At 45.0% G+C, this 72,089-nt stretch overlaps 1 protein-coding gene across 1 annotated transcript; it reads right to left on the bottom strand.

Annotated features, from left to right (window-relative positions):
• Positions 1–14,337: 14,337 nt before the first annotated feature.
• On the bottom strand, positions 14,338–71,861 carry fez1 (fasciculation and elongation protein zeta 1). Its single transcript, XM_033049510.1, has 9 exons — positions 71,430–71,861; positions 55,051–55,150; positions 40,444–40,545; positions 39,225–39,375; positions 35,528–35,799; positions 24,432–24,512; positions 22,614–22,689; positions 21,914–21,979; positions 14,338–17,325 (listed from the first exon to the last, which is right to left on the bottom strand). Exons 1-9 carry the CDS (start codon positions 71,771–71,773, stop codon positions 17,309–17,311), a joined length of 1,209 nt encoding a protein of 402 aa, XP_032905401.1. The 5' UTR covers positions 71,774–71,861; the 3' UTR covers positions 14,338–17,308.
• Between the last annotated feature and the right edge of the window lie 228 nt (positions 71,862–72,089).

The raw sequence follows: 72,089 nt of genomic DNA, 5'->3' as shown, positions 1-72,089 counted from the left end.
TTCACGAGAAGTGTAACAATGGCGTGGCATCATCAGATGTAACCTCTCCCACACATTTTGGGTATTGTATCAATCTCTGCTTTAATGTTCATACCATCCTGGAAATTAGAAATGTCTTGCTTTTTAAAGAAACCATGGAATATAAAATCTACCAGTTCAGTGGATAAGCTCAGATTTTGCTTCTGAAACAATGAGAAATTGAAAGCTGTACATTTGTTTTGTAGAACTCCAATAGTCCGCTATGCTGTGGAGTTTGGTGATGCTGGATTACTGGATGTTATAATACTCCAACACACTTTCAATTCTCCTTTTGCAATTCTCCTTACAATAAATTTCCCAGTGAAACCGGTAAGCTTAAAGGAAGTGCAATGTACAGAGTTTGCATGATCTCCCTGAGACTGCGTGGATTATCTCCGGATGCTCCGGTTTCCCTCAAGTTCCAAAGACATGCAGGTTTGGAGGTTAATTGGCTTCTGTAAATTGTCCCACGTGTGTAGGATGCAAAACTGGGATAACAGAGAATGAGTACACTGGTGATCATTGGTTGGCACGGACTTTGTGGGTTGAAGGGCCTCTTTCCACGCTGCCGCTTTAAACTAAACTAAACTAAACTGAACTAAACTAAACTGAGTGCTGATTAATTTAAAGAGAATGTGGGAATGGGGTCCAGGTGAGTTGGAAGTGTGGAACTGGTGCTTCCGTGTGCCGGAGGGGAACATGGGAACCCTGGTGAACTGAAAGGAGCAGGGCAAACCTCACAAGATGCCGAAACATTGGGATTTCCAAACATTTGGACTATCAGAATTTTACTGTATATTCCAATTTCATTATCATGGCACTCGAATGTGCATCCTCAGCCCATTACAGGAGGCTCCAGGCAATAATCCCGTTGGTGTGAGTAAGTATAATATTTCGTAGTTTTCAGGCCACAAAATGAATTTTCCTTAAATGTATGGAGGTCTGATGTCTTCAGGCTGATGCGTGGAAGGTGAGACCATGAATGGATCTCAGATCTAGACTGAATGATCTCAGGCTCAGGAGAAATGGTCACTTTGCCAGATCACTGCTCCAGATTCATAAATACTGTCATTATTTAGATGCATTCTTTTCTGATCTGATGATGCTACCTGGAATCACTTGGCAGGAGTTCACATTCTTTTCTATACAAATGGAAATCTCTGTAATTTTTGACCTATTATGATATAGTAGGCAAAAGATAGTTTTGAACATATCACATTCTTTACACACAATTATTTTTAGCATCCCTCATAAAGGCCTCTCCAACTTTTAAAGTTTGTCCCCCCTGGACTTAAAATCCTTGTGTATTGTTTCTCTCTATCTACCCTGTCTGTTCTCCTAAATATTTTAATAACCAATAAAATTGTGTAATATTCCAGGTTCTTATGGCTTGGTTTGGCAATTTGAGCGCCCTGGAGAGGAAAAGACTACAAAAAGTAGTAAACACTGCCCAGTCCATCATCGGCTCTGACCTTCCTTCCATCGAGGGGATTTATCGTAGTCGCTGCCTCAAAAAGGCTGGCAGTATCATCAAAGACCCACACCATCCTGGCCACACACTCATCTCCCTGCTACCTTCAGGTAGAAGGTACAGGAGCCTGAAGACTGCAACAACCAGGTTCAGGAATAGCTACTTCCCCACAGCCATCAGGCTATTAAACCTGGCTCGGACAAAACTCTGATTATTAATAACCACTTTCTGCTATTTGCACTTTATCAGTTTATTTATTCATGTGTGTATATATTTATATCATGGTATATGGACACATTTATCTGTTTTGTAGTAAATGCCTACTATTTTCTGTGTGTTTAAGCAAAGCAAGAATTTAATTGTCCTATACAGGGACACATGTCAATAAACTCACTTGAACTTGAACTTGCACTTATAAATATGATGCTCTGCATAATATTTACCTATGTGCTTCAGCTTGAATTGTTATGGTGTGGTCACCTTGTATTCGGCATGATTTACTGTTTTATTATTTATTGTACATTTAAGGGAGGGCCAGGAGAGTCTAATGCACCAAAACAGAAAAATAAAACCCTGATGCAGCAGCACAGAAGGTTTGCAAACATAGCATTCAATGGATACTGAACAAAAAAGTAAAAGAAATTCAATTAAAAAAAAAATATATATAGTGCAAAAACAAAACAAAGTCTCTAGTTGCGACCAAGTCAGTTTGTAGTTAAGAGTTTGGAGTACCTAGTGTCCAGCGTTGTTACGTTGTTTAATTGGTGTGATGATGTATTTATGTGCCAGTGAAGGGCCTGTCCCACTGTATGAGGTAATCCACGGGTTCTCCCGATTTTCCCCTGATTCGAACCCGGAGAGTTACGGTAATAGCCGTTCGTAGGTACTCGGGACCCTCGTGGACATTTTTCACAGTGATGAAAAAACTTCACGAGTTACCGCGTTTCCCGAGTACCTGCCGTTAGCATTACGAGCCGCTACGAGACATCCACGAGCTCCGACGTAGCCGCTACGAACATTCTACGTACTTACCACAAGTTCGATTTTTTTTAAACTCAGGAGAGCTCTTGAATTACTTCGTACAGTGGGACAGGCCCTTAGAGCTGCAGCTAAGAAGAATTTCTTTGCTCTGGTCCTAGTTCTGCCTGGAGTGTGTACTGTCGTTGTGTCCTTGGGCAAGACACTTCACCCACCTTTGCCTGTGTGTGAATGTGTGTGTGTGTGAGTGATTGGTGGTGGTCGGAGGGGCCGTAGGCGCAGAATGGCAGCCACGCTTCCGTCAGTCTGCCCCAGGGCAGCTGTGGCTACAGAAGTAGCTTACCACCACCGAGTGTGACTGAGGAGTGAATGAATAATGCGATGTAAAGCGCCTTGAGTATTAGAAAGGCGCTATTATAAATCCCATCCATTATTATTATTATAGTTCATGAAGCAATTAAACCCTCTTGATTCTTGATTTTTGATGTCAATCTGCAGAAGAGCACTAGAAACATGATTCCATTTCACAACCTGCACCAATAAATTATTCTATGTACAAATCAAAGATCCAGTCAATTGGCAAATCTTTTCATCAACAATTGTGTGTGTGTGTGCATTGGAAGGTTGTTTTCAATTTCCCCTTTAGACTTTACCTCAGAGATACAAAATAGAAACAGGCCCATCAGCCCACTGAGTCCACACCAACCAGAAATCTGAAGCTGGTGAGCTGTAGTGAGGCTCTGCTGGCATGGTACTGAGGACTAGGCTTTGATATGGTGTAGGCCTTTTGACATCTGATTGTCCTTTAAACATTGTAATCGTACCTACCTTTATCACTGCCTGCAGCAGCCCCTACCATATACTCATCACCACCCTCCCTGAGAAAAAAAATGTTCCTCTGGCCTCATTAAAATCTTTCACCTTAAACCTATGTCCTCTCGCTTTAGACTCACTTACCCTTGGAGAACGACTGTGACCTCTGCTCCTCGTGAATTTATTTAACCAAAATAGGTTACACCCAAGCCTGGTAGTGACCTATTTGTAGCTCCTGACTCATCGGTGTGGTTGGCTTCTAATTGCCTACTACTGTTTCAAGCAAATTAGCAATGAAGAACAACTAACAACTTGGAAAGCAATGCAATTAAGGCTAATTGAGGTTTAATATTACTCTCTGCTTTACACTTCAGCTATTATCTCAAGGGTTGAGTTAGGGGTGGAACTTGAGGGACAGTAGTTGTTGCATGGAGGTTATTTTGGGCAAGGATTGAATACTATTGACATGTAGGAAGGAACTGCAGATGCTGGTTTACACTGAAGATAAACACAAAAAGCTGGAGTAACTCAACGGGTCAGACAGCATCTCTGGAGAAAAGAAAATAGGTGATGTTTCAGGTCTAGACCCTTCTTCAGACACTATTAAGACTATTAAGATTTATTTTAGAATTTATAGAAATTTTCTTTTGGTTTGAAGTTAGGTTTAATTTGGATGGATTTGTTTGGGAGTTTGGGATTGATTTATTATAATCCAGGTGTTTCTTTTTTTGGAGAAGATTAACTGTTAGCAACAAGGAGTTATTTTACTTTAGTTCTGAAGAAGTCTTGACTCAAAACGTCACCCGTTCCTTCTCTCTAGAGATGCTGCCTGTCCCGCTGAGTTACTCCAGCATTTTGTGTCTATCTTCGGTGTGAACCAGAATCTGCAGTTCCTTCCTACATGTTAATAATATTCAATCCTTACACAAAATAACCCCATTCAAAAACTACTGCCCCTCAAGCTAACCCTTAACTCAATCCTAGACAGTAATCAAAACCAGCATCTGCATTTCCTTCCTGCACAGTATTTTTGATCAGTGTTTGTTTTCGTGCTGAGGTTAGATTGAGGGTAATTTGAATCTGTGTCATCGGGGCAAGCCTGGACTTGTCATAAGTTCTCACGTCTTGAGTTTCGTCATTTCATTGGCAACTGTTTCTTATGTGTGCTTATTTTTCTTATTTTTACCTACTCTCTCCTCAGCTTATTTCAATGTCGAGGTTCCGAAGGTGGTTCTGCACCAGATGAAAGTACATGGATGCCAACTGAGTGATACTTGAGGGATTTGAATGAGTGTAAAGCGACAAGAACTGTTTTGGAGTTAGGAATTGCTCTATAGGGCTTGGTTAAGGCCAGGGTCTGAGTTATCGAGAGATGCTGGCTGGTTAGAACTTTATTCCTTGGAGTATAGGAGGCTGAAAGATATCATATAAAGGTATATAAAATCATGAGGGATAGAAATAGGGTAAATGCACAGAGGCTTTACCCCGGGAATAGGGAATGAAGAAATAGAGGGCATGGGTTTCAGGTGAGAGGGTAAGGATTTAATAGGGCCCTCTAGGGGAACCATTCTCACACAGGAGGTGGTGGGTCTATGGAATGAGCTGACAGAGGAAGGGGTTGAGGGATGTACAATAACAGGTGCATGGGTGGGAATGTTTCAAAGTGCTATGGGTCAAAAGCAGGCAAATGGGATTCGCATAGATGGTCATGTTGGTCGGCATGGACAAGTTGGGCCGAAGGGACTGTTTCCGTACTGTACTACACCATGCATTTCTAATTAAATCTGGTTTTGAGTCTAGGATGTTACCGAATATGGATTAGGATTGACTTTACGGCTAGAAGTTAGGAGGCTCCAGGATGTTTGTTTATGGGTTTATGGGTAAAGGTGGGATTGTTTTGAAGGTTTTGGTTGGAATTTTCTTAAGAGATAGGATGGGATTTTTTAAGAGTTTGAGTTCAGTGCTATTATTGAGTTGCAATTGACAGTTTAGGATTGCTTAAGAGTTTGTGTGGGGTTAGGAATAGGCTAATAGGTTAATGGAATAAGTTTAGGATCAGGGCTAGGGTGATACAGGGTTGTCATTTGCAATGTGCACTATTGTTTTGCCACCACAGTTGCTGCCTGATGCACTGGGTCTCTCCAACAGTTTGATTTTTGCCCTGTAAACAATAGGATTGTTCTCATTAGTGTAGGTGACTCATGAGAGGTTTTCATTGATGAAGTTTTGATTGAAGGAGATTGCTAATTGATCTGTGCATCCAAAGAGAGGCAGGAACGGTGCGATATTGTCTTTTGATTTGTATTTGTTCTACAGCCTTGTTTAAGAGGCCCTGGCATCAGGGATTATATGTTCCCAATACATTTTATGATGAATGTACATATATATATATATTTATGTATAAATATATACATATATTACATAATATATACATATTTATACATACACTGTACAAATAGTACATAGAAATATACATATAAATAATCTGAGTATGTGTGAAAGAAGATAGTCACAAAATGCTGGAGTAACTCAGCGGGACAGGCAGCATCTCTGGAGAGAAGGAAAAGGTGATATTTTGGGTCGAGACCTTCAGCAGACACAATAATTTAACATCTAACCAAGGGCATGCAACGCCCAAACTAGCGTTATTACTGATGTCAGCATTTACTTCAAAGAATTGAGATAATGGCTGATGGGTAACATTTAATGACATTTTCTAACAAAAAATGTATCAATTGGTTATGTACAATATATGCTGTGAAGATTTCAATGGAAATTAATAATTAGCCAAGTGGGATGTCACTAAATCCATCTTCCTCTGTGTGGCCTTCCTGTAAGCGGTCATCGTCTTCACCCTTAATTGGGTCAGGCGATTGTGTTTTAGGTTTCACCTTCTGCGTCAACTGATGGATTTGGCTTTTGAACTTCTTCTTCACACCGGTGCTCCAGGTCTCCAATCTGTTGATCAGCTTCAACTGAGAGTTCTCCCTATCGTTGGACGAGTGTTGCAAAGATTCCGGGTGGGCGTGGAGTTGTGCGAGGGTCTCCGGGTCAGGTGGAGGGTCCCAAAGGGTGGACCAGAGAGACAGGTCCTGGTCAATGGAGAAGATGGGGCTGTCACTGGCGGCCGACAGGGAATCATTGTCACTCCCCGAGCTGAGCGAGCCACTAAAGTCGTCTGCCTTCTGGCAGATCAGAATGATTGGATCGGAGATTCCCGCTGTGCTTGCTTCGTTTCTGCAGATCTGTGTCGGTATGCTGCCAGCCCTGTTCGCAATTGTGAAATCTTCAGCACCATTTAACTCCATCGCCACCTCCTCCTGATAAGTGCACGTCTCCGAGCCTTTCCTAGTTTCGTTCACCTTTATGCCCTCACCACTTGTGATCCTCTCCTTCTCTTGCCCTGTCTGCAGTCCGTATACCTGCAACCCATTTGTAGTAGGCGGATGCTCCATGCCATTTGCTGATGTTTCGTCAGAACCCTTCATGACGTTTAGCGATCCACTGGAGGTTAAGTTGCTCTGGGGCACCGATATGTCTTCCTCAGGGGCACCACTAAGTCCTTGGTCTGAATTTGGTTGGACTTGTTTCTTCAAAGGTTCAACCATCTTACCTCTGGATGCCTTCAGAAAATTCACTGGACTCCTCATTACAAATGATCTCTTCTTATCAATTCCCAGCTGTTCAAACAATGCCAAATCACATTAAACTGTTTGAATAAATCATAAATTTAATAGACAATCTGCCAGTTGCTTCAAATATTTGCACAGATTAACTGACCTTTGGGCTTTGTGATGTGAGGTATAAATGTTGGGTTGCGAGTTGATGTAACAGAGTAACCTAACATTACTCAGCACATCCAGTCTGATCAGGATTTATCATTTACTTACCGCCAGTTGACACCAGTATCGGGGTCAAGGAAAGAGCATTCACGTCGCGGCCCTGTTTCCACCAACCTTTCCACCACCACGCACAAGAAGCACCAGAAGCACGAGACAGTCACCATTGTGTGCAGATGCCGAGAAGTGTGTTCAACTCTGGCTGAACAACTTCTAATCTTGTGTGTGGACTCGATAAGAAGAAGACACCAGTATCCAAAAGAAATACATTTCACTTTCCTTCTCTTCACAGTTGACATCAATAGATGAAGAAGGATCTTGGCCCAGAACGTCACTATTCCTTTTCTTCAGAGATGCTGCCTGACCCGCTGAGTTACTCCAGCAATTTGTGTCTATCTTCAACAATAGGTGGATCCAGGTGAGGACAGATGGATGGACTTGGGTGAGGGGGGGAGGGGTGGAGATCTCTCACCTGCAACCCCCTGACCCCTTTATAGTTTAGTTAGCTTAGTTCAGTTTTGTTTATTGTCACGTGTACCGAGGTACAGTGAAAAGCTTTTGTTGCATGCTTCCCAGTCAGCAGAAAGACAATACATGATTACAATTGAGCCATTTACAGTGTATAGATACATGATAAGGGAATAACGCTTAGTGCAAGGTAAAGCCAGCAAAGTCCGATCAAGGATAGTCTGAGTGTCACCAAAGAGGTAGATATTAGTTCGGCACTGTTCTAATGTTATCTTAGCTACTGGCTATCTTCACTCTTTCCACCCTGAGGAGACATCAACTGTTCATTCCCTCCGCAGATGCTGCCTGACCCGCTGAGTGCCTCCAGCAATTTGATTTATTTTGCTTCAGATTCCAGCAACTGCATTCTTTTGTATCTCCGTCAAATTGGTGTCAGGTGGTATCAAATTGTTGAAATGAATCCTGAGGGGAGACATAAAGAGGGACGAATTCATTGCTCAAGGATCAAAGGGCATGGATTTGTAAAGTGCATGGTTGTGTCTGATCAACAATTGCATTTCTGGAGGAGATTCATGTTGATGGAACATGTTATATTGTACGTAACTGTTAGCAACAAATCCACACATGGCAAATCGATCATGAAAGGGAAAGCACAAGGGGAAAATTGGATTTACCAAGGGGAAAGATGTGGCTGCAGCAGAAAACACAATAGGTTGTGAATTTTAGTGACAGGAGAGCTGTACGCAATGGGGTTCTTCAGCCTTGGTATTAGGTCCCTTGTGTACGTGTCATACAGCATGGAAGCAGGCCCTTATGCCCAACTTACCCATGCTGAATGGATGAGTGATGTGCATGACTTTGGCAATAATGTAGGGCACTCGATGAAGAGGTTTGCTGATGATACCAAAACTGGCAAAGTGATTGATATTGAGAGATAAAGGTCTAAGCAGCAGGGAGATAGTAATGGATCAGTTGTGGGCTCAAAATTGGCAAGTAGAATTTATAGCGGAGAACAATACGAAGTGCTGGAGTAACTTAGTGGGTCAGGCAGCATCTGTGGAGGGAATGGACAGACAAAATTTTGGGTCAAGATCGTTCCTCAGACATGAGGGCAAACTTGCGATACTACTATGGAGAAATGTGAGGAAGTGCACTTAGGAAGGAAAAAAAAAGACACGGTAGATGTTGGGAATAGCCGACACTGGAAGTTGTAGAGGAACAATGCTGTCTTGGAATTAATATACATAACTTGGCAAGAGAGATGCAAGCTAGTTTACAGTAGGAGAGAAAGCAGGGGAGGAATGTATCTGATAGGAATTGAAATGGCTTAATAAGGAGTTATCAGTTCATTAAGTTGCTAGGACTGTATGATGAATTATTATTGATAAGGTGATGGGACTTTCCTGGCAGGTTAGTATTGTTGGTTGTGGAATAAAAAAGCAGATGATGCCAAGCACTGGAAATAATCAGCAGGTCAGTCATGGAGAAATAGCTGCCATTTCAGATGTGGAACCTTTCATGATGATCTTTCATGAAAGATAGATATGGGGTAGTAGGAAAATATGGGCCATGTTCAATATGCCAGAACCATATCAGCAACTAATTTACACCACCACTTCCCATCTGCCACATGTGTTCACTCAATTGGAGGAATAGGCAACGTTTCAGACTGAAGCTCCATAGATGCTGCCTCACCCGCTGAGTTTCCACAGCATTTTTGTCTACCTTCGATTTTCCAGCATCTGCAGTTCCTTCTTAAACATTAATTATGGATGATCTGTTTGGAGGAGATGGAAATAGAGAACAATGAATAAAAGCATCATTCACATTTTGAATTCACCCGTGGTATCTCTTTCACTGTCCAAGCTAAGATGGTTCTCTTTGGAACAATGGAGACTGAGGGGAGATTGGAAAAATGTGATTGATTTTCCAGTGCAAGGAGGTCAGTCATTCCCAGTCATTGTTTTCAACTAATTGAATAGAAGGGAACTAAAATAAAATATTTTATCTACTGAAGATGTAAACCATTGTCACTTTAATCACACATCTTAATGGTCAATTGAAGAGCCCAAACCAGCAGTTCTATGGTGCATGAGCTGGAAGATCAATCAGAACAAGACATAATAAGTTTATCAATGACTGTGTTGTATTAAGTCGGAGGCCAGATTGTTCGCTGAGGATTCAACTCGGTGATCAATTCCAATCACAACTCTCCAGGAAACGACACATTTCATACCTGCAGATAGCAAGGCCTAGACAACATTCTGATAGTGTGTAATTTTTTTTAATAAAGGGCTGGAGTAACTCAGTGGATCAGGCAGCATCTCTACAGAACATGGATGGGTGACGTTTCAGGTTGGGACGCTTTTTCAGGCTGATGTGTTGGTGTACTTTTATTGTTTAAACCCCAGTGTTTCCATAATATTTATATTATTCAATATTATGAACATTTGCAAGCAATTCCATTGAGTAAACGTGACATACGACAATAGGTGGCTTGAACCCACGTTGCTTGCGTAGAGTTTCCATCCACTGGGTCATACTGATCGATATTAATATAGCTATTGAATGGCAGGTCTGTATGGGGGCCACAGACCCATGTTAGAATGACCTCAGGAAACATGCCAGTGGACTGAACAAGGAGCAAGCTGAGATCTCTGCATCTCTTTCTATTTTGTGAATGTCTTGTTGACTGGTGCAAAGGGATGCTTTTAACACAAAACCTGATCCCTGATGGAGACAAACTTGGTGCCAACCTACAGCATTAGCTGGCATGGACTAGGTGGGCCGAAGGGCCTGTTTCCACGCTGTATCTATAAACTAAACTAAGAAAGCCCTGTTTTGAGGATGAAACTATAATCCTGATATGAGATCAAACGCATATTGCAAGATTTGATCTTGCGTTGAGTTGATTTATGAATAACTAATATTCCATGTATATAAAACATTGCAAACCTTTATTGTCAATTATTTTAGCATTTTCAGTTACAACTTCATACTCTGCAATAAATTGACATACATTAGTTACAGAACAGTATTTTAAAGAGACAATATCGCGTTTTTCCTCATTGAACTGCAAGATTGGGTTAAAATATAGGGGAGGGATTCTTGGTGTTTCAACTGGAAGCAGAAGGTGGGTTAATAACTGCAATAATTAGGCAAATAATTCAACATCCATGGGATTCTGCCACAGTCACCAATGCAGCAGGATTCTCGTGTCAAGCTTACAATAACTCCAGAAAGGTGCTTGGACATTACAGCATTCCACCTTGTGAATTTATGCCCCTGTCCCACTTAGGAAAGCTGAACGGAAACCTCTGGAGACTCTGCGCCCCACCCAAGGTTTCCGTGTGGTTCCCGGAGGTTGCAGGTGGTTGCCAGAGGTTGCAGGTGGTGGAAGCAGGTGGGGAGACTGACGAAAACCTCCGGGAACCGCACGAAAACCTTGGGTGGGGCGCAAAGTCTCCAGAGGTTTCTGTTCAGGTTTCCTAAGTGGGACAGGGGCATAAATTCAACAATATGAATATGAGTGAGAGAGAGTGAGGAAGTGAGAGAAAGGGTAAGAGAGTGTGAGTGTGAGATTGAAAGAGAGAGTGAGTGAGAGAGAGAGAGAGAGAGGGAGCAAGAGTAAGAGTTTGAGAGAGAGAGTGAGTGAGAGAGAGAGTGACAGAGATTGGGAGAGAGAGTGAGAGAGAGAGAGAGAGAGAGAGAGAGAGAGTGAGAGTGAGTGAGAGAGAGAGAGAGGGAGCAAGAGTAAGAGTTTGAGAGAGAGGGTGAGATTGAGAGTGAGAGAGAGAGTAAGTGAGAGAGAGAGTGAGAGTGAGGGAGAGAGAGAGAGAGAGAGAGAGAGAGAGAGTGAGAGAGTGAGAGCGAAAGAGATTGGGAGAGAGAGAGAGAAAATCCTGATTGTTCAACGAACAAGAAAAAATTATAAACAGCTATTGCCTCTTTAAAGGAAGAACACTGGAAGTTGTTGACGTTTCATTACAAGAACTCAGTTAGACATACATTTGTTCCGTTCTCTCGCCTATTTATAAAATTAACATTGATCAATATTAGTGTTTGTTCTTTATTATACAAGCAATTAACGGCCATTTTGACACATTTCCTGTTTTCTGATTCACACAAGATTCAATTGCGGCCTCTCTTCACTGATAACAGCCGCCTAACTTTGAGAAATTAAATTAAAAAATTAAATTACTACTGAAGAGACATAACATGGTGTCTAGCATTTGTAAAGATAAGATAATTTGAAGTGCTCTTTTAACTTGGAGTTCATACCATGGAGAGCTGGTATCCACGGTGAATGCAATGTCTTTTTGCCAGAACTTGCTGCATTCTAGAACATTTCTTGCGTGGTCTGTGTATTTATACAACGAGCAGTTTAAGTTGCAGATTCCAACATTGGGGATCAGATTAGTTTAGTTTAGAGATACAGCGCGGAAATAGGCCCTTTGGCCCACTGGGTCCGTGCTGACCAGCGATCCCCGCACATTAACATTCTCCTACTATCCTTTTCAAACACACTAGGGACACTTTTTACATTTACCAAGCCAATTAACCTACACACCTGTACGTCTTTAGAGTGTGGGAGGAAACCGAAGATCTCGGACAAAACCCACGCAGGTCACGTGGAGAATGTACAAACTCCGTACAGACAGCACCCATCGTCGGGATCGAACCTGGGTCTCCGGCGCTGCAAGCGCTGCAAGGCAGCAACTCTACCGCTGCGCCACCATGCCGCCGATGATTTTTGCTCTCATTCTACAGATAAACATCTTTTTCCAATGATATGCTTTTTGCTACAAATCACAACGAGTCATTTAAAACAGTACAAATCACAAGTTTAGTATAATTTACAGCTACATTGTGGAATGTGGCCCTTCGGCCCAACGTGTCCGTGCCGACCAGTGATCCCCGTACACTAGCACTATCCTACACACTAGGGACTTTTTACATTTTTTACCAAAGCCAATTAACCTACAAACCTGTATTTTTGTTTTGGAGTGTGGGAGGAAACCGGAGCACCCGAAGAAAACCTACGCTCTATACAAACAGCACCCGTGGCCAGGATCAAACCTGGGCCTCTGGCGCTGTAAGTCAGCATCTCTACCTTTGCGCCACTGTGCCACCACTAAGTTACAAATATTTTTAATGGTGGGATTGAGGATTGCCTCAAAGATGGTGTCACTATTAATTTCTGTTCTTGTTTGAATTTTGTCTTGTCACATAGTTGAAAGTTGAAGGAGTGCTTCTAAATAAACTTTAGTACCATGGCCAGGATGGCTAGATTTGGATCTGGAACCACTTAAGTTACAAGCACAGCAAAGCTCCTTTTACACCTCCAGAACAATATTGCATAACATACCTGCTTCTCTCAACAAAAATGTATCACTCTCAGCAAACCCTTGCTCACCCCTCTCACTCCTCATTACATTACAAATTGCTAAAATCAATCCCGCAGTTTCTTCCACAGAGGCTGGATCAGCGCAGTAAGTAGGTCGCCATTGTCTTCTGGTTCGTGTCGACAAAATGGCAGGTTGATACGTACACCTTAAGTGTACCCTCCTACTTGGGTTATCATAATGAGGAGAGACACTGTAATTTGGTCCTGGGTGCATATTCCCCACAGGCAGGCATAAGAAACTATCAAAGCAGGGTGTAGAGAATCACAATTACCCTCAATAAGCCATCCATTTCCTCATTGTTGCAAGATCAGTATTATAACCTGCTTTGCCTTGAGTACACTGTTTAAAATTTTTAATTTACCTTTGCAGAGATGCTCCTTGAGCCTTTTTAAATGTCATCTCTTGAATAAGGACAGGGGCAAGAACTGAAACCGATAGTGCCTCCATAAAAACACAAGACATAGCAGCAGAATTAGGCCATTCGGCCCATCGAGTCTGCTCCTTATCACAGGAGTGGCTTTCTCAAGCACAGTCTGAGTATAGCTACTGTACACTTGCTTCTGTGGGCCAGAGCAATGCTTGCATCATTATATTTAGTACTTGACATTCAGCTGGGGCAGGGGTACAGCAGGCAGTTGAACCATTTTAGATCATGACTAACCTGTACCTTAACCTTATCGTTCTGCCTTCACCTCATAAACCCTTAACATAACAAAACCTAATACAGCATGTAGGAAGGAACTGCAGATGCTGGTTTACACTGAAGATAGACACAAAATGCTGGAGTAACTCAGCGGGTCAGGCAGCATCTCTAGAGAAAACGAATAGGTGACGTTTAGGGTCGAGACAAGAAAGGTCTTGACCCGAAACGCCACCTATTCCTTTTCTCCAGGGATCCTGTAAAACCAAATACAGTATTTATGTTAGTTTTTAAACCTAACGTCAACACTTTGTGAGGCGAATTAACTGCAGATTTCCAAGATGTGTCTCCCGCCAGATTTATTCAGTGGCGTACTGCAACACTGTAAAGGGCCTGTCCCATGATGCGAGTTCCCCCAAGAGCTCTCCCGAGTTAAAAAAAAATCAAACTCGTGGTAAGTATGTAGAATGTACGTAGTGGGTACGTCATGGCTCGTGGATGTCTTGTAGCGGCACGTAATGCTAACGGCAGGTACTCTGGAAACGCGGAAAATCGTGAAGTTTTTTCAACAGTGTGAAAATTTTCCAAGAGTAAATAAATACTTGTGACGGAGGTACCACGAGTTAGATTTGTTTTTTTAAACTCGGGAGAGCTCTTGGGTGAACTCACATCGTGGGACAGGCCCTTTAGTCTATTTTAAGGTTATTTAGTTACATGGTTTGCAGTCATATCACTCCATAGCATTGAACTGACCAGAAATGAATAATGCATAGTGTAAGACTGGACTTTTCAAAGGCTTGTGTGCTGTCAATTTACCATCTGTATGCCGTGGTTTCTTCTTAATATTCATTGTAAACAATACAATCATAATTTGCATCCATCGTGGAAATAAATATATAAATAATCATAGCACCAGTGAGGTAATACTTAACAATGAGCATGTTCAGGGTACAATGCTGTCTTCTGAAGTTTTAAACAAGTAATATTAACCTGTAAAGTGTTAAGTAATTTACTTTTTATGGACAATACAATAAGACAAGGGCATGTCTTATAAAATAATTTTGGTTTCTTAGGCAGGAAGGTGACGGATAGGAGTTAGGATGTAAAGTAGTGAGGAGCAGAGACAGACGGGCGGATGGTAACACTTCCTTCTGATAGAATTCGTTTGAAAGGAAATTAAAGTGAATTCAGAAGAAATGTAGAAACAAGGAACAGCCGATGCTGGTTTATTACCAGAGATAGACAGACACAAAGTGTTGGAGTAACTCAGCGAGTCGGGCAGCATCTCTGGAGAAAAAGAATGGGTGACATGTCGGGTCGGGACCCTTCTTCAGACTGAAAAGTCCTCAGACTACTTCAAACTGAGTTTGGTCCTTCCTCAGACTGAAGGAGGGTCCAGACCTGAAATGTCACCCATCCTTTTTCTACGGAGATGCTGCCTGACCCGCTGAGATACTCCAGCACTTTGAGTCTATCGTAAAGTGAATTTATTTGGGTTTATTGATAACCTTGCCCTCCCACTCCCCAACTTGCACCACTCCCAGCATCCCCTACAGTGCGACTGCACCCAGGAGCAGAAGGCATCAGTATTGCTGCATCAACTCACTCCTGTCTAATATAATGCCATGGGACATAGGGTGTTATGAAGCTGGCAACTTAGCTTTCAGACTCCCTGGTGACCACCAGTCCTGCAGCTTTGATGCGGTGGCAATACTGACCTGGTTATGCACATTGTTCTTGCACCATACAGACACCCCTGAGGTAAAGCCCTCAGCCTGTACCATGAAAGGAATATCTCCATTCAAAGCTGTGCATTGAGACCACTTGAAATGAGACAGAACTGTGATCTAGGAGTATGGGGACATTGTGAGTGAGTTGCTTCATGTATTTCACCATTATTACCCATGGTTTTAGAGGGATATGGGCCAACGCCGGCAGGTGGGCCAAGTGTAGAAGGGGCATGCTGGTCAGCATGGGCAAGTTGGGCTTGTTTACACACTCTATGACTGTGTAGAAAGGCCACTTCCCCTAAAGTTTCCACTTTCCAAATTTTGGATGGGCTCGTGCTGATAAACTGGAATTAAGGGATTTAATGCTTATGTGGTTGCAGGACCGAGAGTGTTCAGTTGATTCCCCTTTACTAGGTGTCGCTCTCATTCCACATCAACTAGATTAACTGACTGGTGACTTGAGAAAAGCAGAGAAGCTGGCGTTTGGGGAGAGTGACTTTCAAAGGGACATCTGCCCACCAGGTGGTGGAGGGCTATCTCAGAGAAGCTGCAGACAGTGGAGGAGTACGTTACAGAGGAGGCAGGTGGCAAGGTGTTCTACCCACACAGATGGCACCAGACATGCCAGAGTGCACTCTATCTAAACGTGGAAGGTCAATTTGTGAAGGGGACATTTTACTGCAGAGCGAAGCTATTATAACAGAGAGAAGCTATTTATTCTTTAACAATGAAGTGAAGTAGACATGCTTAGAAACCAGGCATAACCATAAAGAAGTGGCCGCAGACTGTAGTGGAATAACAGGGCGATTGTTGAGACAGTCTCGACCAGGGAGATAGCTGGACTAGATACTGTATCAAATAATGCTGCTGTTGTATTTCTTCTCGTGGTTGTCAGCAGTATTAATCGGCTGATTATTCCATTCACGCCCGCCTTTGGGCAGGGTCTTGGTTTAATGTACATTGTGCTTGAGAAGCAACCACGAAGATTGCATAAATACTGGATGATGTACACACGTGACTCAGCGGTGCCCGCCATTTTAACGAGGCCCTTCAGCCCGCCACGGGAGACTACTATCCTGAGGCTGTAAACAATTTTATGAATCATTGTTAGAGATTTCAATGCATGATGGATCAGGTACGAAATGTAGTCAGTCACCACCACACCAGCAAACAGCTGGCTCCAGGAGGGATTATGCAGCAATAAAGACAGCACTTCAAATAAATGATTCCATCTATCTCAGCGATATGTGTTTTTTCCCAGCAGTGATAGGATATAATGTCAGGACATGGCACTTACCAAACGTTATCATGTAAACCCCTTATAATACTATTTTAGTGGCTAGTTGATCCTTCCTCAGATCCCTGATGCACAATCAGTGATAAAGACCTGATAAAGACCACATTTCTCATTATTTCATCGAAGATTTCTACTTACTACTTTAGGACTGCAACACATTGCAAAAGCTATGAATTGTGCCCAGTGACTGCGGTAAGATTGCCAAATCGTTTCTCCTTTCAGTCTGTCTCAATGTGGGTGGATCTAGAGCAATTCTTACTCCCAAAACAAGAGCAGATTAAGGGTGACTGCATTATACACAGGCCTGAATTTCCAAGTGTACCCGATGAAGAAGCTGTGACAGATTAAGTATATTTAAATTGTTCCTGTTAGTTTCCATTTTCTTTGTTGACGACTTCTGATAATTTCTGATTATTGATGCCAACTCCACTGTCAGTTAACTCTTAAAAATAAAATATTTACAAAACCTTTGCCAAAGCTTAAGAAACCACATTTCTTTCAATTGGCTGTTTTCTCTCGTCTGAAGGATGGAGGCTGGTTCATGTGGTTAGCTTATCTGGACATTATTTTGGCCTTGGGATGCAGCCTGCAAGCGGGAATCTGGCAGCCTAGCCAACCCTGGCATCCGTGGGAACAATGCGTAGGCTTATGTCGGGCACAAAACTGGAAAGACAAAGACACATCAAAACATAACAGTGCTGTGAAGGGCAGGCATCACATGAATTATGAATAAGAATCTAACACATAGTCCTGAGAATAGCCTATAAAGCTCCGTATACCATCTGAGCAGCATCCCGGAAGAATACAAGCCTCCAACTGAACATTAAACATTCAGGTTAACTTCCAGTTACTGCTGTTGTATTCATGATTCTGTCCAAGAGGAGTCTGTAACCTGTCTGTGTTTTTGTTCTCAACCCTGGCAGAATCACTGCTACATGTACATGTGGACCTTCACTCGCAGATAGAATGAGGTTCAATGTTGTTATAAGATAAGATAATCTTTATTGTCAATGTTGTTATCAGTCTTTGACTTGTTGTTAATACTTACACGTCTCGTTCAGAAGGAGGTTGTGGGTGCAAGGCTTACGTCAAACACTTGGGGATACAGTACAGTTCAAAAACATTAACTTACAAATTGTACCTCACCTAATTTTGGTGCTGTTTAATGTTAATCTGTGTGAGACTTAGAAAGGGTAGTCAGTTAAGGGCCTGTCCCACTTGGCCCTCATTTGCGCCTCATTTACGTGTCATATGTAAAATAGGTCGACGCATTGTGATGCACGGGTAGCGTGTGGGTAGCGCGGGACGGGCGCATGGAGAGGCGTGGAGTTGCACGCGGTATCGCGCGGCGCTCCAGGATTTCGTACAGTACGAAATCTTTGCGCGCCACATGCGTGACGTATCGCATACGCACGCTGACGCATTGGTTTCGCATGCTGACGCATTGGCGTCGCACGCTGCATCCCGACGTCTCACGTGTATCGTGTGGTGACGCATGATTACGTCACCATGCATAACCATGCATCGCCGCGCGCCGCAGGGTATTCTAATGATGTCACCTGCACCAGACGGCATGATGACGCGTGATTTGCGTGCGACGTCGTGCGTAACGACGCATCAACCTATTTTACATATGATGCATAAATGAGCCGCAAATGACAGCCAAGTGGGACAGGCCCTTTAGAACCTTTATCCCAGGGTGGAAATGTCCAATACTAGAGACCATAGCTATAAGATAAGAAGGGGAAAGTTTAATGGAGATGTGCAGGGCAAGTTTTTATTTACATAGGGTGTAGTGGGGACTGGAACCCATTGCCAGGAGTGGAGGTAGATACATTAGTGGTATTTAAGAGGCTTTTAGATAGGCACATGGAAGAGCAGGGAATAGAGGGATATGGATCGTGTACAGATAGATGAGATCATGTTCAGCACACACATTGTTCCTATGCTGTACTTGTCTGTGTCTGTTTCAATGTCTAGTGTCTAATGCTCCAATGCCAAAGAAGAGGTCACTAAGTCATTAATTTGGGGGCATTCCCATTTTAAGAAATCATTGGTGTAAGAAATCTTTTCACCTCCCCGTTTACAAGCAGTTTAGAGCCTAACGTGTGTTCACAGAAGCAGCTGAGCTGAATGCTGCCTGATCATTTGCACAATGTGGTTGGGAAGTGGGGCAGCTGTGTTACTGTGCTTTCTCAATATCAGACGCACATGTGAAGGGGGAATTGGGAAAGGTGAAGGGGGAATTGGGAAAGGTGAAGTTTGAAAGGAGGTGTGTGAGGAGTATCCCAGTCCTATCTAACAGCCTGGATCAAAGCCTGTATTCTGACCATGTTATGATCAAGCACCTTGATATGACCAGATCCCTTGGTGTAACAGAAACCCTCTCTGCCAAAGGCCTCCTTGCTGCTTTAGGGCCCCGTGACTGAGCTGGGCAATGGCCTTAGTGAACGTCAGGCAAAAGGGCAGCACTTGTACATCAATGCAGGGGACTCAGTGCTTACAAAAAGCGGTGATCCACTAAACCATTTAATGTGGGACTTGTTCCTCATTTAGCTGTCATTACACAACTGAGGTTGTGCATTACAGCATTTTGATCCAGTTCCTGCGGTTGAGTTAAAGCTCTGTGCTTCCCTCCTAGACGATGTCATCAAGTGCGAAATACAAATGACAACATTTACTGGAGATTAAAGCGAGGCAGGAAATTCCCACCAACTTCCCCTAAAATAGGAGCAAAAACGTCTAAATTTGCACAAAAGCACTTTTAAGTTATGATTTATGTACACACACAGGAGCAAGTGGTATATTTGCAATCCACTTTTCAGGAGATCTTCAGAACTAGGTTTAAGGTGATTGGGGAAAGATTTAATAGGAACCTGAGGGGCAACATTCTTTTACACAAAGGGTGGTGGGTATATGGAACGAGATGCCAGAGGAGATAGTTGAGGCAGGTACTATCACAATGTTTAAAAATCATTTGGATAGATACATGAATAGGATCGGTTTGGAGGGATATGGGCTAAACACAAACAGGTGGGACTAGTGTGGATGGGGCAAGTTGATTGGCATGGGCAAGTTGATTGGCATGGGCAAGTTGATTGGCATGGGCAAGTTGATTGGCATGGGCAAGTTGACTGGCATGGGCAAGTTGATTGGTATGGACAAGTTGATTGGCATGGGGCAAGTTGATTGGCATGGGCAAGTTGATTGGCATGGGCAAGTTGACTGGCATGGGCAAGTTGACTGGCATGGGCAAGTTGGGCCGAAGGGCCTGTTTTCACCTATACGGCTCTATGACTAAATGTGAAGAATCAGTGGCGCTACTCAATGAAGAGCAGGCGGACACTAACATTAAAGTGAGTAATAGAGAAGTAGAAACAGTTTACAGTAAATGCTGGTTTACAAAGAGAGTCACAAAGCATTGGAATAACTCAATGGGTCAAGCAGCCTCTGTGGAGAAGATGGATAAGTGACGTTACTGGTTGAGATCCCTCTTCAGCCACAAGTAATCTTGTTCTCTTGGGTAAAAAGCAAACTGCTGCAGTAACTCAGCTGGTCAGGCAACATCCGTGCAGGGAAATGGATAATGTTTCGGATTGGGATCCTTCCTCAGTCTAAAGATGGGTCCTAACCCAAAACGTCTTCTGTCCATTTCCCACCACAGATGCTGCCTGACCCATTGAGTTTCTCTAGCAGTTTGCTATCCCCTATATTTCCAGGTGCAGAGTGGGGTGTTACAGCTACACGTCGGTAGAGTTGCAGTACTTTTTGATCAGTGAAGGCAGATTAATTAAATTAGACTATACTCTCGAGACTTTTTGCAGAATGAGTCGCAATCTCACCGGAATATATGAAATTCGTTATTCTTATGGGTTTTGATATGGGTCGATACAGAGATGAAGCTTCCCCTGACTGATGTGCCCAGAAACAGGAGTCACCGTCACAAAATAAAGGGTTGGCCATTCAAGACTGTGCATGGAGTACATTTCATTACCTAGAGAATAGAATCTTAGGAATTCTCTATTCAAGAGAGCTATGAAGGCGAAGTCACCATGTTCAAGGCAGAGAGAGAAGGATTTTTGAATATTAAGGGAATAAAGGGATGTGGAATTAGTGCAAGAAAGAGGTTTTGAGGTAAAAGAACACCCATGATATGACTGAATGATAGAACAGGCACAGAGGGGCTGAATGGCCTGGTCATGCTTCTATTTCTTGTGTTAAGCTCCACTGCCAGGCTTTGGACAAGTTAATCAATATTTTGTGTATGTATTGCCAGCAAGGCCATCATTTATTGAACCATCACAGATGTCTACATCTTATTTCCAGCTTATATCAGACTCCCTGTTTCCATTCGAGACGCACTAAACTGAGGTCAGAGTTACCCTCGAAACAACCTCGAGTAAATCATCGGGATTATGGTCAATAATACTTGAAACTTTATCCTTGCTATATTTCTGTCTCAATGAAATATTGTTCTGACATTCCAGGCTTTAGTTCAGGTCGCACAAGGGAGCAGTTGTCAATAAATTGTGGGGGAAATCAATTTTTAATTACCATCCATCACATTCAAGAGAGGCTCCTTCACCTCTCCTCACCTTATAAGGTCACTGCGGTCAACAGATGTCATGGCAATAAGAGGGAATGGAGATTCAAAGGGTCCAGCCAGCATAGCGGCATCTTTAACGTGTGTTTAACCACATGTTTGTTGGCGATGTCTTGGTAACCCTGTGCTGTGCAGCAAACTGGTCTGGTTTTCGTCAACACAAACACAGGGGTGATGGGGAGAAGGCAGGAGAATGGGGTTAGGAGGGAGAAATAGATCACCTATGGTTGAATGGTGGAGTAGACTTGATGGGCCGAATGGCCTAATTCTAGTCCCATTACTTGTGACCTTATGACCTAATGACAACTGGTCCTTCTGACATCAAGCTGTCAAGATGACAAAGATCAAGTAATCCCATGTTCTACTCGTTCACATTGTAGCACTCATGCTCAAGGCATTATTGACGCGGGGGATGATTGGGTTCTCAAAAGGGCAAGCAGTCGGAGAGAGCAGGAGAAATATCAGATGCAGGAGAAGGATTCTTGGCCCGATGTTCCCACTCTGCCGTTCTCAAGAACCCAGCTGATCTTCTATGTGTGTGTGTGTGTGTGTAAGTGTGTATATATATATATACGTGTGTGTATGTGTGTGTATATATATATATGCCTATATGCATGTGTGTGTATATTATTTGTTCAAAATAATTACCTTTTAAAATGTAGTCAGTCAGTAAAACTGGAACCTTCTCACTGTCCTCCTTCATAGCCAGAAGAACTACAGAGAAATAAAGTTGGTTAGTGACTTCAAAAACTGAACCTTCCAAAGTACATTCATCATATTCTCTCTCCAGCCTGGTGTTCTATTGTTAAATTTGCTTATGTCCACCACTTCTGGGTACAAGTCCAGTGCCACTATTAACGTTGCTCTGATGGGAGTTCTGCTCTTGTCAGAGGTGCCATCTTCCAGATTAATTTTGTTTTCTCTCTGTGCCAAGACGCCGTTTGGGAAAGGGGCCTTAAGCGTCAGTGGTGCTCGTTTTTGTGTGTGAATTTAAAAACTGAGTGAAAGATGGAAAACTTTAATTTGTACCCTAATCTGTAGTGGTATCCAATGTGCAAGACCTTTCAACACTGCCCCAGAACCTCAAGATGCCAATTTCATCAGGTCATAAGTGATAGGAGCAGAATTAGGCCACTCAGCCTATCAAGTCTACTCCGCCATTCAATCATGGCTCTCCCTCCCAACCCCATTCTCCTGCCTTCTCCCCATAACATCTGACACCTGTACTAATCAAGAATCTATCTATCTCTGCCTTAAAAATATGCATAAAATAATCTCATTATTTCATCTCACAAAATCAATCTATCATCAAAGATTGAAACTAGCAACTTATTTCCATGTTACTCACTTGTGGTTAGTATTTGAAGGTCTTCAACAGTTGGAGGAGTGCCCTTTTTTTCATAAGGAATCACCGTAGTTAGATACTAGATACAGGACACAAACGCAATTAGTTAAGCAAAATAAATGTCATTGCTTTTCCTCTACACCCAAGCTAGCCTCAGATGTTCTTTATCATAAACTCCTTATTTCTGGATCAGTGATACACAACAGCAAAGGGAAGTGCAGATCCAATGAGAGGGACCCTCATTCTCCCAGTTAGTTGAAAAGACTCAGACCAGTAACAGCTATTGTATGTACAAAATAATGTTCAAACATACACACACACGAGATTACTTTCAAAGAGACTGAAAAATATATAGTGTATACAATGAGGGGGGGACAGAGTCTTTAACCCAGAGTAAAACCATCAAGAACCAGAGGGCAGAGGTTTAAGGTGAATGGAGGAAGATTTAATAGGAGGTACACAAAATTGCTGGGGAAACTCAGCGGGTGCAGCAGCATCTATGGAGCGAAGGAAATAGGCGACGTTTCGGCCCGAAACGTCGCCTATTTCCTTCGCTCCATAGATGCTGCTGCACCCGCTGAGTTTCCCCAGCAATTTTGTGTACCTTCGATATTCCAGCATCTGCAGTTCCCTTTTGAACACAAGATTTAATAGGAACCTGAGGGGCAATTCATTCACACAGAGGTTGGTGGGTATATGGAATGAGCTGCCAGAGGAAATAGTTGGGGGGGTATACCATAACAACTTTTAAAAGACATCTGGACAGTTGTATGGATAGGAAAGGTTTAGATGGATACGGGCTAGATGCAGGCAGGTTGGACAAACGTAGATGGGGCATCTTGGTCGGCATGGGTGAGTTGGGCCGAAGGGCTTGTTTCTGTGCTGTGTGACTATGACTCTAAATTAAAATGCTCACTTACCATAATGGTGAAAAAAGTTTGTATTTAGATATAAATTTGCCATATGTTTTGTATAAAGCAAGTATCTTGCAGCGCCTCGACTGAATTGTGGAGAGTGAAAGAACAATGATTAAGAATTTTCACTTCTTCTAGGTACTGCTGTTGGAAGAGTGGCTTTAAACTTGCTAATTCTCAGTTTGAGTATTTCCCGATATTTCCTGAAATAACCTGCACAGGATAAATCTGCTGAGGTTACAAACCAGTTAGGACAAGTAACCCGGCCTAGAACAAGGGCTTTGAAGAGTATTGATTACTTAAGCAAATCTAATTATTTTCCCTTATCATCAAATGTTGCCTTAATATGGGATTGCCAAACCATGTTAGACAAACTCCCGGATATTTCATCATATGGCTGCCCACCTCCAGCTATCGTGCCCACTCAAACACCCATTTTCTCATCCTTAATATTTTAATAAACAATTAGCAAAAGATCTCAAGGAAAGTTAGAATGATAATGTACACAGAAGAGGGTTGGTATATAGTATGAGCAGCCAGAGGGGGTTGTTGAGGCAGGTAGGATCACAACTTTTAGAAGGCATTTGGACAGGTACATGGATAGTTATGGTTTAGAGGGATATGGGCCAAACGCAGGTAGGTGGGACTAGTATGGATAGCGCATCTTGGTCAGCATGGGTAAGTTGGGCCAAAGGGCCTGCTTCCATGCGGTATGGCTCTATGATGATACACTATTATTTTAATAGTTCTATGCTATTTATTCTGGTTTGTTGAGGACATTAATCTCTAATTCCTGGAGACTCCAGCACTGTCCCGTGGGATTCACAACTTATGAACTACAAACTCAGCTCATTCAGCTAATGAACGTCAAACAATAGAAATGGGGAAAGGCAGAAAAGGCAGCTACCTGTTTTTCATTGCCCGAGTTTCCAAAGGTCTGTCGAATGCCACTCTGGATGACACTTGAGATCCCTTCCATGCTGAACCGCTGAGGGCCATGTTTGATAGAGGAAGAGAGGATATCAGAAGACGGTACAGGTACAGCAAGACAAACAAAAATAACAACAGTAGATTCCTCGTGCCTTTATCACAGCAAGAAAACCCACCTCCTCCATGATTTTGATACTGAGCCACACGAAAGGATTTTAATGTAGATTCCCAAAAGATTGATCAAAGGGGCAGGTTTAAAAGCATTAAAGAAAAATGTATAGCAGAGAGGTTTAGGGAAGGGCTTCCAGGATTCTGACAGGAGGCAGCGTAAAGGCAAACTATGAATGGTGGATCAATAAATATAAATGACATTGGAACAGAAGCCATGACTAATTTCCCAAATCATATCTAATTGAAATTCAATGCTATTAATTTGTATGACCGATAATTAATATGCCTAAGTAAACATACCCTGATCAGTTGTTATCTCGTCACGATGTGGAGATTGTTACACAATGTCACAACCACCATAATAATGTGAAATTGTATGATTTTTTACATGATTTCTAACTAAACTCAGTAACTCAAATAGAATTTTCATAATGGAGAAACATTATTCTGCTCAGATGGACGGACTATGTTTTTAGTACAATTTAGGTTATCGTTTTAAAGATCCCCGCTGACCAGCGATCCCTGCACATTTACACTATCCAACACACTAGAGATCATTTATAATTGTTTATCAAAGCCAATTGACCTACAAACCTGTACGTCTTTGGAGTGTGGGAGGAAACCGGAGCATCTGGAGAAAACCCACGTAATCACAGGGAGAATGTACAAACTCCACGCGGACAGCACCCATGGTCAGGATCGAACCCGGGTCTCTGGAGCTATAAAGCAGCAACTCTACCGCTGCGCCAACATGCCGCACTTATGCAATGTGGAATCTTCCATATTATTTCATACATCCACTCACTAGAGACTAAGTTCAGGATGTGAACACAAGGTCTGAACTAGTGAGGAAGTGCTGTCTTTCAAAAATATTAGTGCTGTCTAAATATTATTTCTTGTGGTCATGAAAGGTCGTGTGGCAATGATCTTTGAGTGTCATTATTCCATAAACACACAAAAAGAATCCAGTCATTTATTTCATTATTATTTGTCACAGCATGCTTTATGGAAATTAAAAGTGACTGGTGACTATAATTACAAATACTGACTACATCTCAAAAACACATCATAATCTATGAAATGCTTAGAACATCCTAAGATTATCAAAGATATCTTTACCTTAAATATTATTCTGTTATTTTTACCTAAACCACCATAATTTAACAGTGGTGGCCTATTAATTGTAGTGGTACAGTTCCTTGCAAACCCTGTGTATATGTTGAGTTCATTAAATGCTTCTATGTTTTGTTTGTTTTTGTTTTAATCAACAATTATTTATTCAATTATTAATAATAATATGGACAGTACGAAATAAATCAAAACAAAACCCACCACCATAATACAAGACAAACAAATATTCTTCAATACTAAATAAACTATTATACAACTATATCACCATCCTTATCAAGGAATCATTCCACCCCCCGCAGTGCCCAGCGGTCCAGGAAATCCCCCGGGGCGCCCGTGGACAGTGTGTAGTCCCTTCGCAAAACCACATGGCTGGACAGCGTGAGACCAGCGGGCCGCGGTCTGTCGAAGGAAGCTGCTGCTGAACTCGACCATGCTCAGCCCCGAAGACCAGAGGAGCCACCACCGACAACGGACATAGGGCCGTGCGGCAGAAGCTCTCTGAGGGCCTTGCGGACGGTTGCCAAACCACGACAGGCAGCAGCCGTGGAGCCGGGGTGTCCCACCTGCAGTGGGTCCGAGGCTCCTCTCCCACCCGCCCCCGAGAACCAGGAACCGGAAGGAGGAGAGGGTTGGCAACACCGGTGGATGCGGGACAAAGGGTCGGGAGGAGAACCGGATGTCACTTGCACCTCCTCCAACCTCATCTACCATATCGCTTGTTCAAGATTTGGACTCATACATCGGCGAGACCAAACGTAGACTGGGTGAATGTTTCCCTGAACACCTTCGCTCAGTCCGCCTGGACCTACCTGATCTCCCGGTTGCCAAACACTTTAATTCCCCTTCCCATTCCCACACTGACCATTCTGTCCTGGGCCTCCTCCATTGTCAGACTGGGGCCAAATACAAATTGGAGGAACAGCACCTCATGTTTTGCTTGTACAGCTTACAACCCGGCGACATGAATATTGATTTCTCTAATCCTTGCAGCCCCTCTCTCTCCGCCCCTCCCCCACCCATGTCATTGTACCAGCTTCAAAGTCGTCTTGTTGAGTCTCATTGTCTGTAGCTCATTTTCACCTCGACCACAGCTAACAATGTCCTGTCTCTTTTATCATCGTTACTTGTTTGCATATCTTTCATTCATTTGTTCTATATCTCTGAATATCACCGTCTAAATCTCTCGTTTCCCTTTCCCCTGACATTCAGCCTGAAGAAGGGCCTCGACCCGAAATGTCACCTATTCCTTTCCTCCAGAGATGCTGTCCGACCCGCCGAGTTACTCCAGCATTTTGTGTCTATCTCTGGGGGTCCAACCTTCCGTGCCGTCAAGGTCGGTTGCGGGAGGCGCCCCCCAGGGCACGAAGACTGAAGGCCCGGAGAGGAGAAGGACGGCTCACTGGCAAAATGAATGAGGTGATGGCTGCAATGGGGCCTTTATGGCCAAATGCAGCATGGACTGCATAATAACGGTGTCAAATCTGGAGACTGGTGCATATGGACTCAGTGGGCTGTTTCCATGCATGTGGTACATTGGGGATTGTCTTTATGTACAGCAATAATCGCTCTGATCTATGTGCAAAAAAAGTATTTCATTGTAACTATGTTACACGAGACAATAAAAGAACCATTGAACCATTATTAAATCAATATTGCTCAGCAATGTACAACACCCACTGTTGAACTGAATTGCTCTGCAAAGGAGATTCTTCTGACTATTACAAATAAATAAAGACTCGTTGTTTTATTGAAATTTAAGTCTTGGAGCCAGGCATTTCGTTACGATAATTGCTGATAATCTGATGATTGCAGTTATCTATTTCCAAGATCTGGATTCACTGATATAGGAGAGGCATGTTTAAAATAACAATGGGCTTGTTTCCCTGTAGCAGAAGACTGCAGTAAATTCAGCATCGTCTATTGGGCTGCAGTGAGACAGGAATATATAAAGGGCATTGGAAGGAACTGCAGATGCTGGTTTAACACCAGGTGGCGCTGTCAGCGATGGCAGCCTTGCCTGCAGTCCGAGTGTCATAGAATCATAGAATCATAGAAAGTAGGTGCGAGAGTAGACCACCAGGTCCGTCGAGCCCGCACCGCCATTCACTCATGGCTGAACACTAAACAGACACACTTACCCACAAACAGTAGACACAAGACACAGAACACAAGACACTACCCTCCCCTTTATACCGCTATCACCCCTCTCCACCCCAAGAACCGCGTGATCTCCTGGGGGAGGCAAAAAACCGGATAAAAACCCAGGTCCAATTCGGGAAAAAAATCCGGGAAATTCCTCTCCGACCCCAATCCAGGCGATCGACACTTGTCCAGGAGATCACTCAGGTCTACTATACTAACCATACCTAGGTCCATATCCCTGCCCTCTCCCCGTAGCCCCTTATCCCCTTGGCAGCTAAAAAACCATCTATTTTTGACTTAAATATATTTAACGTTTCTGCTTCCACTGCTCCCTGGGGCAGTGAATTCCACAAACTAACCACCCTCTGGGTGAAGAAGTTCTTCCTCATCTCAGTTCTAAAAGAGCCCCCCCTCACTCTGCAACTATGTCCCCTAGTTCTAGCCTCCCCGATCATTGGGAACATCCTCGGTGCATCCACCCGATCAAGGCCCCTTACGATCTTATACGTTTCAATGAGATCGCCTCTCATTCTTCTAAACTCCAAAGAGTAGAGTCCCAGCTTACTTAACCTTTCCTCATATGTCAATCCCCTCATTGCAGGAATTAATCTTGTAAACCTTCGCTGCACTGCCTCCAGGGCTAGTACATCCTTTCTTAAGTATGGACCCCAGAACTGTACACAGTATTCCAAATGTGGTCTCACTAATACCGTGTACAGCTGCAGCAAGACCTCCGTGTTTTTATACTCAATCCCCCTAGCAATAAAGGCCAAAACTCCATTGGCCTTCCTGATTGCTTGCTGCACCTGCATACTGACTTTTAGTGATTCATGTACTAATACCCCTAGATCCCTTTGCGTTGCATTACAACGCAGCTCCTCCTCATTTAGAAAATAACTTGCCATATCATTTTTTTCCCCAAAGTGAATGACTTCACATTTATTAGTATTAAATTTCATCTGCCAAGTTGTTGCCCACTCACCTAGCTTATCTATATCCTTTTGCAGACTCTTCCTATCCTCCTCATCCCCTACTTTCCCTCCCATTTTCGTATCGTCCGCAAATTTTGATATATTACACTTGGTTCCCTCCTCCAAATCATTTATATAAATTGTGAACAACTGGGGTCCCAGCACCGACACTTGCGGAACCCCGCTAGTTACCGGTTGCCATCCCGAGTATGAACCATTTATCCCCACTCTCTGCTTCCTATTCGTTAGCCAATCCTCTACCCATGCTAATATATTACCCCCAATCCCACAATTTTTTATTTTTAGCAATAGTCTCTTATGTGGCACCTTGTCAAAAGCCTTTTGGAAGTCCAAGTATACCACATCCACCGGTTCCCCTTTATCCACTCGGGTTGTTACCTCCTCAAAGAATTCGAGCAGATTCGTTAAACACGATTTCCCCTTCACAAAACCATGCTGGTTCTGTCTGATGAAGTCATGTTTATCCAAGTGGCCCGTTAGTGATTCTTTAATAATTGTCTCCAACATTTTACCCACCACCGATGTTAGACTAACCGGTCTATAGTTACCCGCCTTCTGTTTACTTCCTTTTTTAAATATAGGTGTTACATTGGCCATTTTCCAATCCACTGGGACCGTTCCTGCCTCCAGGGAGTTTTGGAAAATTATCACCAATGCATCTACAATCCCCACTGCTATCTCCCTCAAGACCCTTGGATGTAATCCATCAGGCCCAGGGGATTTATCCTCCTTCAGTCTCATTAATTTCCCTAATACCACCTCCTTGGTGATCTTAATAGTATTTAGCTCCTCCATTCCTACCGCCTCCTGTTTATCCAGCGTTGGAATATTTTTTGTGTCTTCTATGGTGAAGACTGATACAAAATACTCGTTTAATGCCTTTGCCATTTCCATGTTCCCCACCAACAACTCTCCAGTCTCACCCTCCAATGGACCAACGTTCACCTTAGCCACCCTTTTTCTTCTTATATAGCTATAAAAACTCTTACTATTAGTTTTTATGTTGTTCGCTAAATTCCTTTCATAGCCTATTTTCCCCGTCTTAATTAATCTCTTAGTTACTTTTTGCTGACCTTTAAATGCTTCCCAATCCTCTGCCCTCCCACTACCTCTGGCTACCTTATATGCCCTTGCCTTCAGCCGAATACTATCCTTTATAGCTTTACTGAGCCATGGCTGACTGTTCTTACCCTTACCCCTTTTTTTCTTCATAGGAATAAATTTATCTTGAAGGTTATACAGTAGACCCTTAAACGTACACCACTGCTCATGTACCGTCTTATTCTTGAGTCTGCTATCCCAGTCAACTTTGATCAGCTCAGTCCTCATACCTTCATAATCCCCCTTATTTAGACTAAGCACCCTAGCCTGAGTTTCAACCTGCTCCCCTTCTATTTGAATATGGAATTCGACCATATTGTGGTCACTTGTTCCCAACGAGTCCCTAACTATGACATTTTTAATTAATCCTGCTTCATTACACAGGACCAGATCTAAGATTGCCTCCCCCCTTGTCGGTTCCGTGACATACTGTTCTAGGAACCCGTCTCTAATACATTCTATAAACTCTTCCTCTAGTCTACCCTGCCCAGTTTGGTTTGCCAAATTAATATGAAAATTGAAGTCCCCCATGATTACAGCAGTTCCCTTTTTACATGCGTCAACTATTTGCAGATTTATGTTCTGACTAACAGCGTCACAGCTATTTGGAGGTCTATAAATTACACCCACTAGTGTTTTTTTCCCTTTGTTATTCTCTATCTGTACCCAAGCTGTTTCACTATCCTGATCCTTCAACGCAATATCCTTCCTCTCCATTGCCGTTATTCCCTCCCTTATTAAAAGGGCCACCCCTCCTCCCTTTCTTCCCTGTCTATCTTTTCTAATTGTCGAGTACCCCTCTATATTTAACTCCCAGTCCTGATCCCCTTGCAGCCATGTCTCCGTAATGGCCACGATATCATAACTATATATACTTAATTGCACCGTTAATTCATTTATCTTATTTTGAATACTCCGCGCATTTAGATAAAGCACTTTCAGATGATTTTTACTACCCTTCCTTTCCGTTTTTGCCCCTTTTACATCTAGAGCTTTATCTTCACACATTCTGGATCCTCCTGTCACATTTTGATTTTCCGCTTCCCTAGCCTCCCTAGATGAGCCCTCCAATCTATCCCCTTTCGTCTTTTTTGTTATTTTTAGCGTGTTTTAAAAAGTATGTGTTAATGTTCTTTGGTTTGTTTCATGTGGGGGGTGGGATGGGAGGGGGGGTCGGGGGAAACATTTTTTCAATCTCTTACCTTGCTGGAGATGCGATTGTTTTCCGGATCGTGTCTCCGGTCGCTCTGCGGCCTAACATCTTGGAGCTGGCGGCCTTGCTCGGGACTGACTTTGAGCCCCACCAAGGGGCCGTGGACTTACCATCGGAGCCTGTGATCCCTTGCCTGGGATCGACGCTCCAACTGCGGCTTGCGGATTTCAACATCGAGGAGCTCGCAGTCTCGGGTAGAGACTGATGTTGGGAAGCTCCAAGCCGCAGGAGGTTAGACCCGGGACCCCGAATCGGAATTCCGATCGCCCGGCACGGGGAGCTGAGAACCCCCACCCATGCGGGAGCTTGATCGCCCCGATGCGGAGGGCTCGACCGCCGGCTGCGGGAGCCAAGATCACCCCGACAACGGAAGGTTCGAATGCCCCGACCGTGGGAAAACAAAGCAGGGAAGTGATTGAACTTTTTGTTGCCTTCCATCACAGTGAGGAATGTAGGGGAGTCGCTGTGTGCATGTAAAAACAATATTTGTGTGTCTTGTTGCTCTTTGTGGTACGACTGTATGGCAAACTGAATTGTCACTGTACCTTAATTGGTACGTGGGAGAATAAACTCACCTTGAAACCTTGAAAAGGCTGGAATAGCTCAGCGGGACAGGTAGCATCTCTGGAGAAAAGAAATAGGTGACGTTTCAGGTCAAGAACAGAAATTCAGTCTGAAGAAGGGTCTTGACCCGTAACTTAATCTATTCCTTTTCTCCAGAAATGCTGTCGGACCTGTTGAGCTACTCCAGCTTTTTGTGTCTATTTTTCAATATATAAAAGGCTTGGTTTGGCCTCTGAGATTGACCACAATAAATGATTCAGTGCTGAACTCATCCAGCAGATTTTTAATATCACCGTCGACCACTTTTAAGAATTGTGACAAACATAGAAACATAGAAAATAGGTGCAGGAGTAGGCCATTCGGCCCTTCGAGCCTGCACCGCCATTCAATATGATCATGGCTGATCATCCAACTGTATCCTGTACCTGCTTTCTCTCCATACCCCCTGATCCCTTTAGCCACAAGGGCCACATCTAACTCCCTCTTAAATATAGCCAATGAACTGGCCTCAACTACATTCTGTGGCAGATAATTCCAGAGATTCACCACTCTCTGTGTAAAAAATGTTTTTCTCATCTCAGTCCTAAAAGATTTCCCCTTAATTCTTAAACTGTGACCCCTTGTTCTGGACTTCCCCAACATCGGGAACAATCTTCCTGCATCTAGCCTGTCCAACCCCTTAAGAATTTTGTAAGTTTCTATAAGATCCCCCCTCAATCTTCTAAATTCTAGCGAGTACAAGCCGAGTCTATCCAGTCTTTCTTCATATGAAAGTCCTGACATCCCAGGAATCAGTCTGGTGAACCTTCTCTGTACTCCTTCTATGGCAAGAATGTCCTTCCTCAGATTAGGAGCCCAAAACTGTACGCAATACTCCAGGTGTGGTCTCACCAAGACCCTGTACAACTGCAGTAGAACCTCCCTGCTCCTAACTTATTTGTGTTGTGGATACATTGCTTTTGCGTTGTATTTGCCAGAAAATCTACTTTAGTAGAGAAAATTCACTGTAAGAAATGCTGGTTACATAATATGGGATCCTTTATAAATAGTTGCCAAGATGTTTTGCTGGTAATTCATGTCACTCCTCGCTGTAACATCAGTGTTGCTGATATACAAAATCTCATCAACATCCCAAAATAATGTTTTGCTTCATAGGTGTTTTAAGAGATATGGTACAATGCCAATGTATTTTGAAATGTTTCCTTCCATAAGAAATACAAGATAGAACTTTAGACTTTACTTTAGAGATACAGCATGGAACCAGGCCCTTTGGCCCATCGAGTCTGTGCCGACCAATGATCACTAACATTATTCTCCACACTAGGGACAATTTACAATTTTCACAGAACCCAATGAACCTACAAACCTGCATGTCTTAGGAATGTGGGAGGGAACCGGAGCGCGCGGGGAAAATCCACACAGTCACAGATAGAACATACAAATGCCGTACAGACAACACCTATAGTCAGGATTGAGCCTGGGTCTGTGGCGCTGTAATGGGCCTGTCCCACTTCGGCTATTTTTCAGGCGCCTGAAAAACTGACAACTGGAAAGGCGACTGTCAGAGTGGAACACACACGCACACAAACACATCGCAAAGGCAGGGGACAGGGCAAGCGGGGTGAGCACTGTCTGAAATTCACACGGTACAAAGCCAAGGTGATATAGACACACACCGCGATGAACAGGAAGGTTGGCGCTGTAATTAAGACGGCTAAAGCACAGTGTATGGTAAGTCCTTTAAAAGAGGGGAGGGGGAGGGGGCGAGAAGGAGTGGAGACAACTTTTAGGAAGCCAGACAACAGTTAAGAAGTCAGAGATACACTGCTGTGAAGCTCGGAGGACATCAATTTTACCGGTCAGTTAGTTCTGGTTCTGAAAACTACTGGTTATGTTTTTTTTCCCAATGAGCCAATGAAATTCACCGGTCAGCACCGGCCACAACCTGCAAGAACCTACGAGAACCTTCGACCTCCTGGCGACCCATCTACGGCACGAGGATTCTCGCTACTCTCCATGGCGGCTTCATTCTACTCTCGCCGCTAATTTTTCAACATGTTGGGAATGTGGGAACTCCTCACCACCATGAAGGTGACTACCCGGCAACCACCCGTGAACATGTGGCGACTGCATAGTCTCCTGCAGTCGCCTAAAAAGTCGCCTAAGTGGGACAGGCCCATAAAGCAGCAACTAATGCTGCACCACTGTGCCACCATAAAATACATAAAAGTCCTGGGATAGTAGCAAATAAGGGCTCCACACCATCAAGGCCAACCTTACAGCTGGGTTTGGATGGCCCTTAAGGTATGCAGGGTGGGAAGAAGTGAAGTGGAGACAGTGGTGGGAGTCAGTGGGTTTATAATAAACGTCAGTTGATAGTCTATCTCCAGTGATGGAGACGGTGAGATCAAGAAAGGGGAGGGAGGTGTCGGAGATGGTCAAAGTGAATTTGAGTGCAGGATGGAAATTGGTGGTGAAGTTTATGAAGTCCATGAGTTCTGCATGGGTGCAAGAGGTAGCAGTCGTTAATGTAACGGAGATAGAGATCAGGGATAGGGCCAGTGTACACCTGGAAGGGTTTGGGATTGATTTATAATTATCCAGGTGTTTCTTTTTGGAAAAGATTAACTGTTAGCAACCTTAAGGGTCTGTCCCACTTTCACGACCTAATTCACGACCTCTGCCGAGTTTGCCCTTCTCATACTCGCAGCATGGTCATCACAAGGTCGCAGAAGGTCGTAGGTAGGTCGTAGCAGGTCGTGATGCTAGTCGTAGGTACTCGTGGTATCAAGTAGCTTGGGGCATTTTTTCAACATGATGAAAAATGTCCACGAGTAAAAAAGGTCGTGAATTAGGTCGTGAAAATGGGACAGACCCTTCAGTTATTTTACTTTAGGTCTGAAGAAGGGTCTCGACCCGAAACATCACCCATTACTTCTCTCCACAGATGCTGCCTGTCCCGCTGAGTTACCCCAGCATTTTGTGCCTATCTTTCTTATATATTTTGTGGGAAGGAACTGTAGATTCTGGTTTGAAAGGTTCTGACCTGAAACGTCACCTATTCTTTTTCTGAAGAGATGCTGCCTGACCCGCTGTGTTACTGCAGCATTTGGTGTCTATCTTTATATACTGTGATAGTCAATGTGTAGCCATCTACATGGATGTTTGTATGTCTGTGTGTTAAAGTGAAATGGTTCCTGAGTGTCGGCATAGATGTGTGTGCGTGTATGTTTATACATGTGTGTGTATGTTTATACATGTGTGTGTGTACGTGTATGTTTATGCGTGTGTGTGTGTGTGTATGTTTATACATGTGTGCGTGCATGTGTATGCGTGTGTGTGTGTGTGTGTTTATACATGTGTGTGCGTGCATGTGTATGTTTGTGCATGTGTGTGCGTATGTGTGCGTGCGTGTATGTGCGTGCGTGCGTGTGTGTGCGTGCATGTGCGTGCGTGCGTGTAATGCATTCTAGTAGTATGTGAAATTATGTTTATGTAATGGAGTGCTGCGCGTCAGATAACAGCCTGTTAATTTTCCGTTTTAAGCTATGCCCTCTGCCTGACATTTTTCTGTACCACTTACCGAGTAGCAACAAGTGCCCCGTGTCTATCTTGGGATTACACAGTGACAGCCTCTCTCTCTTCTGCAGTTTAATCACCCGACAACAGAACATGCGGGGACATGGATGCAATAATGTTTAGCTGGTGAGGACCAGCCTCATGGTTGGCACCACCACAGAGTGACCAGGAACGTCTCACCTTCACGGGCATGCGGGTCACTCTCTCCTGACGGACGCTGGGCTGAACTCCACCTTTATCCTTCTTTTTCTTCTTCATCGACTCCCGGTGTTCCTTCTGCTTGTTCTGCACCTCGATGAGTATGGAGATGAAGCTGTTCTTCACTTCCTTCTCAAACTCGAGCTCGTCGCGCAGCGCCAGTTGTTGGATCAGCTCCTCCGAGTAGTCTTTAATGGCCAGCTCAATCCGCACCAGCAGCTCGCCCACTTCTGCCTCTGTCATCAGTTTAACATCTGCACCAGCAAAACACAACAGCACGCTTCAAGGTTTGTGATCCAAAGCCACTCAATTCTTCCTTATAAGTTTATTTTCTTTGAATTGAATTGAATACTTCATGATCACATGCGACGAGCCTCAGTGAAATTCTTTCCTTGCATTCCCCAAGGTATGCAAATAGTCGCCCATAAAGGACACTTACAAAGTTACAAATTCCCCTACCCCGCACCAGTTTCCCCTTTGTTCTTCCCCCCTCCCCTCTCTCTTATGGCACCACCCCCCCCCCCCCACGCCGGGTCCTCCGTTGTCCATTGTTCTTCCCCCTCCCTCACGGTAACCCCGGATCGCATCTGCCACCGCGGCACCTGTAGTGTATGTGTGTATCGCGAACCCTCAGTTTAGTATCAGTCAAATGGAGACAAAAGGAACTGCAGATGCTGGAATCTTGAGCATAAACCCAAAGTGCTGGAGTAACTCAACGGATCAGGCAGCATCTGTGGAGGGATTGCACAGGTGACGTTTTGGGTCAGGGCCCTTATTCAGTCTGATTGTAATAAGAGGGAGAAAACTGGAAGAGAGGTGGGGTGGGGGATGGGACAGAGGCTGGCAAGTGAAAAGTGGATAGGCACAAAATGCTGGAGTAACTCAGCGGGTCAGGCAGCAGCTATGGAGAAAAAGTATAGGTGACATTTCGAGTTGGAAACCTTCGTAGGAAGGAACTGCAAATGCCGGATTATACCGAAGGGTTCCGATCCGAAACGTCACCCATTCCTTATCTCCAGAAATGCTGCCTGACCCGCTGAGTTATTCCAGCATTTTGTGTCTACCTTCGGTATAAACCAGCATCTGCAGCTTTTTCCTACATGAGTGATAGGTGGATAGTGGTGGGGACTGGGGAGGAAGGGGGAGGGGATTCACGGAGGAGGTGACAAAGGCTAGAGATGAAAAGCAGACAAAATGGCGTCTGATAAGTCGAGAAGTGGAGTGAAATGTGAAGGAAGAGGGAAGGATATGGTTGGAGGGGGACAGGGGCGGAGGCAAAGGAAGGGTGGGTTATTGGGAGAAATGGCTTCACACTGGGGTGGGGCTAGGCTCACGAAGGGGAGAGGAAGTACAGACGGTGCCTGACCCGCTCCAGCACTTTATGTTTTGATATCAGTCAGGACCATTTCTTTTTGTTTCTGAAGGATGAATCAACTCGTGGCGAAGCGGTAGAGTTGCTGCCTTACAGCGCCAGAGACCCGGGATCGATCATGACTATGGGTGCTTGTCTGTATAGAGTTTGTACATTTTCCCTGTGACCACGTGGATTTTCTCCGGGTGCTCCAGTTTCCTCCCACACTCCAAAGTCGTGCAGGTTTGTAGGTTAATTGTCCCTTGTGTGTAGGATAGTGCTAGTGTACGGGGTGATTGCTGGTCAGCATGGTCTCGATGGGCTGAAAGGCCTGCTTCCATGCTGTAAGCGCTAAACTAACCTAAACCTGACGCCCTCTGAACCCTGTTCTTCCTGCTCTAGTTTCATGTGCTTGGGCCGAATGGTCTGCGCCCTTCCCCACGGTCTTATTCTACAACTCATAGTGTGCAAAACACAGGAAATATGTTTTCAGGTGTCTGGTCTAAGGAGCCTGCAATAGTGAGGTGTGAGCATCAGGTTACAGGTTGTCCTCAGCTCACAAACTCACAACTGAAGAACAGTCTGTTCATACGAGCATGTGTGTGGGATACTGGCAATATGGGTTTGCCGGACGCTGTGGATAACAGATGAATATTCAAGACCCTATCTGGAACTTTGTCATGTTGAATTCCTGGAAGAAGACATTCGAGTTTAAGATTAATTAATGTCCATATTGTAAATCGACAGACACACCATTTGGGCCAGTGACAGTATCCTTTTTAGTCTGCTCAATAGCATTTAAATGGACACACAAGAAACTGCAAAATACAAAGTACAAATGCCGGAGGAACTCAGCAGGTGAGGCAGCATCTGTGGAGGGAATGGACAGATGATTTTTTACTTTCGAGTCGGGATCCTTCATAAGTTCATAAGTCAGAGGATCAGAACTAGATTAGAACGGAGACGAGGAAACACTTTTTCTCACAGGGAGTTGTGTCTGTGGAATTCTCTGCCCCAGAGGGTGGTGGAGGTCGGTTCTCTGGATATTTTCAAGAGGGAGCTAGATAGCGGAGTCAGGAGATATGGGGAGAAGGCAGGAACGGGGTACTGATTGGGGATGATCAGCCATGAATGGCGGTGCTGGTTTAAAGGGCCGAATGGTCTACTCCTGCCTATCGTCTATTGTCTATTGTCTAGGAAGGACATTCAGCTCATCGAGTCAACTCTGCCATTCAATCATGGCTGATCCATCTTTCCCTCTCAACCCCATTCTCCTGCCTTCTCCCCATAATCTTTGACACCTTTTACTAATCAAGAAACTGTCAGTCTCTGTTTTCAAATACCCATTGACTTGGCCTTCACAGCCGTCTGTTGCAATGAATTCCACAGATTCACCATCCGCCTAAGAAATTCCTCCTCATCTACTTTCTAAAGGTATGTCCCTTTATTTTGAGGCCCTGCCCTCTGGTTCTAGACTCTCCCACTCATGGAAACATCTTCTCCACATCCACTTTAGCCAGGCCTTCCACTATTCGGTAAGTTTCAATGAGGATCCTCCTCATCCTTCTGAACTCCAACGAGTCCAATGTCATCAAACACTCATCATACGTTAACCCAATCAGTCCTGCCCCTTCGGTCAACAATGTTTGTGTCAAAAACTATGTCCTGTTAAAGTGATCTCATCTGCCTGGAAATGAACCATATCTCTCTATTCACTGCCCTTCCATGTGCCTATCTAAAAGTATCTTAAAAGCCACCATCATAACAGCCTCTACCACCACCCCAGTGAATGTTTTCCAGGCCATCCACACTCTCTGTGTAAAAAAACCTGTCCTGCACATCTCCACTAAACTTTCCCCCTCTCATCTTAAACCTATGCCCTCCCCTGTTGGCAGTTCCACCCTGGGAAAAAAAGGTTCGGACTGTCTACCATGTCTGTACCTCTCATCATTTTATATTCTTCTATCAAGTTTCCCCTCAACCTCTGACATTCCAGTGAAAACATTCCAAGTTTATCCAATGTCTCCTTGTAGCTGAAACACTCTAATCCGGGCAGCATTCTGGTAAACCTCCTCAGCACCCTCTCCAAAGCCTCCACATCCTCCCTGTAATGGGATAATTAGAACTGCAAATCTACAAATCTCTTTATATCATCCACCAATGCAAACTAATTCCCTTCTTTCATGAAACATCGATGATAGACACAAAAAGCTGGAGTAACTCAGCAGGACAGGCAGCACATTTGGATAGGAATGGGTGATGATTCGGGTCGAGAATCTGCTTCAGACTCACGCAACGTCATGTAACATCAGTCTGTTGATTCCTTACCCTCTGTCAGGATGTTATTGTTGCTGCAGATGGAAGGTTTCAACACTTGTACCTCCAGCGAGACGACCGAGAGCTTGTCGGACTGTGATGGAGTCTCCTCAACATCAGGGTCAGGGGAATTCTGCATCATTTCTTCAATCTCCTCAATGACCTGTGGAAAGATTAGAAAATGCTAATCTCTGATACTCTGCTACAGTCCATTCTGTTCAATTGTCATTCTTATCTCCTCAAAGTACCCAGATTCAGGGACAGTTTCTTCCCAGCTGTTATCAGGCAACTGAACCATCCTACTAACAACTGGAGAACAGGCCTGAGATATTGGAGACCATCAGACCACCTTTGATTGGACTACACTGGACTTTGTCTTGCACCAAACATTATTCACGTTATTCCCTTTATCGTGTATCTGTACACTGCAAACGGGTCGCTTGTAATCATGTATTGTCCTTCCGCTGACAGGTTAGCATGCACAAAGGCTTTTTACTGTACCTCGGTACATGTGACAATAAACTGAATTAAACTATTGACGAGTGTATTATGGACCAAGTATACTATATGCACCACGGTGGTGCAGCTGGTAGAGTTGCTGCCTCAGTGCCAGAGGCCTGGGTTCGATCATGACCTCGGGTGCTGTCTGTGTGGAGTTTGCATACTCTATGTGACCGGGTACTCTTGTTGATTGGCCTCTGCAAATTGCCTTTCATGTGTTGGGCATGGATGAAAAAGAAGGAACTGAGGGACAGATTTTAATGAGTGATAGAGTTGATGGATAGCCTTGTGTCAAGGTACCTGGTTGTGTTAATCAACCTTTGGTGTTGATGGTCTCTCCTGAAAGTAATGGACATGTTAGATTGTGTCATTTTGATTTGCAGACGTGATGCATTCTCTACTGCATTAAATTTAGACTTTAGAGATACAATGTGGGAACAGGCCCACCGAGTCAGCGCTGATCAACAATAGCACATTAGCACTATCCTACACACTTACAGGGACAATTTACAATTTTACAGAAACCAATTAACCTGCAAACCTGCACATGTTTGGAGTGTGGGAGGAGACTGGAGCACCCGGGCACAACGCACATGGTCGCAGGGAGAACGTACAAACTCCATATGGACAACACCCGTTGTCAGGATCGAACTTGTGTCTCTGGGGCTGTAAGGCAGCAACTGTACCGCTGTGCCACCGTGCCGCCCCTGAATCGGCTTTAATGATCTACCTGCTCAGCTGTGAAGAGGGGCTCCTCGCTGGTGGACGACACAATGACATCCAACTTCTCGATCAACTCCCCATCCTCGGTGATGCTGTCTTTGTCGCTCGCCTGGACGATGCAAGAGAAAGGAAAAGTTAAAAGTAGAATCGTTCACTTCCGTCGCTCAACCCCGAGTTAGTTTATCCCATGAATCACAAGTCCTTTGATCTTGTCCCTCTCTCAAAACATTTGGCTTCCCGCACTGAAGTAGCTGTATAATCACCTGCCTCATTCCATGCATTCATAAAGCATTACAAAGCCAAATGGGGAGATGTTGTTTAGGGCTGGAAACTTGCCCATTTCCAACTATTAGTGAATTGATTAATGCCACTAGAACGAGTAAAGGAAACATCAAGCTGGCATCTCATGTAGAACAAGGTCAAAATTGGCATTCAATGTAATTGTTGCTTTAATGTACCATTGTTCTTCAAACTCTCTCTGGCCGTTGATGTAGCATGCCACGTCATCCAGCCCCTTATCTCCGCAGTGCACTTCAATGAGACTACCCAGTGTTTTGTATACATTGCACAGGTTCACCAACTTCACAGGTTTGGGGCAGAATTGCTGCCTTGCAGCACCAAAGACCCGGGTTTGATCCTGACTATGGGTGCTGTCTGTATGGTGTTTGTATCTTCTCCCTGTGACCTCGTGGGCTTTCTCTGGGTGGTCTGGTTTCCTCCCACACTCCAAAGACGTACAGGTTTGTAGATTATTTGGCTTCCGTAGGTTGTAAAAATTGTCCCTAGAGTGTTACTGCACGAGGTGATCGCTGGTCGGCACGGTCTCAGTGGGCCGAAGGGCCTGTTTCCGCACTGTATCTCTCTAAGAAAGGCTTCACTTTGCATCATCCCACCCCTTCCCCAAATTAATTCATACAGGGATGCTGTAAAGCAATCAATGGAGAGTGTGTAGAACTGCAAGAGGTTCCACCATCTCCAGGTCCAGCAGATTTGCTAGCTAATGGTTGATCAAAGTCAATATTTTTATCAGTATCGTGAACTGGTAACATCATAGACCCTGCATCGTTTTGTGTCACGAGGCCCATCTGGGAGGAAACCAGAGCATCTGGAGGAAACCCACCAGTCACAGGGAGAACGTGCAAACTCCACACAGGGAGCACTGTGTCAGAACTCAAGTGGGTCACTGGAACATTAAGACAGCTGCACCACCTGCCGCACCACTGTGATCACACCAGCAAGGGATCAGATCAATAACTGGGAGTCCGATTCCACCTGGTTGTGAATGGTGGTGAGAGATGCAAGAGGAAGAGGCTCCGTGAACGGCTTCATTGATGGGACACGAGCTTCTCAGCACTGAAGACATGATCGGTGAAGTGCTGAGTAGAATCAGCTTGACTGAAGACTTAATTCTTTATTGATTGTGATCTCGTGAGGAAGCCAATCTGGATCATCCATTTTGGCCTCCTCTTGAGATCCCAATCATAGAGTCATAGAGTGTGGAAACAGGTCCTTCGGCCAAACTTGCCCACACCAGCGAACTTGCCCCATACACACTAGTCCCACCTGCCTGCATTTGGCTCTTAATCCTTTAAACCTGTCCCATCCATGTACCTGTCTAAATGTTTTTTAAATGTTGGGACAGACAACATCCATCTGTAGTACCATGGACTTGCGCCCCAGAACTGGTTATACCAAGATGTTCCAGTACAGATACTACACTGCCATCTACAGTAAGGCTAAAATATTCCACAATCTGACTATTTTGAAATCCCGAAGGTTTAGCATCTGGCATCCCTCGATAATGTTTGCTGTGCTCATGTCCAACTCACCAGAGCACCAAATCCCACAACCCCCTCTCAGTTCCTGAGTTCCCTTCGATTAAGCAAGCCCCAGTTTAGTTTAGATCAGAGATACAGCACAGAAACAGGCCCATCGGCCCACCGAGTCCATGCCAACCAGCGATCCCCACAAACTATCCTACACACACTAAGGACAATTGACAATTTTACCAAGCCAATTCACCTACAGACCTGTACATCTTTGGTGTGTGGGAGGAAACCGGAGCACCTGGAGAAAACCCACAAAGATCATGGCGAGAACATACAAACTCCGTACAGACAGCACCCGTGGTCAGGATCAAACCCGGGTCTCTGGCGCTGAGGCAGCAACTCTATTTTTAAAGCAGCGATAGATTCTTGATTAGTACGGGTGTCAGGGGTTAGAGGGAGTAGGCGGGAGAATGGGGTTAGGAGGGAGAAGTAGATCAGCCATGATTGACTGGCTTGGCTTGAGGGGCCAAATGGCCTAATTCTGCTCCTATCTCTTCTGAGAATGGTTAACTCCATTCGTAATTCTCAACAATTGAACTAATTGACCTCAGCAATGCAGCTTGGTTTTCCAGTCATACCTGCCATGTGCCGTTTACATATGCAATGGAAAGATTTGTCAGAAAAGCAGATGCATTCTCCCTGGTGACATGTCTACCTAATCAAAGCACTTAAACAAAAACGACATGGTCAATATCACATCACTGCTGGTGCAAACTTTCTTTGTACAAATTGTCTTCAGCCTTGCCTACAATAAACCGTAAATGTACTTAATTGACTACAAGGCAGACAGGGATATTGCAAAGTTATGGGAAATGTTATATAAGTACGCCTTAATTCATCAACGGTGGTTTATTAAAGTGTTTTCACAATATTGTGATGATTGGATCAGCAAGGCTTGATCCATGTGTGTCAAATCACAAGATGTATTGAGTCTAAAATTAGAGGAGGGGGAGGGGGAGAGGGGGAGGGAGGACGAGAGAGGGGGGGGGATAGAGGGAGAGAGGGAGAGAGGGAGGGGGAGGGTGAGGGGGAGGGAGAGGGAGAGGGAGAGATATAAAAGAGATCTAAGTGGAAAGTTGTTCAGTCAGATGGTGGTGGGTGGATGGAACAAAATGCCAAAGGAAGCTGCAGAGGAGAATACAATTCATCTTTATAAAAACATTTGAACAAGTCCATGGATAGAAAAGGTTTAGAAGGATATGGGCCAAATGCAGGTAATAGTGTTGCATCAGTAGAGTTGCTGCCTCACAGCGCCAGAGGCCCTGGGTTCGATCCTGACTGTGGTGTGCTGTCTGCATGAAATTTGTACCGTCTCCCCGTCACAAGTGCTCTGGTTTCCTCCCACATTCCAAAAGCGTGCAGGTTTTTTGTAGGTTAATTGACTTCTTTAAATTGCCCCTGGTGCGTTGGGTAGAACTAGTGTAGGGGTGATCGCTGGTCGTCGCGGGCTCAGTGGGTCAAAGGGCCTGTTTCCTTGCTGTATCTCTAAACTAAACTAGAATGGGGCTAGATTTGATAGCCGTCTTGCTTGACGTGGCCGGGTTTGGCTGGAGAGCCCGTTTCCATAACTATTATTGATATTTTTAAAATTTCAATCTGGCGTATATTAAAATAAACACAATTAAAATTAAAGAGGCTATCTAGTCAGCTACCTATCTATCTATGGGTCACGGCAAGAACGAATTGAACACTCATGCGTGCCCCATTTATTTTAACCGGTGAGGATGAATGGAATACTGATTTTGAGCCAGAGAAGGAATGGGTGACATTTTGTGTCGAGCCTGAAGAAGGGTCTCGACACAAAACGTGACCCATTCCTTCTCTCCAGAGATGCTGCCTGTCCCGCTGATTTACTCCAGCATTTTGTGTTTATATTTTATGACTTGTTTTGAATCTATCCACGTGAGGGAGTTATGACACTGAAGGTCTTTCCGACACCCTGGCCTCACCAGGAGAGGCTGAGCTGGCTTTGGAAAGTGAACGACAGTAATTGTAAATTTTGTTGCAAATAAAGGTTATTTTCTAAAATTCTACCAGCCATGCGGTTTAAAGCAATACCTTAATACTTTAATACAATACTCTTCACCCTGCTCAGGGATTTGTGTGTGTGTGTGTCGGAGATGCGTCTGCTCTGGAGCCATTGCAGCGTGAAAGATGAGATAAGTGAAGATAGATAATGTAAAATGCAACAAAACGCACCACCCTGCTGAGTGCCAGGTGATCTAAGACACGCAAGTCGCAGATTCTGCACAGCTACAGATTGTTAGCTTCAGAGGCGCTAAAATCAACAGTCTAAATGTGGTGGTACAGCATCGGATCGGCAGGTTGTGTTACACCTGTCACCGAGGCTGAGGCAGAACTTTAAGGAGCATCCTCCCAGATGAACAGAAATAATGGCCCTGCTCTAAGATCAGTTTTTAGATTTTGTTTTAGAGATACAGCGCAGAAACAGGCCCTTCGACCCACCGAGTCCGCGCCGACCAGCGTTCCCCGCACACTGACGCAATCCTACACACACACACACGAGGGACAATTTACAATTTTACCAAGCCAATTAACCTACAAACCTCTACATCTTTGAAGTGTGGGAGGAAACCGGAGATCCCGGAGAAAACCCATGCAGGTCACGGGGAGAACGTACAGACACAGACAACACCCATAGTCAGGGTTGAACCCGGGTCTCTGGCGCTGTGAGGCAGCAACGGTACCACTGCGCCACCGTGTCGCCCTATACTCGACACATCGCTTACAACTTAAAATAAAATCTGCAATTTTCAGACTTGCCTTAACGCTGGGATCTCAAAATCCAGCTCCTCTGTCACTCCTTTCTTGCCCAGAATGTCTCTGCGTTTTCTGAGTTGCAGTCTGGTGGAATCTTGTGATGGGGATAGTCTGGCAAGCCTTGTGCTAACTCAATGCTAATTATATCCAATGCTAATTGGCCTTGCTCTCGTACCAAGTGCAGGGGCCACACAGCCGTGCCTTTTGCCCCATGATTTGCATTTCCTTGCAGGACAATGGGACCTTTCAAATACCACCCGGCTGCCGTCATTCGGGAAGCGATGATCTGATCTAATTTGCAGCAATTCAAAATAAATCTAAAAATAAATGATTCTGCCTTTCCAATATTGAATCTTCCCGTGGGTCTCCAGTAGTAGACACAAATCAGGATTCGATATCATAGAAATGGGTCATCTTACCAATAGGTTTGTACGAGTGTTGATATACCAGTTAAATGTTTTCTGACTCCACATTATCGGTTTGGTTTTATACCAGACATGAATACATCATCTCGTGCAAAGGAAACCAACAGAATGCAGAATCTAACACTGCAGCCACGGAGAAAGTGCAGATTGAAAGAAAAGTGCAAGAGCTCCAACGAGATAGATTGGAAGATCAGGAATTCATATGAGAGTCTGAGAACAACAGTGAAAAAGCAGCTTTTCAATCTGGTGGAACGTGCTTTCAAGCTTTTCTATCTTCTGACTGATGGGAGAGGGGGGAAGAGAGAATGACTGAGGAGTGGTTCTTAAATATATTGGTTGCTTTCCCAAAGTAACGCACAGTATAGGTGGAGTCAACATGGAGGGGGTGGGGGAGAGATTGGTTTGTGTGATGGACTGGGACGCGTTCACAACTCCCTCCAATTTGTGTACAGTTCCCATTAAAAGCTGTTAAGCATCTGGTTAGGATGCTCTCTACTGTACATCTTAAAGAGCTGGTAAGATTCAATGGAGCTAAGCCGGATTTTCTAATCCTACTGAGGAAGTAGAGGCATTGATATGCGTTTTTGATGTGGCTCGACCATGATAATTGTTGCTGATATTCACAGCTTGGAACTTATTTCATCTAATCCTAACATAATTTCTAACTGTTTTTTATCGTTCAGACAAACTATTCAGGAAAAATAACTGAGCAGGGAGGAGTTTTCCAAAATGGTTTTCAGCTCACCGATGCTGGTTCACCAAAAAGGACGCAAAGTGGTTGAGGAACTCAGTGGGTCAGGCTGCATCTCCGGAACACGGTCCACGTTCACCAGTGATGCTGCCTGACTTACTCTGGCACTTTGTGTCTCTCTGTGTAACCGTGTGTTAAACTGCCATTGCCTGTGTCAGAGCACTGCGTAGGAAAGAACTGCAGATGCTGGTTTAAACCGAAGATAGACACAAAAAGCTGGAGTAACTCAGCGGGCCAGGCAACATCTCTGGAGAGAAGGAATGGGTGACGTTATGGTGCGAGTCCCTTCTTCGGGTCTCCTCCCGAAACGTCACCCGTTCCTTCTCTTCAGAGCACTGTTCTCTGTGGAAGTGTTGTGATTTTTCACAACTGTGAGCTTGACGCACAGCAAGTGTGATGGCGGTGAGCAGATCTTAAAGGGAAGTTGCACAGTGGAGGCAGTGTTCTTCCAGCTACAGGGGGATGTGGTGATGAGTTATTGGATCCTTGTGAATGTGGTGGGAGAATGAGCCCAGTAGGACAAAGGCACTTGGATGAAGGTGTCAAAGAACAGTGCTCACAGTTTGCATGTTCAAACATAAGCCAAGGAGAATCGTCTGTATTCCTGGCAATACGCAATGATGTAAGTGCAGTCTCCAAATGCCGGCATAATGGAGAGATCTGCACGGCAGGCAAATAATGCCTGTTCTCACATAAAGACGCAAAGTGCTGGAGTAACTCAGCGGATCAGGCAGGATCTCTGGAGGACATGGATAGGTGACGTTTTGGGTCGGAACCCTTCCCAAATTAAGTGTGGGAGGAAACCGAAGATGTCGGAGAAAACCCACGCAGGTCACGGGGAGAACGTACAAACTCCATACAGACAGCACCTGTGGTCAGGATCAAACCCGGGTCCCGAGTCTCTGATGCTGTAAGGCAGCAACTCTAATGCTGTGCCGTACTAATTTGATTTTGATTTTGGACAATTGAATTGCAGGTTGGAGTAGCAAGTCCATTGACTGCTGCAACTGGCCTGCAACTGGTCCAAAACGCCGCAGCGAGACTCCTGACGGGCACCCGAAAAAGGGACCACATCACCCCGATCCTGGCCTCTCTCCACTGGCTCCCTGTGCGGTTCTGAATAAATTTCAAGATCCTTCTTTATGTTTACAAAGCCCTTCACGGGCTTGCCCCCACCTACATCAAAAGTCTGCTTACCCACACCACCTCCAGGTCCCTCAGATCGGCCAACTTGGGGTTACTGACCATCCCTCAGAGGACTAGGCATAAGCTCAGGGGCGACCGAGCCTTTGCGGTTGCAGCTCCTAGACCGTGGAACAGCATCCCTCTTCCCATCAGAACTGCCCCCTCCATCGACTCCTTTAAGTCGAGACTTAAAACTCATCTTTCAACCCTTTCTTGACGTCCTCTGAGGGAGGGCTATATGTGTGTATTTATGTATGTACTTAATCTATGAACCACTGTTGTATAACGTTAGTACCTCTACCAACGTAAAGCACTTTGGTCAACGAGAGTTGTTTTTTAAATGTACTATAAAAATAAAAGTGACTTGACTGGTTGCAGCAAGTGAACAAGCTGGAAAAGGTCCAGTTTCAATTCCATTTGGAATATATTGGAGGACCAGGAAACCAAGAACCAGGGTGCAGGAAAGATTTAGGAGGATGTGGCCAGGACTCCCGGGCCTGAGCTACAGGAGGAGGTTGAGCAGGCCAGGACTTTATTCCTCGGAGAACAGGAGGCTGTGGTGATCTTGTGGAGGTGTATAAAATCATGAGAGGAGCAGGTCGGGTAAATGTACAGAGTCTCTTGTGCAGAGAAGGGGAATCAAGAACCAGAGGGCATGGGTTTAAGGTGAGGGGGGAAATGATTTAATAGGAACCTGAGGGGTAACAAATGGTGGTGGGTGTATGCAATGAGTTGCCGGTGGAGGTAGATGAGGCAGTTACTATCATAGCATTTAAGAGACAATTAGACAGGTGGGCAGATGGGACATGTTGGTTGGCACAAGCAAGTAGGGCCGAAGGGCTTATTTACACGCTGAATGACTATGACTATTTAGAGGCCACACACAAACTGGAGGAATAGTACCTTATATTATGCAAGTGGTATTTGTATTGAATTCTCCAATTTTAGGTGACACTCTCCTTTCACCCCCCCTCCTTCCATGTATCCCACCCATTTATCCCACTATGCTGCCCCTCATTCCCTCCCCCCCCCGATCTCTTCCACCTATATCCCATCTTCCAGCTTCTCTTTTCACTTATCTTCTCTCCTTATCTTACACCCTTTTGTCTCCTGTTCATCTGCGCCCTCTGTCCACCCATCTACCAATTCACTCACATGGAGGTTGCAGACTGTCCTTGCCCTGTCTGGCTTACCACTGACTCTTCCTGCAAGACCAGGGCAACCCCAGTTCAGGGAAAAGCCTGTTAAGCCAACATCCTGAGAGTTAATTCAAAAGCAAAAAAGTCCCTAAGGAGAGAAAATCAATACTTAAAGTGGCAACGACCAACAAAAAAAATAACCAATACAAAGTCTAAAGGTAGACAAAAATGCTGGAGAAACTCAGCGGGTGAGGCAGCATCTATGGAGCGAAGGAATAGGTGACGACCCGAAACGTCACCTATTCCTTCGCTCCATAGATGCTGCCTCACCCGCTGAGTTTCTTCAGCATTTTTGTCCACCTTCGATTTTTCCAGCATCTGCAGTTCCTTCTTAAACACTACAAAGTCTAAAGAAGGGTCTCGACCCGAAACGTCGCCCATTGCTTCTCTCCAGAGTTGCTGCCCATCCCGCTGAGTTACTCCGGCATTTTGTGTCTATCTTCGAATTAAACCAGCATCTGCAGTTCCTTCCTACACAAAGAATGAGCTATCCATTCACTGACAAATTCACAATGATGATGCATTTTTACTGGTGTTTCTTTTCCGTAGCTTGAAGGGCCTGTCTCACTTAGGCGTCATTTGCGCGTCACGCAGATGGCGTGCGAAGATTTTGAACATCCCAAAATCCTGGGGCACCGCGCGCGTCCGTGCGTCACTGCCTATGTCACCACGGACCATGCATGCGTAAAGCGCACCATGCGCGCATAACGTGCGCGACACGACGCGCGCGTCGTCCGTTGAGACGCGTAAATTATGTCGGGTACATTACGCGCAAATAACGCCCAAGTGGGATAGGCCCTTGAGACATTGCTGAATCGTTCTCCTAACTGTGGGAGGCATCATTCCTCCTCCAATTCAGTTGAATTGTATCACAGAACAGATTGGTAAAAAGCAACACTGTAAAATTACGCCCCGAGTCATTCATACACGCCTGAAGGTTTCCAGTGACATTTTTCTGGCAGCAATGGTTTGTTAAATTGAAAATTTCAGATTAAAGGATATTTTGAGAAGCTATTTCAAAGCTTATGGAATGATGATAATGAGGCAATTGGCTAAAACCTCAACGTACGTCAGCTATTACTCAACATCCTCCAGGTATATAATATAAAAAGGGAAAAAAAGACACAATGTGCTGGGGTAGCTCAGCAGGTCACCTGAATCCATTCCCGTCTTAAAATGTACCAATTATATTTCATGTTGGGTACAGATGCCAACTCAAGAGCTGAAAACTCAGGATGTGGTAAAACACACAGAAGACACATTGCAGTCGAGAGGCAGATGAGGAGGAAGCAATTTCACACAATAAGTGCTGCTGATTGCCAGAATATAAAGCCGCCTGTTCAGTGAGACACTCACTTCCTTCCTTCTGGGGTTGGTTATTGAGACCCCTTGAAGGAGAATGGATTTGCAACATATTAGGTGTATAACTCACTCACACGTTACATGGAATTTACAGCACAGGAACCCGCCATTTGGCCCATCGCTCTGTGCTGGCTCCACGTTTAAACCGTTCATTGCATAAGGAACTTTCAGCTACTGGTGGGCATGAGCTAACTGCAGGGTAAATGCCAGTTTTAACAAAACCTTTCACTGTCATCCTCTGTCCTTATTTATATTTCCTTCGGCAGCAACAGGCACATCAGTAAGGCCATGAGACAATCTCAACTCCAGATGAACCAGAAGGCTTCGAGCTGACAATATAGGGAAAAAATACGTCAACTGGTCTTATCAATGCCTGTTGGGAATGGGAGTGCCATCAGTGAGATGTCCATCTCCTATTGATTAGAGGCTGAAGCCAATGGGTGAGGCAAAGGGAGCAAGGACTGAGGTGGCCAAGGTGGTCGGCAGCAGAAGTGAGGCCGGCTCCTTGGTGCCTTCTGGAGGGCTGCTGAGAAGCCGAGTCCGGAACCTCGCGGGTCGACGAAGCTCTGCGGAGCCCGCATCTGGGGCCTGGCTTGGCGCCATGGAGGCGTCTGGAGAGGACTCGGCAGCGGTAGTGGAGAAGTCGATGCTGGCGCCACGACTGACGGACGAGGACGGACCACGTGGAAGTGACGACGCCGCTGCCGAGGGAAGGAACAAAGGAGGACCCTGTGTGGGGGACCACTGTGAGGGAGGGGGGAGAACAATGGACAATAGGGGACCCGGCGTGGGGGTACTTTGTAACTTTGTAAACAGCCTTTATGGGTGACTACTTGCATACCTTGGATAGGCAAGCAAAGAATTTCACTGTGACCTATGATATGTGACAATAAAATATTCATTCATTCAAGGATTTAAGCATCTGTATGAATACTTGAATCACCAAGGCACAGAAGACTATGGACCCAGTGCTGGTCACTGGGAATTACTCCATAATACCCCCCCCCCCCCCCCCCCGGATTTAGTTTAGTCTATTGTCACATGTACGGAGGTACAGTGAAAAGCTTTTGCAGCATGCTATCCAATCTGCTGAAAGACAAACATGATTACAATCGTGTACTAAAGTCAGGGGCTGGGGGGGGGGGGGGGGGGGGGGGGGATCATAGTCATTGAACACTTCAACCCGCCATGTCAATGCCGACCATTAAGTGGCCGTCTGCACTATTCCCATTTACCGTGCACGGTGTATAGATACATGATAAGGGGAATAATGTTTAGTGCAAGATAAAGTCCAATAATGTCTGTTTACAGATAGCCCAAAGGTCCCAATTAGGTAGATAGTAGTTCAGAACCACTCTCTAGTTGTTGGTAGAATGGTTCAGTTGCCTGATAACAGGTGGGAAGAAACTGTCTCTGAATCTGATGGTGTGCATTTTCACACTTCTGTACCTCTTGCCTGAAGGGAGAGGGGAGAAGAGGGGTTGAACTCATCCTTGATCATGTTGGTGACCTTGCTGTGGCAGCCTGAAGTGTAATTGAGTTGAATTGGGAAGGGAGGTTGGTTTGTGTGATGGTCTGGGCTGCATCCACAATTCTCTGCAATTTCTTGTGGTCTTGGATGGGGCTGTTCCCAAACCATGCTGTGATGCATCCCGACCAAATGCTTTCTATGGCGTATCTGTAGAAGTTGGTGAGAACTGTCGGGGACATGCCACACTTCCTAAGCCTTCTAAGGAAGTATTGCATTAAACAGCATTGATGGTAGAGTTGCAGAAAATAAGCTCTATTTGCAAAATTTAATTGATAATTTCTAGCATTGGCTTTCCATAGCCAGCTCTGCCTCCCTCGGGCTGTTGGACGGACCTTCCGTGTCATAAATTCTTCACGTGGGTAGATTCAAACCAAGTCATAAAATATAAAGTTGGCTAAGTCTGAGCTGTAATCTGTGTCCCGCTGCCCAAATCGAACCTTGCAGACAGAGCAGTCTTCTCCACAATCCCCAAGGGCTCCAATGCTGCCAAGAGCAGTGACAGGTCGAGAATAAATCTCCACCTCTGCTGGTCGCCAGAGTCACATCGCAGAGAAACACTGGGAAACGGAGTAGTGTGTGTATAGAGTATACATGGGTTTCTGCTCTGTGTTAGATGGCCTCTCGTGCAGATTTGAGCCATATTTAGATGTGGAGTCGAGGCTCGGACCTTTCATAAAGAGGACTTGCATAACCAGGTAAATGTTAGTCTCATTAACACCTGGTAGAGCTGTTGCCTCACAGTGCCATCGACCTGGGTTCGATCCTGACCTCGAGTGCTGTCCATGTGGTGATTGCATGTTCTCCCTGTGACGACATGAGTTTCCTCTGGGTGCTTCTGTTTCCTCCCACATCCCAAAGATGTGCAGGTTTGTAGGTTAATTGGCCCTCTGTAAAATTGCCCGCGGTGTGTCAGAAGTGAATGAGAAAGTGGGATCACTTAGAACTAGTGTGAGTGCGCGATTGATGGTTGGGTGGACTCGTTGTGCAAAAGGACCAGCTTTCATGCTGAATCTTTAAACTAAACACAATCAGCTTATAATACTGGTGGTAGAAATATCTGCCAATCCCAGGTTATGTCAATGTTGCATTTTATAATTTACCTTCAAGATGTGGCATATTTTGGACTATATATACTGAGCAACATCAGCAAAGATCATTTGAAAGTGTTTCATTAAAATATTTAATGAAATGTAAAATGCTTTACATATGAAAGAAACTTCATTGGTAAATCAAATAGTGAATTTGTTGTGTCATTCAGGTTTAGTTTAGTTTAGAGATACAGCGTGGAATCAGAACCTTTGACCCACCGAATCCATGCCGACCTGCGAACCACGCACACTAACACTGTCCTACACACACTAGGGACAATTTACAATTTTACCAAAGTCTATTAGCCTACAAACCTGTACATTTTTGGAGTGTGGGAGGAAACTGGAGCACCTGGAGAAAACCCACGCTGGTCACGGGCAGAACATACAAATTCCGTACAGACAGTACCCGTAATCAGGATCGAACCTGGGTCTCGAGTGCTGTAAGGCAGCAACACTACCGCTACGGCACCATGCAGCCCCGTGCAAGACCTGCTGTGTTGTCTGAAATATCTTTAGTCTGAAACACAATGAAAATCTACCCCATGCTTTAGAATTTGAAGCTGTCTGTGCTTTTCGAATCAATTACTGGGTGACAGTCGGAAAGTGCATTAACTTCCGATTGACATCACTGCACTGTGCTGCCATGTCTCCAGTGACATGGGGATATTTTGGATTAAATGTCCAGTGCTTTATCCTCAATCCCGAGCTGAATTTCAATTCGTACTGAAGGAAGTCTCTTGTTTGTGGGCAGTCAGAAGGATTCACTGTACTGAGCATCTTCCCTCAACCTCAGGTAGTTGAGGCAGGTACTATTTCAGTTGAGGCAGGTACGTTTAAAAAACATTTGTACAGGTACATGGATAGGAAAGGTTAGGCGGGTTATGGGCCAAATGCAGTCAGGTGGGGCTAGTATAGATGGGGTATGTTGGTCTGTGTGGGCAAGTTGGGCCTAGGCAGTGGCGGACTGGCCAGGGTGTCAGCTTGCCCGATGGCAAGTGGGCCCCTGATGAAGTGGGCCCCTATATCAAGTGGGCCCCTGATGAAGTGGGCCCCCTATATCAAGTGGGCCCCTGATGAAGTGGGCCCCCTTTGTCTCCTGGCAACCAATATTTTTTGACCCAGTCCGCTACTGGGCCTCAGTATCTATGCTTCAAAGGAGACATCTGCTCAGGCGGTGCACTGTTGTGTTATGAACCTGACACTGCTGGTGTTTCTGAAGCGAGGATATTGGCATCTCAACACTGCACAGCTGGCAGTGAAGCGCAGAGGCCACATGCAGAGCTGCACCTGAGGCCTGGTGTGGGATGGGCTTAAGTGAATGGTACAGCCGCTGAGAGCCGGGATGTGGGGCTCAGATCTGGACCCTGGCTGGCATGGTGAGTGCAGCTATCACCTGCTGGAGATGGTGGGAACTGTGGCCTCTCCTCAGCCTGGGGACTAGTATCTGGTAACAAGCACAACACTGGCCAGTGGACACTTGAGAGGACTTTGGTTTCACTCACCACATAAAACAGGCATTTCTGAAATTCCTGCAGTACTGTGCAGCTCAGGTTTGCGATAAGTTTGGACCAACATCCTTCTGACTCAGAAGTAGGATCTAATACTGATGCAAGATGATGTTACTTCAAATTTTATAAACCTGATCACTCAACTAATAAGCTAGTTCTGGGGTTTTTCACTATTTAAATCAATTGATTGATTACAAAATAACATGGAAACAAGCCCTTCGGCCCACCGAGTCTTTGCAAACCATCGATCATCCATTCACACGAGTCACCATATCCCACTTTTACATTCACTCCCTGCACACTGGGGGTAATTTGCAGAGAGTCAATTAACCCAGCGAGCAGCTTCGAACAGGCCCGACTCGCCCGCACACTGGGATGACAGACGAGATCTCGGCCCACTAGCTCCACGGCCTGCAGCCTGTGGCCAGCGTGCAGTGAAGGGTCAACTTGTGGTGGTCGGGTCGGAGCCCCGAGGTCGGGTCGGGTCGGACTGAGGCCGAGGATGGGTCAGAGCCTCAAGGTCAAGCCGAGGTCAGTTCCAGGCTGAGGTCATGTTGGACCGAGGACAAGATGTCTCAAGGCCGAGCCGGAGTGAACGGGCCACATCACCGTGAACTAAGGGGGACCAAGAACGGGTGAGCACTTTTTGTAACTTTATCGGGGCCACTCTCTGTGGCGACTCTTTTGTGTAATTTGCATGCAAAAAACTAAGTATTTCACTGCACCTAGCTCGGTACAAGTGACAATGAAGTCTCATCATCATGATCATCAACCTACAAATCAAGGATCGTTGTGGTATTGGGGCATCTAGGAGGGATGTGGTGCATAAATAAACCCAGAGAGATTCTGCAGCACAGTACAAATTTAGCTCCAATTAGTTTTGGAACAATGCCTTGTGCTGTGAGATAGCCGGTAGTGTAAATGCTGCCTCATCCGAGGCTTCAGCGTTTACCTCCATGTTGGAGAGGTTCATGTTGAGCTCCTGGAGTCGTGCTGTCCGCCAGTCCTCAGCTGTGCTTGTTATGTAGTTGTCAGTCAGAGCATCCCAGATCCTGCAACAAACAAGGTCATTGTTAGTGGTCAGCTGCCCACAGCCTAGCCCCACGCCGGGCGGGATCACAAGTGCCCATTGTCACTGCACAGAGGAGCTGCATCCACGGCCACAGGCAACTACGCCTAACAATCAGCACCTTTAATCCGACTGCCAGCAACGTTTCTTTCCCTCATCCAAAGTGTGGCGCCGCACCTCGACCTCAGGTACAATAATCAGGAGAAAAGATCGCATCCAACAGCTTATCGCTAACTAAAGTGCTGGAGTAACTAAATTGGTCAGGCAGCATCTCTGAGACAAATGACATTCGGATCTTCTTCAGCATCTGAAGATCTGAAAATCATTCGTGAGCGTCTGAAAAAGAAACATTACCTATCCATCCATATTCTCTGGAAATGCTGCCTGACCCGCTGAGTTACTCCAGCACTCTGTGTCCTTTAGTGTACTAACCAGCATCTGCAGCTCCTGGTTTCTACATAACTAACAAAGACTATCTTTCTGCTCTAATCCACCCTTCGTGCTCCCACCTCTCTCACTTCCTGTCTTACTCTGCATCTTCCCCTGCTACACCCTGTGCCAGACCCCCTCTACTCCGCCCCAAATCTATTCAACTTTCTCCCCCATGCAAATGGCTCCAACGCCACAGATGCAGGTTTTTACGTCGACTTCCTCCGTATTAGTTTGGTGTTTGGGTTAGAGATACAGCACGGAAACAGGACCTTCGACCCACTAAGTTCGCACCGATCAGCGATCCCCGTCTATCCTACGCACACTAGGGACAATTTACATGTACAGCGAACCCATTAACCTGCACACCTGTACATCTTTGGAGTGTGGGAACTCTGGCGCACCCGGGGAAAACCCACGCAGGTCACGGGGAGAGCGTACAAACTCCATACACACGGCACCCGCGGTCAGGATTGAACCCGGGTCTCTGGCGCTGTACGGCAGCAACTCTACCGCTGCCCCACCGTGCCGCTCTGCAGTCCATGCTGCTAAGGCAAAGATCTCACTTCGTTCGTGGGCTGCTGGTTTCAAACTGATAGATAGCTCGAGGATAGGAAGGATTATTCCCCCCCTCCCCCCACTCCAGTGCAAGATGCTACCTCTCCACCTCCACCGCCCCTTGTTCCCACATTGCCCATTCTGATTTACTTCATGCTATTTCCCCACCTAATATTTTTAAGGTTCAGTAGTTGCTGATTTATTTTTTTTGCTGGCAACTTCTTTTAAACACAACTACGTTCTTGGTATTTTGATCTTCAGAGTAACAGACCGATATCCCTTGGTTCCCTTCCCAAAGCACAAAAAAAAATTAAATATGCTCAGAGGATCAATTCACCATAAACATCAGGCGCTATTTGTGACTTCAGCAAAACAAAAATCTCTTGTTAGTTTTATCTTATAAAACAAGCTCCGAGCAAAGTGCTCTCTTAATCCATACACATGCCTGAACTTGGATCCTCACACAAGCAGTTAGTTGGTGTACCTCACAAAATATCCTGGGGCATTTCAACTCCACAATATGAAAAATCATTGCGCTTCTCAGCATGAAATTATGAATTTCTATAGACTGTGCCTTTGGTTGCGTATGGGCCTCTGTTTGTGCACTATTATGGCCACCTGGTATACTGTTATTATACCTAGGATACGGCACAGTGGTGCAGCGGTAGAGTTGCTGCCTCACAGCACCAGAGGCCCGGGTTCGATCCTGACTGAGGGTGCTGTCTGTATGGATTTTATATGTTCTCCGGGTGACTGCGTGGGTTTTCTCCGGGTACTCCGGTTTCCTCCCACGCTCCAAAGACATACAGGTTTGTAGGTTAATTGGCTTCTGTGTGTAGGATAGAAATAGTGTCACCTGGGACTGTGGATTAAAGGGCCTGTTTTCATGCTGTATCTCTGAACTAAATTAAGCTGAACGGATGATTGTGTGCCAGCATGGACTTGGTGGGCTGAAGGGCCTGCTTCCACGCTGTATATCTAAACTAAAGTAATTAGTGTATTGTTTTTATTGTTAATGATTACGTTTTATCTGGGTGTATTGCATTTACAGTCCTGTTCTGCTTTCAGGTAAGAATTTCACTGTTCCATTGTTGGTACATATGATAATGAAACTCTCTAGATATGACCCTCGGCAAGTTTACCTTAGTAAACAGATGGCCGTTTTAGAAGGCAAGATCATATGGCTGTCATTTCGAAAACATGCGATAAATTTAATGCGAGGTGAAGCACAACGATTAACTAACATTTAGAACATAGTTCGTGCAGCTCTTTGAACAAACCACTGTCCGAAAGTTCTGTCAATATCTCAATATTATTAACAATAGTTTCAGATTCCACTCTGCGTTTTTCTTTTACTTCTAGATTCTTAACTGAATCACACGGCAGCTGCAGACTTCAACTCACTGACCTGGTTTCTACATTAATTATCTTCTCAGAAATACCATAATAGGTCCCTGTGGGCTGATGAGAATCTTGTCCAATAAACATGTGGATTCAGTCCCCTGGGTGTCTAGTATAAGCTCCGTGAATCCCTCCAGTAACCACCATCTTTGTCAGCAGGGTTCAGGCACTTGTTCGTACGAACATAAACAACTGGTTTCCCACCGGTGTTGGTGGTGACTCGTTTCAGGGGTGAATTCCCAGTCATCAGATCCAAGGCAACCACCAAAGTCTGCTTTGAAACAAACACAGCAAACGTTCAGTCTGAAGAAGAGCCATGACCAGAAATGTCACTGATCCATGTTCTCCAGCGATGCTGCCTGAACTGCTGAGATACTCCAGCACCATTTGTCCCCCTGTGTAAACCAGTGTCTGCAGTTCCTTGTTTCCACATAAAGGGTGCAAATATTCAACACGTGTGGGGAATAAGTTGCATATGGACCAGAACGACATTCTGCAGTTGGGTGGGGAGAGCTAAACTCTGAAGTTAGGATACTTAAAAAAAATAGATTAACTGCGATGAAGTCAGTCTGTTTAAGCCTGTGGATGGTGGAGTTCCTGTGACACAAGGCAGTAATCTGGGGACAGGTAGGATAGTGAAGGCCAGGATCAGATGCAGGGCTGCCAACTCTCACGGTTTGAGCGTGACACTCACGCATTTCAGCCAATTCTCACGCCCTCACGCTGAAGACAGAATTCTCACGCTGACTTCAGTCCCTGCACAGCAAAGATCCTATAGTGGAGCTGCACAATTTGTCTCTTTGCGCCACATGACAGCGATCTGCACGGATTGGGGAAGCGCGTCGGTCCCGGGCAGCGGGTGTCAGCGCTTTTGTGCGCCGTCTGCGAGCGCTGCGCTTCCGGCTGCCGCGGCAAACTCGCTCCCTCCCTCCCTCCTGCCCTTCAACTCACACGGCAGCGCCAGCGCCGCCAATCCACGCTGCACTGTGCCCGCCAGACTCCCCATTGGGCGGCCCGGGAAAGAGAGGGAAGGGAGAAAGAGAGAGAGAGAAAGACAAAAAGGGAAGGATGGAGGCAAAGAGAGACAGGGGGAGGGAATGTAGTAAGGGATGAAGGAAGGGAAGGAGAAAGGGGAGAAAGAGGAAGCGTGAGGAAAAAGAGGGAGGGGAGGAAAGAGAGGGAGGGATGGGGGGAGGAAAGAGGGAGGGAGGGTGGGGGAAGGAAAGGTGTGTGTGTGTGTCTGTTTCCCTGTGTGTGTCTCCTTGTATGTGTGTGTGTGTGTGCCTCCCTGTGTGTGTCTCCCTGTGTGTGTGTGCGCGTGTCTCTGTGTGTGTGTGTGTGTGTGTGTGTCTCCCCGTTTGTGTTTGGGTCTCCTTGTGTGTGTGTGGCTGTGTCTCCCTGTGTGTGTGTGTGTGTGTGTGTATGTGTGTGTGTGTGTGTGTGTGTGTGTGTGTGTGTGTGTGTGTGTGTGTGTGTGTCTGTGTGTGTCTGTGTCTCCCTGTGTGTGTGTGTGTATCCCTGTGTGTGTGTGTATCCCTGTGTGTGTGTGTCTCCCCGTGTGTGTGTGTCTGTCTGTCTCCCTGTGTGTGTGTGTGTGTCTGTCTCCCTGTGTGTGTGTGTGTGTGTGTGTGTATGTGTGTGTGTGTGTGTGTGTGTGTGTGTGTGTGTGTGTGTGTGTGTGTGTGTGTGTGTGTGTGTGTGTGTGTGTGTGTGTGTGTGTGTGTGTGCGTGTGTGCGTGTGTGTCTCCCTGTGCATCTGTTGTCACATCTTGGCCTTAGACAGGGCTGCCAACTCTCATGCTTTGAGCGTGAGAGTCACGCATTTCAGCCAATTCTCACGTTGATGACAGAATTCTCACGCTGTCATCAGTCCCTGCACAGTTTGTCTTTTTGCGCCATATCACAACGATCTGTGCAGTCTGGGGAAGCGCGTCAGTTGGCGGCTGTGAGTGATGTCACATCTCTTTTCTCTTCTTTCTTGGTTGGATGTGCAGCCGCCGACAACATGAAGCAGCCGGAGATAAAACTAACCAGGTGAATCGGTTGTAAAACATGGGGAGGACCACAATGAGGCCAAACATCTAGGACAGGGTTCAGCAACCTACGGCACACGGGCTGAATCCGGCCCATAACCCGAAAAACCACTTTTTTTTCAATTCGTTTTCGCAGGGTCAGGGCAGGCGAGCCGACCTGAGAACTGCAGCCAGTCCCTGGGACGCGAGCTGATCTAGGAACGGCAGCCAGTCCCTGGGCACGCAGAATGCCAGCTTGATCATTATGGACAAATTGGGCCAGCCATGTACATGTTGTATAACTCTGACTCTATGAAGATCTGAATGGGCTTAGAATGACCATTTTTGCAAAATTACCCCCTCTTTCCCCATTTTGATTCTTGTGATTAATATCCCTTTGCTCTGTTAACAGCGTTAAAGTACTTATGAGGTCGAGTCAGGAAAGGGAACGTTATTTCTTTTTAGTTTGCTTTAATTTGTTAGTTGATTGTTTGTTGACTGCCATCATTTCTGAAATGGTCTTAAAGTAACTTAACTGTTATAAAGCAGTAATAAGTGATTTTTGTCCAAACAATTGGAACATGCATAAAATGTTTGCATTATTAGCAGGATTGCCAACTCTCACGCATTGAGCGTGAGACTCACGCATTTCACAAAATTCTCACGCTCTCACGCTGATCACAAAATTTCTCACGCTCAAATATCTGCGGGTGCTGAAAGTTCAAAATAAAGCAAAAATAGTTTTAGAGGTGAGTAAAAACCATGAGGAGAATATCAGGTGAATGCATAGTCTTTTTCCCAGGATATGTGATTCAAGCACTAGAGGGGATTGGTTTATAGCAGGGCTGTCAAACTACCGGCCTGTGGGATGATTTTGGGGGGAAAAAAAGTAGTTTAGTTTCTCCCATGCAGATGGTGTGATAGGCGAGACACGGCGGCGGTGGTCCCAGCACCAACCCCCCTCCCCCTTCCCCCCTGAGGCACGGCACACACCTCACACCCTCACCTCTGGCGGCTCTATGTCCGTCGACCGCTCTGTCCACACCCCATGGAGGTTTAACCCCGGTCCGGAGCCAGAAGCGGACCGGGTGTTGGTGCCGCCTCCGGAGCCTACTATGGGAGGGGGAACACCCCCTCCCACGCCCTCCCTCGCAATTTCTCAGTCTCAACTCTCACCCAATGTTGGCAGCCCTGCAGATGGGGGCTGTTGAAGGGCATTTGGAGGCAAGGTAAGGCTGTGATGAACGTGGCGATCCCATGGTTAAAGGTCGCAGGTGGTTGGGAAGAGAACAGAGGGTGGTGCAGATTGGTGGAAGAGATCCAGATTTGGGAAAGATATTAGACACCAGAACTAAGCAGATGATGGATAGTAGGTTGTTGCGAGGCACCAGGAGTCACAGGCGGGAATGAAAAAATTGAAAGTGAGATTAAATTGGATTAATGGGTGATCGATGGTTGTCATAGACTTGATGGGCTGAAGGGTCTGCGCCATGCTGTATCTCCAAGACTCCAAAGCACAGAAGGCTGTGGAGGCCTAGTCAATGCTGATATAAGACAGAGATAGAGATATTCTTGATTATTACGGGTGTCAGGGGTTGTGAGGAGAAGGCAGGAGAATGGGATTGAGAGGGAAAGATAGATCAGCCACGATTGAATGGCAGAGTAGACTCGATGGGCCGAATGGCCTAATTCTGCTCCTATCACTGATGAACTCAATATCTTCCTGATTGCCTTCCTAAATGGCCTGGCACAAGTGTTAAGATTGCATTGTTCGTTTGTGAACTTCCCCATCACAGAATGAGTTGCATTTACAGTATCCTATCAAAACCTTTTAATTGCTTCGCCCGTCAGCATGTTTATGCAAATATTTATTGCTCAGGTTTACTTAGGGATGATTATAATTTGGAAAAGTTATCTGAAGGCCACAGAAATAGTGAGTCAGCAGAAGCTGACTGATGGGAAATTATGCTCTTGAAGGTCGGCACTTATTCCCTTTGCCCACAGTTCTAATGGAGATGCTAACTCTCATCAACCTACCCATTAACATAATGGCCAGTGATTCTTCATGCTTTAAGCATTTGTCACTAATCATTACTCAGTACAATCTCAAGGCTTGATGTCCATCAAACCCATTAAAACACTATTATATTCTCGGTCGTGACAAAGTGCTCTTTACCAACTTGGATTACAACATCCACAGGAGATGTCGAAAGACAGAAGGAAGAGGAAGATGAGATTTATTTTTCTTGAAAACGACAGATAAAGGAGAACTGGATGACTTTCATTACAAAATGCGATAAAATGGTCATATTTTACTCTGGGCAATGCTCCCATCCATAACAACAGGGTTATCTGTCTCATAATATCCTGCTGGCAATTGATAATATCCCAGAACATCATGTGTCCAGCCTTCATGTTGACGTTATTAAGAGACAAAAGTTCATTGTTTACTCTCCCTGGACTTTGAATGTCGATTCTGATCCAAGCTTGAGGCTTGCGTTGAATTGTTTGAGGAATACATTGGGACATGATCAGGATTTGACCAATCTCTGCAAGGCAGTCCGTCAGGATCGAGGATGAATTGAGTAGAGACATGGAGTGATACAGTGTGGAAACAGGCCCTTCGGCCCAACCTGCCCACACCGGCCAACATGTCCCAGCTACACTAGTCCCACCTGCCTGCGCTTGGTCCATATCCCTCCAAACTTGTCCTATTCTAACTGTTTCTTAAACGTTGGGATATTCCCAGCCTCAACTACCTCCTCTGGCAGCTTGATCCATACCCCCACCACCCTTTGTGTGATGGATGTACAGAAGAGGATGAGTAGCAGAGGAATATCATGATGCAGATTTACAGGACTTTGGCTACAGGAAGACGAGTAATGGGTGACCAGAACTGCATGCAATACTCCAAAGCGAGGATGAATTGATCCATGTGAAGAGTGAAAGATGCCCCTATTTGTAAAGAACACAGAGCATAGAAAGGTACACCATGGAATCAGGCCCTTCGGCCTGTGCCGAACATGCTGCCTAGACCAACCCTTATCTGCCTACACATAATCCACATTCCCTGCACATCCATGTGCTTATCCACAAATCTCTTAAATGCCAGTATCCTATCTGTCTCCACCACTAGCCCATCAGAGAATTCCAGTTACTCACTATCCTCTGTGCAAAAAAACATGCCCCGCAATTCTCCTCCATACTCTCTCAACATAAACTTATGCCCTGATATTTGATATTTCCATCCTTAGAAATAGGTTCTGACTGTCTAACTTATCTATTCCTCTCATAATTTAATAAACTTCGATCAAGTCTCCCAGCAAACTCTGCCATTTCGGAGCAAACCATCGATGTCTGTCCAATCTCTCCCTGTAGCTAATATCCTCTAATCCAGATATCATTCTGGTAAACCTCCTCTGTATCCTTTCCAAAGCCTTCCTGTAATGGGTGACCAGAACTGCAAGCAATTCTCCAAATACGGCCTCACCAACGTCCTATAAAGCTGCATCATGATATTCCTCTTCCACTCAATGCCTGACTAATGACGGCAAGCATTCTTCACCACTGTATCTACTTGTATTGCCACTTTCAGGGAGTTATCGACTTGGATCCCAAGATCCCTCTATACATCAATGCTTTTACGTTTTCCGCCTGACCTGTGTGGATTTTCTCCGGGATCTCCTGTTTCCTCTCACACTACAAAGACGTAAAGGTTTGTAGGTTAATTGGCTTTGTAAAATTGTAAATTCTCCCTAATATGTGTAGGATGGCGTTAGTGTGCGGGGATTGCTGATGGGCGCAGATTCAGGTGGTCGAAGGGCATGTTTCCATGATGTATCTCCAACCTAACCTCTGCTCTAAATGCACGTTTCTTTTAAAGTATGACCCAAATTCTAAGTATGACCCCGTAAATGGAAATATAATTTCCACATCTCAATAATCTTCTTCTTCTTCTTGCGTATGGCGTGCACAGCCTAAAGTTGTAGGACAACTTGTTCTATTTGATCTTATTTGATTGTGCACGCCGAGTTGATTGATCGAAACAGGGCGGTCCACGTGAAGGTTGCAATCTCCCACCCCATCGCAACCATGACACATCGGGATCTCATGTGTTTCAATCGTTTCCCTCGCCATCTTCTAACCAGAGGATGCACGTGCCCTGTCCAGCTCATCCTCCTGAGGCAACCGAGGCACTCCAGCGCAGCGTTTAGTAAACCCCTGAACTGATGGTACCTGGTTTAGCAAAGGAAATATGAACAGCAGTTTTCACAAATAGTTTGCCCAGATCTGTAGCTTCACAGCCCTATGATGCTAATAAAAATATGTGCCATCAGACAGTATTATTCTCCATTCACGAGCATGACTACAGGTACAGGATCAGTCAGGGCTGGGGAATAGAACAGACTTTGAACGGCAATCCTAAATAAGTGTTATCAAATCAACTGATCAAGAATCTCAGGTACACAAAAATGCTGGAGAAACTCAGCGGGTGCATTGAATTCCATATTCCGCCTGGGGACCTTGCGTCCGGATGGCATTAACATTGAATTCACCTCTCTGTCCTGGGTCTCCTCCATTGCCAGAGTGAGCACCAGCGGAAATTGGAGGAACAGCACCTCATATTCCGCCTGGGGACCTTGCGTCCGGATGGCATTAACATTGAATTCTAGCCTACTTTGATCAAGAATCTCTCCTGATTTGGGGAAACTGATGGAGAATTACAACAGTTGACTGATTGAAAATGACACACATTACACGATACGTTATGGTCCCAATTCCCTCAAATGTGTTGCAAGGACTACTGAATAAAATATTCCCTAGACCATAACTACTGTATCATGACTAAAAGCCAAGGTGCTGTTGGAACTTAGCTAGTCAGGCAGCATCTGTGGAGGGAAATGGACAGTTGGCATTTTGGTTTGAGACCCTTGGTCTGGAATGAAGGAATAGAAAAGAGATTGCTTGATTGAATTGGCTGAAAGATTCAGCATGGAAACAGGCTCTTCACACCCACCCAAGTCCACACTGGCCTGTTCACACTATGTTATCCCAGTAGCTAGTATAAAGAGGTGACGGAGAAGGCTGGGGCAAGGGCTGGTAGGTTGTCGGTGGACCCAAGTGAGGAAGGGTTGATGGCGCATAGTCAGATGGGAGAGGGAAGGTTCGAGATAGCAACAGAGGTGGGGAGGTGACAAATGGACACACCAAAGTGCTGCAATTTGTGGAATCTGACAAGAAAGGGATGAGGGATGATGATGGAGCGATGCGATCAGTGTCCCACTCCCTGGCTTTAGTCTGAAGAAGGGTCTCCACCTGAAACGTCACCTTTTCCTTTTCTCCAGAGATGCTGCCTGATCCGCTGAATTACTCCAGCACTTTGTGTCTATCTTCGGTGTAAACCAGCATCTGCACTTCATCCCTACATAGGGATGTTGGACAGTTAGGACCCAGGGATATAGTCACATAGGGAAAGCTAATACTAATACTTCCTACTAATACTACTACACAGTCTGATGTTACAATTCTTGCTGCTTATGAAGAATTTTCTGATCTGTGACCTGATCTGATCTTGAAAGCAATCAAGGTTCAGTACCATAGTTGGATAAAATATCTATTTCACATCGAGGAGCATTGAATGAACAGAGCTCTCCACTTCTCCCCTTGATGACTGGATCTCACCAGGCTGCTGGAAAACAGAACCTGAACAAGTGAGAAATGAATTGTCTGCCCAAACTAACTAAATAGTTAAACTAACAAACCAAACTAACTAAGGGAGGGAGGGTGGACACAAAATACTGGAGTAACTTAGCGGGTCAGGCAGCATCTCCGGAGAAAAAGAATAAGGTGATGTTTCAGTCGAGGCTCTTCTTCAGACTAGCTTCCCTCCTGCCTCAAGGTCACTTCTCAAAACCTTGAGTTTAGTTTATTATCGTCACCGTACCGTACCAAGGTACCAGTGAGAAGCTTTTATGTTGCGTGTTCTCCAGCCAGCGGAAATACTTTACATGATTACAATCAAGCCGTCCACAGTGTACAGATAAAAGAGTGGAGCGATTGTCATCAATGATTGGAGATCCACTTCTGGGACCAGCACGCACAGCGTCACCTGTCCTGGGCACCATCTTGGGAGCAACCTGGACGAGCTTTTGAAAATTTGTTCTCCTTCCTTTACGTGAAGATGTCAAATTTCATCTGATGATGTTTTGCTATTTTAACGGCACAATACAAATCTTAGCTGTGAAAATGAAAGCCCTAAAATCTGGCAGCAGAGGCATGAATGACTGGATAAAGATTCCACTCATGAATAATGAACAGAGTCTCTTTCACCTTTGGCAACACTTTTGCTTCAGGAGGTTCACATTGATTTCGAAGAGCAGGGTTGACGATGCTGCATTTGCAGTTAATAAATGGATCGCAAGCGGAAGAGAAGAAGCCCTCTTCAATTAATTCACCAATTTTTATTCCCATTGAGTGAAGATTTGGCCTCTTATATACCTGCTGTGGAGAATTGAATGCACACTACATTGTTGAATTCAAAGGTAAAGGCACAGATGGAATGCGGGCACAGAGAATTGAAATAATATAAAAAGGACAAAGCTTATATGTTCAGGCAACATCACTCTAATATCAAGGTGCATGGTCACTGAAATAATCTATATCTTATGTTATTCCAAATAATCGCCCTGTATAGGGACAATTTCATCTGTCTTGTTGGAGGAGCAAACAGGTTTCAAAGCATTGTTTAGGAAATGAAGTAGGTTTGATGTGGAGCTTTGCTGAGATATGTGGGAGTCAATCAGCATGTGTAGATCAGCATGTGTAGATATGTTTATTTCTGCAACATTGGTTTTTTTAGATGCTGACTGAGAGGGAAGCAGCTTACTCCCCTATTTCTTTCAAAAGTTGTTCTTGGGACCTTTAGTTTTGTTTCGTTTACTTTGACGATACAGAGTGGAAACAGGCCCATCGGCCCACCAAGTCCATTCCGACTAACATACACTAGTTCTATCCTACACTCTAGCGACAATTTACAGAAATCAATTAACCTACGAACCCACAGGTCTTTGAAATGTGGGAGGAAACCGGAGCACCCAGAGAAAACCCGCGCGGTTATAGGGAGAATGTACAAACTCCATACAGACAGCACCCATAGTTAGGATTGAACCCGGGTCTCTGTAAGGCAGCAACTCTACTTCTGCGCCACCGTGCCGCCGTTTGCAAGGGCAGAAGGTGCCTCAGTTTAACCAGTTGATATTTGTCAGCACCTTCTGGGAACTTGTAATGTCCTCGCGGTTTCATTCAGAGATGAACCGACAGCACAAATTGTAAATGAAACTCAGGACATTGCTGCACAACACTGAACCCAGGTCTCCAGCAATGTGAGCTATCAGACGCACCACCCTAAACTGGAGTTCTTGAAATAGTTTTGGGTTTTATACAGAGCCCCTGGCAGAGGCAGGTGTGCCTGTTTTTGTGCCTCCTTTGAAAGATGCCTTCTATGACCACACAGCTTTGCCTTAACAACTATCAACAACTAGAGAGCGAGCCTGAGCTACAATCCACCTCACTGGAGACTCTTGGACTTTACTGGACTCTATCGGGCACTAAATATTATTCCCTTTATCATGTGCCTGTACACTGTGGATTGCTCAATTGTAATCATGCATAGTCTTTGCGCCGACTGGTTTGCGCACAACAAAAGCTTTTCACTGTACCTTGGTACACATTAAACTAAACTAAACTAAACAGTATACTCAATAGCAAAATCTGGCATTAGATTCAAATCTCTGAGTTAAGGAAATGAAAGCTGCCAACTAAGCCAAGCCAGTTCATGATAAATGATATGTAGATAATTGCAGATTTTTGTTTGAAGTGATGTTAATGCTTGCTTAATTCAGGAAGCTCCAGACCAATTATTGCATTGCCAGGAACCTTCACATAATCAGAGTATTGATCATTTTGAATTTGATTGCAGGAGTTGAATTTGCAAATCACTTTCCAAATTATGCTAAAGTAATGATGTTGCTGACTCCAACACTGTTCCATGCACCATCTCCCCTGCACAAGAGTCGTTTAGGTTAGTTTAGTTTAGAGAGACAGCGTGGAAACAGGCCCTTCAGCCCACTGAGTCCGTGCCGACCAGCGATCACCCCATACACTAACACTATCCTTCACACGCTCGGAACAATTTACAATTTTATCAAAGTCAATTAACCTACAAACCTATGCATCTTTGGAGTGTGGGAGGAAACCTGAGCATCCGGAGAAAACCCACGCAGGTCACGGGGAGAATGTACAAACCCCTTACAGACAGCGCCCGTAGTCAGGATCTAACTCGGGTCACTGGCGCTGTAAGGCAACAGGTCTACCGCTGCACCACCATGTATCACTACTATTATTATGGTGTATTATTACACCATAGTATACACCAAACTATTTCCCCCATGGCTCACGTTCCTCAAGATGTTCCACAGACTACCTGGAGTACTCCCATGTTTCACAAGCGGAAGAACTGATTAACAAAGAACATTAGATCCCGGGCTTCATAAACAAGCATTGAGTATAAAAGCAAGCCGATTATGTCAAATCTTTTAAAACATTAATTGAAGGTCACAATTCAGGTATTGTGTCCAATTGTGGCCATTGCTCTTTAGGAAGGATGTTAAGGTGCTGGAGAGAGTGCAGAGACGTCTTACCATTTATTCTACCTAGGATCCCCAGAGTTTTCTATATATACCATAATAAGTTTCCCTCAGTACCATCTTCTCCAGCCGCACCTTTACTCAATGCTACAGTTTTCAAGTCCCGGCAATAGTCTCTATCCACAAATGTGATAAAGGCATACACAATGACAACAGATTTATTCAGATAGAGAATGCGAGAGGGAAGAGCAGAGGAGAAGATCTTCCCTTTACCAAAGGCGTCAAGACCGTAGATTTAAAAGATTGGTCAAAGAAGCAAGGGCAAGATGTGAGAATGTGTTTGTTTTTAACACAGCAAATAATTAGAATGTACAGACAATGTGACATAGAAACATAGAAAATAGGTGCAGGAGTAGGCCATTTGGCCTTTCGAGCCTGCACCGCCATTCAATATGATCATGGCTGATCATCCAACTCAGCATCCTGTACCTGCCTTCTTTCCATACCCCCTGATCCCTTTAGCCACAAGGGCCACATCTAACTCCCTCTTAAATATAGCCAATGAACTGGCCTCAACTACTTTCTGTGGCAGAGAATTCCACAGATTCACCACTCTCTGTGTGAAAAGAAATGTTCTCATCTCGGTCCTAAAAGATTTCCCCCTTATCCTCAAACTTTGACCCCTTGTTCTGGACTTCCCCAACATCGGGAACAATCTTCCTGCATCTAGCCTGTCCAACCCCTTAAGAATTTTGTACGTTTCTATAAGATCCCCCCTCAATCTTCTAAATTCTAGCGAGTACAAGCCGAGTCTATCCAGTCTTTCTTCATATGAAAGTCCTGCCATCCCAGGAATCAGTCTGGTGAACCTTCTTTGTACTCCCTCTATGGCAAGAATGTTTTTCCTCAGATTAGGAGACAAATGCAGTTTCCATTGTGGATTTTAATGGACCATTTTTTGAAGATAAAATAAATTGCAGGGCTATGGTGAAAGAGCAGGTAAATAAGGCTGGACTATATTGCGTTAGCAACACTATACTGCACTGATTTGATGGACTGAATGGCTTCCCTCTGTTGTGTAACAAATCTGCAATTGGACCCATGGCAATACAAATTAAGTTGACTGTGGGTGGCATCATCGTAGGGACCTGCCTTTGTCTTGTACTAGCACAGAGCAGACATAATGATGTCCCACACGCTCTCAATGACATGATCGCTCATACACCTGCAGGCACACAACATGACACGTTTCTGCATTACCAGAAGGTCGCTTTGTGTTCCTAAGTTATAGGAGCAGAATACGGCCATTCGGCCCATGAGGTCTATTCCTCCAATCAATCATGGCTTATCTTTCTTTCCCTCTCAACTACATTCTCCTGCCTTCTCCCCACAACCCAATATCTGCACTAATCAATAATCTATCAATCTCCGCCTTATAAAGATCCATTGACTTGGCCTCCACAGCCTTCTGTGGCAACGAATTCCACAGATTCACCACCCCTTGACTGAAGAAATTCCTCATCACCTTTCTAAAGGAACACCCTTCAGAAGCTACGGCCTCTGGTCCTAGACTCTCCCACTTGTGGAAATATCCTCACCACATCCACTCTATCCGGGCATTTGAGTTGTCTTTGTGCAAAGGGACTCGGAGCAACCATGGCAGCCTTACTCCAGCACCAGGTATTCCACAGGGGTATGCACGCGTGGAATGATGGGACTCAGTGCTACACTCAGTGATGTATTTACCCACTGAATAAGGCAACGACAGTTCCTCTCCATTCCCACTAATTAGAGGCATCTGAATATGAATACATCAAAGGGGCAGACTACAACATGCCTGAGACTGAAGGCACGGATCTCCCACTGAATGTGAATGTAGGGCACAACCTGTCATGTGGATTAACTGCGTCCCGGCATCATGTGATGACAGTGCACTTTCTCACAAGAATGCCAGCCCTTTTGCCGAGTCCACACTTGCAGAACCTGCCCTCTATGTCCTTATGACAAACTGCTTCCCCTCTCCCTGCCACTCAGTCTGAAGAAGGGTCTCGACCCAAAGCATCACCCATTCCTTCTCTCCAGAGATGCCACCTGTCCCGCTGAGTTACTCTAGCTTTTTGTGTCTATCTTCGGTGTAAACCAGCATCTGGAGTTCCTTCCTACGCAAAATCCAAAGTGGTGGCCAACATGATCTCATGGTAACCAAGTCATAGTAAAGACATTAGTCTTTCATCGTTCCCAAAAAGCCACCCATTCATTCTCTCCTGAGATGTTGTCTAACCCGCTGACTTACTCCAGCTCTTTGTGTCTATCTTCGGTGTAAACCAGCATTTGCAGTCCCTTCCTACACAGTCCCTTCCTACAGTCTTTCAGTCATTGCTGGGTTTAGCAGATAAATAAGCTGAGGTCTGGGTTTAGCCTTTATAACAGCCTGGTGCAGTAATTATCTGTGAAACCTCTCTCTCTCGATCTCTCTCTCTCTCTCCCTCCCTCTCCCACTCTCTCTCTCCTTCCTCTCCCCCTCCCTCTCTCCCCCTCCCTCCCTCTCCCTCCCGCCCTCCTTATCCCACTCTCTCCCTCTTGTTGTCACCTCTCTGCTTCAATGCATTTTCACTACCCGCATGGTTTCCAACCAGAACTGCTCAATCAATCTATTTTTTCCAATAAATTACTAAAAATACATTCTGGAAACCTGGAGTTTATTGATATTGCCCACAATCAAATATTTCAACTGAAATAAACTTAAATCTCATCGCAATGATGTTCAGGATCAGGATAAATAATACATAATAATAATACATAATAATAATAATAATATATATTTTTTAATGCAATCTGGTGTTCGCTTTTTAAATCCTTTTGCTTTCTCTCGGTGGTGTGTAGGTGATGTGCCGAGTGTTGGGTCACAGTGAAAACACATCTAACAAAAGATACCCATGCAGACCCACGATTGCAACGCGCACAAGCCCCATTCTTACATAAAGCAGAAAACCGCTTCATTGAATCCAACTCCCGGGATGAATCGACATTGAATAAGATTAATTCATTCTCAGGGAGATTGAACAATAAAAAAAATACCCCCAAAGCGGCGTGAATATCGATTCAGTATCATGCCTTGTGGCGATGAATGGAAACACAGTCTTCACAATTTCAGTCTCACTGTTCATTGTAAAATGTGTTTGTCTCTGAGATGTGTTTTTTTTTACAAAGCACTTACTCGTCATCCCTGATGAATTCTTCCTCTTCTATCGCCGCCTGCTTTATCACCGGGGCCAAATTCTCCGTCTTCTCGTTGTAATTTCGGAAGCAAACGTTGAGCTTCTCATCGAAGTCGTTGACCAGGTCTTCCATGGACTTGAAACTCATCATCTCCGTGGTGAAATTGTCCAGCTCGCTCAGCTCCTCCAGGTGCGAGATGCCTGCCGTTCTCACCGACCCCAGCTCGTTCAGGTTCTCCTCTTCCATCGGCTGCTTCTGCCGTCCCCGTCCCCCGGCTCGCTCGGGCTTCAGCTCGTAGAAATCCTGCCATTCCTCGTCTAGGGTGACCAGCGGAGCTGCCATCGCGCCCGGGATGCGAGAGGCGAGCGCTCGGAGACTGCGGAGAGACTGCGCATTGAGCAAGGTGAGATCATCACCGCTCCACCGGGAGGAGAGGAGAGCAGCGGAATCACAGCACAATCCCACCCTCTCCCCGCCCCCTCCCAAAAGAAAACCTTCCTCCTCCCTTATCATCACGACAAAGAGGAGGCCTTTCGGTCCCTCTGCTCCATTCTAGCTCCCAGCGAAACAAATACCATTGGTTCCAATGTGTAGGAAGGGACTCAAAATGCTGAAGGGTCTCCACCCAAAACATCACCCATCCCTTCTCTTCTGAGAT

This window comes from Amblyraja radiata, chromosome 33 (assembly GCF_010909765.2).
Source record: "Amblyraja radiata isolate CabotCenter1 chromosome 33, sAmbRad1.1.pri, whole genome shotgun sequence".
NCBI classification, from domain to species: Eukaryota; Metazoa; Chordata; class Chondrichthyes; order Rajiformes; family Rajidae; genus Amblyraja; species Amblyraja radiata.
This window is presented reverse-complemented; position numbering and strand designations above follow the sequence as displayed.

Bases quoted from the DNA above. Each gene is read 5' to 3' on its own strand.
- fez1 (XM_033049510.1), bottom strand. From the start codon at position 71,773: ATGGCAGCTCCGCTGGTCACCCTAGACGAGGAATGGCAGGATTTCTAC. The intron at 39,376-40,443 runs GTAGATCATTAA...ATCTTTCCACAG, and splicing joins CCCTCTTCACAGCTGAGCAG to GTCATTGAGGAGATTGAAGA. The intron at 21,980-22,613 runs GTGAGTAACATG...ATTTCTCTGTAG, and splicing joins CCTTCAAATACTAACCACAA to TTCTTCTGGCTATGAAGGAG.